At 42.4% G+C, this 72089-nt stretch overlaps 1 protein-coding gene across 7 annotated transcripts; it reads right to left on the reverse strand.

Annotated features, from left to right (window-relative positions):
- Positions 1 to 343: 343 nt before the first annotated feature.
- GATB (glutamyl-tRNA amidotransferase subunit B) lies at positions 344 to 49894 on the reverse strand. Of its 7 annotated transcripts, none has more exons than XR_014792104.1 (14): positions 49719 to 49894; positions 47789 to 47939; positions 37446 to 37559; positions 33715 to 33913; positions 32512 to 32634; positions 26730 to 26843; positions 24248 to 24332; positions 23190 to 23234; positions 21300 to 21489; positions 13534 to 13667; positions 12144 to 12222; positions 6457 to 6591; positions 2720 to 2910; positions 344 to 604 (listed from the first exon to the last, which is right to left on the reverse strand). XR_014792104.1 is itself a non-coding variant. In XM_084856261.1 (13 exons), the coding sequence occupies exons 1-13, from the start codon at positions 49868 to 49870 to the stop codon at positions 2785 to 2787; spliced, it is 1647 nt and encodes a 548-aa protein (XP_084712387.1). In that variant the 5' UTR covers positions 49871 to 49894; the 3' UTR covers positions 2224 to 2784. The 7 variants fall into 7 exon arrangements, 4 of the variants coding, with proteins under 4 accessions (XP_084712387.1, XP_084712388.1, XP_084712390.1 ...); XR_014792103.1 differs by lacking the exon at positions 344 to 604 and adding an exon at positions 2242 to 2613; XM_084856261.1 differs by lacking the exon at positions 344 to 604 and having other exon boundaries at positions 2224 to 2910.
- Positions 49895 to 72089: the final 22195 nt, after the last annotated feature.

Below are 72089 nucleotides of genomic sequence, written 5' to 3' on the forward strand. Positions count from 1 at the left end.
ATGCCAAGTATGATGCAGATGCTGTAAAACAATAGCTACATAGTACAAACTTCATACTAAGTGCTATTTAACTCTAACTTAATTGAAATGTAATCTAGACCAAGAGACATTAAAGCATAAAACTCTGTGTAGAACTGTCTTCTAGTACTTCCTTTCTCATTACTTTTGGCTTCTACTAAGGCTGCAATTGATGGATTATGAATTCATGTTTGTTGTCAGGTTGTCGCTATCACAACAAATGCTTTAGCTTCAAGATGGGCTGGCTTCTGCTGGAGCAGGAGTTGGGGACAAGGTGGTGCAGTGGTAAATGATAATGCCCAACAGCTGAGAGCTTCACTTTTTTGAGTGATTTATTAGAAATGTAATAAATAAATAAAACAAAATAAATGGTTGCACATTGCCCCTCTGCGTATAATAACAAATTGCTTGCATTTGGTGTTCATACTTCTTGGAAAAACAGACTGAGGGTTCTCTTCTATGTTTTCCATATCCAGGATTTTTCTTTATGGAAGCTCTGTGCTCCTATGGGACTTCCGGATTTAACCTTTCATGTGTGTTATTCAAGCGGATGTCTCTACTGAGCCAATGCAAAACAGCAACCACACTGTAATAGAGAAAAGGGCACCTGGTATGACAAAAATGTATGATCCTAAGCCATGAACAGCATCTGCCGGCTTCAACTTGATGGCCGGGAGACATTTATCTGTGTTTTAGGAATGCAAGCTTTCATAGGGTGTTGACGTTAATACACAATTCACTTTTTTTAAAAAAAAGGTCAAAAATATCCACAGTAGTTTACTTCTCTCAAGGAAAATAAGTCGATTTAAACATTACAGCTTTATTGCTTATAAAAAGTTACGTTATATTTATGTACAAATTTCATTCACTAAACATTTTAAAACTTTGTTACTCTATTGGGTCTTGAAGTGCAAGGCCATTGCTTTAGATGTTGGGGAAATCTTGAAACCTGTTTGAAAGGTCTGTTTTAACCTCTCTTGGCTTGATGACAAAAACAAATTATTCTCCATAGTAACTGAAGCCTGGAGTAAGGAGTAGTTTTAGTAGGAGTTGCCTTAAAATGGCAGAGTACAGGCAGCTAAGCTGCTAAAGGCTTCTTGATAATATCTTTTTGCCTACCTTAAACAGAATTGCAATCTTGTGGACACAAGTGATTTTTCAGATCACAGTTAAGATTTCCAGAAACGTTAATTTTAAAGGGGTTCTTTCCTTAGTTTTTTTTTTTTTTATTAAAAATAACTTACCATCCCATGCATGGTTATTAGTGGCGGTGAAGAGTATCACTACAATGAGGGAAAAGTCTGTTAAGGAAATGAATAGGTTTCTTCCTTCTCTCTAAACAGTCCTTAAAGTCAAAAGGAACTTTTCTTCCCTTGAGAAACAGAAAATAAAGAATGGCTGGACTGCTAGCATAATGGTGTTTACCAGAACAGCAATCTTGAAATAATACATACACAGAACAATGCTGTGGGGGGTGGGAGAGGGAAAATCTGTAGTGGAGGAACCACCATTTCAAAGCCCTGCTGGGATCATGCTGGCTGGGGTGGAGGGGTCCCCTTTTCTCAGTGCTGGTCTTTCCTTTAAAAGTTTCCTTCCTGTTTGTTTCAATGGGAGTGAAAAATAACTATGCCAGCTCTAGGGTGGCTTTCCCCCATTCCAGGGGTGTATCTGGGGGAATGAAGGGGCTTTGGATCCAGAAGATCCAAAGCCTCCCACGATCTACCCATTATGTGCCCATTTTCAGGCCCTACTGCTTTTGGAGCAATGGAAGAGGACAGCAGTGGCGGTGGCAGAACTTTCTGCTGCTGCAACAAGAAGGCTTTTGAGGCTGGAACTCCTCAGCTTGCAGGCTGCCTGTGGAAAGGCAAGCCTACAACATCCAATGGCCCCTCAGCAGTTGTCCCCAAGAGGTTAGGATTGCTCCCTTAGGCTGCTCGCCTCTTTCATCTTGGGAATTACAGAGTATTCGGGGAAAATACCAGGACTCACTGGCTGCTCAATACTGCTGCAAAATCTTGAAGTAGTACTGTGGTGTTATCTTAAAGATTTGGTTAATGATACCGACCTGTATACCTGCTCACAACAGCTAAAATGTATATAGCAGCAAATTGGAGGAAAGCTGCTGCTCCTGCAATATCTGAACAGCATGGTAGAATATGGACTATTGCAATCGATACAAAATTAACTTATTACTGAAGACAAAGGAATGGACAACAGTCAAATACATTTATTGAAAATGGACTTTTATTTGCAATGTTCCAAATACCAAGTATCAGGACAATATTTGACAATATATTTTCTTCTCTTTATTGAGAGAGAGAGAGAGAGAGCAGAACTCATTCTTAAGTATGCAGATCAGGTGAAATTCATAGTATAAGGAACTTTAGTGACCTGATACAACATCACTTTTTGCTTAAGAATACACTTAAGGATTCCCTTGCTCATGTAACAGAATATATGATTTTAAGTAATTAACCATATAATCAGTCGTGGATATTCTTTATTGTAGAAGACTCCTGAGTGCTTTAGTTCTTTGCTTTTATGGCTTATTTTCTGAGTCAACAGACACTTAAGAGGATAGTGGCCTGGGAAAAGCTAAAAAATGGAAAAGCAGTTACAATAACGTGATATGAGTAAGTATTGAGTGATGTCTGCACAGTGGCTTGATTGCTAACGGTATAGAGGCTGTCAGGTAAATTACCTCTCTGATGCTGTTGAAAATGTCAAGAATGGGCAAGCCAGATACAAAATTTTCACTCCAGGCTCCTATGATAGCAGCTCCTGTAGTATTTGTTTCACCAATACAGGGTCCGATCGTCCTCTTGTTGTTCTTTGAACCTGTCCAATGAGCTTATTCAGCACTTTTTGGTTTCCCTTCTTTATCTCTGCAACCTAGAAGGAGAAATTGTGGGTATGGGGGGGGGGGGGAAGGATGTCATTTTTATTAACATTACCATAGTAACTGACTTGTTACTAAATTCCCATTTTCATGGTGAGAAAAGCCAGGGCAAACCTTGAGATCTGGTAGGCTAATATAGATCCAGTTTGCACAGCACACTACCCAGAGTTTGCTTCAACCCTGAGCAGTCATGAACAAGCAGGAGTGGTGCCTGTATGCCAACTCCTGCTGGGCTAAACAACCCAGGGATGATCTGTCTGGCTGCAGCGGGAGCAATGAAGTGGTGACAGACAGCCTTCTTGTTCACTTGCTCTTGTTACTTGAACAGCCCTGGGTTCTTTGCGACATGCAAACCGGATCACTGATTATTCTATTCCTGATGTACCACCCTAAAGTAAAGCCTGCCTCTTACTTTCAACATAAAACATGACCATTTAAATTTTATGTATGTATGTATGACATTTCTATACCGCCCAGTAGCTGATGCTCTCTTTAGTTACGCTTCACAAACTTAAGTTAGATTCAATCCAGTAGTTTAGAATGATTTTATGTGTGCTATAGATCCTTTTCAGTCACGGTCTTATAGAATAAACAAGATTACACAGATTTAAGAATTCCACATTTGCAAACCAGTGCAGTGCCGTTCCGGAGTACAAAATGGTAAGCCAACCTAGACTTCTCTGCCCTTTTTGCTTGATGAGGGGTGTTTGCATTATAAAATTAGATTTTTTGCAATAATCGGTCTTAACCATTAATAAGGTTATTATATATATATATATATATATATTATTATAAGGTCTCTCTTATTGTGAAAGTCCGCTACAAGCAGAGACAAGCAGCTTTTTGTTAGCATTTGGCCAAGTTATTTCATTAGTGGAGCAAACACTTCAACACTAGTCATTTTTGACATCTATAGTATTTTTCAAGAATGGTAAGTAATTTTTGTGAACCACCCAAAGAGCTTCGGCTGTTGAGCTGTATAGAAATATAATAAATAAGTAAAATAACAGATTTTTAAAAACATACACTAAACCATGCATATTTGTTTTCTATTCATCATTATCACTCCTTCCTAATACTGGAACACAGTGCCCCCATGCCAACAGGAACACCATGGTGAGGGGAGTGGGAGGGAAGAGAAGAGGGTGAATTGACTGCTAGAGCAGCTTAGAATATCCCAAAGCCGGCTAGAGCCTTGAACAGGGGCACTCGTGTTAGAGGGCGAGAATATAAGGGGGAGAATACCCGGGCACTTATTAAGAGGAAACCTATAATGCCCCACAGATAAGATGAAAGGAAGAATGCTCAGAATACAAAAGCAGCAACAATAAAAGTCTAGGAAAAGATGTAAAGCAGGCTTCAAGAACTTGCAACCCATCAGGACATAGTTCACAAGCCATATACTGTGACCTGTCAAAGCGTGCGTGCACCCCCCCCCCCCCACACACACACACCACACACGCCACTCACTGGCAGTCAGCAGAAACACTAGGTTATCAAGCCATTGGTGGGCTGCATTTGGCTTGATGGGCTCTCCTTCAGATTCAGACCAATGGTCCATCTATTCAGCAAGTGCCTCTGGGAAGCCCAGAAGCAGGACATGAGGGCAATTGCCCTGTCCCACTGCTGTTCCCCAGCTAGTGGTATTCAATGGCATGTGCCTTTTGAACCCAGAGGCTGCACAGAAACATCGGGATTAGTCATCCCTGGGAAGTTAGCTTAAAAGGAAGCAATACATTCACAACTTCCAGTCTTCAATTTCTGGCTAAATAATAAGTCATTTAGATTAGATAATCGTCGTATAAACCACAGTCAAGGGTTGGCAATACCCAGGTAATGTCAGTATGACTTGTGGGATCCTGTTATTACCCTGTGAATCTTAACTTTCATTTAAAAACACACAACCACCACATACTCCTTCAGATCTATTGACTATTTTCAAGTATTATTTAGTCTCCCAGTTAAAAAGCCCTTCTTAGCAAAGCAAGGTACACTGGTCAATAGCCCAGGCAATTCTAAGGAGCTTTTACTTAAACAATTTCTATAGACAATTATATGCAGTTATCTTGTTGCTGGGGAACCAAGAAAGTTCCCACCAGGTAGTGCTGCTGTTGAGGGGAAATCTCATTTTCCCAACAACCAACGATAGTCTGTTGTTGCTGGAGTGTGGGAATAATATCTTTCCCCATGGCTAGCACTGTACTTTCGAATGCGATTGCCAAAGCCACATAGAAGGTGGCTGCAGATTTATCACAGGTGCCTACTAGATAGTGACTGTGGCATAAACAACAATAAAACTTTTGCTTGATATGCAGTCTTGCGCAGCTGGTTAATATAAGTGATCATCAGGAAGGATCCTTCACATCCTCAGACACACAGTCCTGCCATTTTATGACACATTGCTCCTGATTTTTCTGATCTTAAAAGCTGTGAATAGCTCTCCCCTTGTAGAAAGCCTGTGGCCCCTGCAATGATCATTCCATCCATAGTGTGGGGATGGACACAGTGCTACTGGTCCTGGAATGGGCCTTGCAGGATTATGCTGCCAATGGTAAAGTGCACTGTGGTACGAAGTTCCTAAGTAAGACTTCATAGTGCCAGCACAGACAGCCCACTGCTTGAGTAGTGCCTTTCATTCAAAAAAGCAGCATCAAACCAGGCGTTGATTTTTTTTTATGCCTGGTTTATCTAAAATATTAGTTGGAGAATTACATTCTCCCAATCCATGTCATTATAGAAACAAGGTCCTAGTGATGGACCTCTTGTCCTTGCGGTCCTGATCAGTTCTAATGCTGAGTTTATCTGTGCTTGCGCTTCAATACCAGTTGGAAACTACAGAGGCGCTTTCAGCAGCCGCTACAAATTAGCTGGTATGATGAAGGTCAGGCAGACCTAGCACATCTTCATTTTTTTTATCAAAAGCTCTCTGCAAAGTTGTTAGCCTGCACTGAAGAGCTATGGGTGCGGGCAGCATTGTTCTTGATGGATGTTAGCATTTTTCCAGCTGCATAAGTACCTAGACAACATTTTACTTAATGTAAGCTATTCATTACTGCTTTCCCATTCTGTGCTCTAGAGAGAACACAAAAGCACTTACTCCTAAGACTAATGTCGGATACTTTGAAGGATTTCTCCTCTTTAACCAAGAAATCCCCCCAAACAAACAAAAACCCCTTGCAGATTGGACAGCAACATTTAACTGTAAGATTAGAAGCTTCAAATTGGGATGTTTTAGACTCTGCTTTTATTATGCAGACAGATGCTTCTTTGCTATATTGTACTCTATAAGAAATATTCAAGTTAGCTGGTGTAGTGTTTCTCAAGACAGGAAGGCTTAGGTTTAAGGCTCAGTTCAATTACTGTCTCTTGTGAGCACTTCACATGTCACAATGTAATTTCTTCCATTTTCTCTAAAGAGTTACCAAACTAAAACGGCAATCTGAAAGGAAGAAGGCAATTCAAATCTTTTATCTCCATCGCCCACCCTGAAGGGTCAAAGCCTCTTGTTCCCAATTTCCTGGGATCGTTATCAATATCACCTCTTTCTGATGGCCGTCCATCACAGCTTGACATATGTGCTTAAGCTCGTTCCGGTCCCGGATCAGTTCAAGTTTTTTTTCTTGCACAATCAGAGCTGGAGTCTTCCCTTTTCCCTTCCACATCTCTTCCAACACCTGCAACATCAAGATAAAGGAAAATTGGTGTTTGAAAAACACCTCTTGTCTTTCAGAAGGCAACAGTGAATTTAGTGATAATAAAAAAGCAAAGAGTTAGTGGCATAAGGACTACCATTCTGGCTCCAAATCAGGTGTCGGTCTAGTGGTGACTTCCTATATCAAGATGTGCAGAGGAAATTGGCAGAATGTTTATCATGCAAAATTTTCCACTTATGAGTTTCCCTTGAACACTTCGTTTCTGGACTGCCATTTCTAATTCTCCAAGTAAGCTAGGTATAGGCTTGTGTGCTAAGCAGAGATTATACATTTGTGTTACAGGCATGCAAGACTATGAAAGGCTTCAACTGATGCCTTTCAACCATATGATTGGGCTAGCATCAACAAGATTCAGACTGCTAGAAGCGACCAACAGGGAAAATATTTGCGATCACCCTCAACTGTTTATATCAATTCCTCTAAATTTTAGGATCTATAGCATCCAACAATGGCTGCTGTCCAAGACAAAAACTTTGGGCTAGATGGATTATTGTTCTGGCTCACTAAGCTTTTCTGAGGCTCAACATAATAAGGTGTCCCATATTTTGGCTTACAGCAGCTTGATAACATGCCACAATTATATATTTTTAAAATGTCTATTCATCAGTCTTCATGGAAAGCTTACATGATTCCTAATGGAAGAGAATGAGAGATAAGCTCATCCCTTAGTTTTGCAAATGCAGAAGTGTCCCGTTAGTAAAAAAAAAAAAAAAAAAAGGAAGGGGGGGGGCTGCTAGTGAAGGACTAGTCTAAACTGCAAATGGTACATATTCAAAATTACTAATGCAGACGGGTGTACAAGTACACACGTAATGTGTACAAGTATACACATAATACTATGGCTTGTACATGAACCAGGTAGTTAGTGGATCTCTCCACACCACTGCCTTTCAGTGCATGTTCTGATGTGTAGAAGATAGATTTGGCAATATTCCGGGCATATATGCATCCTAAATAACGTCCTCCTGTTCCATGAAGTATGGATAAAAGAAATTGCAAAATGCATTTCCAATAGAATTGCTGGTTAAGCAGTCAAAAGCCTATCAGTGGGGAAAAATAGGACTTCAGCTGCATAACAAAGGTAGGTCATAGAACATAAAGGTGTGGAATGTTATAATGCAAACCTGGTGGCAGCTCCAGCCCACTTATCCATCACAGTAAAACACAGCTGGATGAACCTATGTGTCTGCCTGGAATAATTATTCGTTAATGTTATAGTGTTTTCCAGCTCTGTAGCTGGGCTCCGATACCTTGTAAAACCCCTAGAGAAAGGGCTATTTATAAAAAAGCAATTTCTTTGGGCAGGCATTTTCTGTATTCCCTCTGCTCTTATTTCAGAGATGTAGGTTGCAGGGGGGGGGCAGGGGGGAGAAGGCTTTTAAAACAGCTGCTTCCGCTTAATCCTGCACTGAAGAAATAATTGCACATTTGGGCAATTGCAGTCTGCCAAGGCAGAAATGACTGTCGTGCCGGAAACTCCATGCTACTAATTCACTGAAACTAAGAAAATGCTCTTTAATGTAGCATTCCCCAAGCACGATCACCAATGCTTTCCACAAAACAAGTTTAAAATGAGATGGTTAGAGTAACCATGTTATAAATCTTCCACCACAACAGATGGGAGTTCTCTCAGGGCAGTAAGGTCGCCTGGCCCCAAATAATCTTACAATGCTTCCTTCCAGGTATGCAGCAAGCTACATGTTCACACTATATTTAACTGCAGTGATCTGCTATTCAAGTTAGTCTAAGTTGTGCCAAGTCACATTTCTTTTTCTGAGGGCCACGAGGGTGTAAGAACAAAGCAATCTGGTGTAGCCACTGTGCAACCTTCATGTCCTGTGAGACTGTAAAGGGCTAAAAGGCATGTCATAGTGTAAACATTTACCAGTAAATATATCAGAATTATTTGTGTGTGTTTTTTAACAACATCTTTCTGTGTGTTTAAGCCACAGCATCTGGTCTCCTAATGTAAACATGACTAAAGCATGGCCAGACAGCATCCCATGCATGGTTTCTATGCGATCTGGACAGGAGGGTAAGTGTGAATCTGCCTTCAAGCAGATATTTCCAAATGCTCCCTTCTCCGGCGGATAATTTTTGCAGCCTTTTGAGAACGTTGGCCCCAATTTAATTAAATGATCCAATGATGACTTCCTGATTGGGTGGCAGGAAGCTAATACACCCAAATTCCATTGGTCAGTCACTTTAACAAACAGAAGGGCAACAGAGGTCCTTAAAGGGGCTGTCCCCATGGCTGGTGCAGTTTTTATTAAACATGAACTGTTGCAGTACCAAGCTAGCCCTGAGAGCATGAACCCCTCCATATCCCCCAAAAGCACTGCTCGGTATCTAGAGACCACCTCAGTACAGGGAAGAAATAGGATAAAGGCCCTGTGCTCATCAGGGATAACAATACGTAATGCTTTCCTAATTGGCCCACTGGCCTCGTTCAGTGCAAAGTATCACCCACCCTACTTTTCCTAAAATGTTGTGGTCTGTGCAGTTTCCCAGATAGGGTTCATAATCACCGTTAGTTTTTGTACGTGGAAAACATGCCAACGTGCTGTCTGAAATGTCCCGTTGCATGAAGATGAGTTAATAAACTATAAGCAGAGCAAACAAGCACACACCTGAAATGACTCTCTGATTATATGTGCCTAGTCTTGGAAAAGGCTTGTTTGGGGGATGTTGTAATTACAGAATAAAGCCGAGTACAGCCACATCTCCACCTAGCCACACTCTCACAGCTATGCCGTGTACCACATCTAATACGGCTCACAGCCCTTATCAATTTGAGCTTCACTGATTTGTACAGAGCACAAAGAGAAATGTTAAGGTGCTGGCAGCTTCCAACGATGTGCGTGTGTGTATTTGTGCACGTGTCTCTGTTTGCCTAGCCCATCAGATCCTTCCATCATTTCTTGCTGGATCTGCCTTCACTGCTGCAGTTCAATCACCCCACTCTAAAATGCAGCAATTCATCTGCTGTTGTATGCACGTATATAGTCATTTCTGCCCTCAGGCCATCCAATCTCTCTGCCTACTGCTGAGAATCGTTAGAAACATTTGTTATTCTTCAGACATCTAGCCCACCAAAGTCCTCTTCTAAATGTGGCAAGGGCACTGTATTTTATAGGATTACGCAGTGATAGCCAAACAATGACATTGTAAGTTGGCATCTTATTTAGATATGTTGTTAGATTGCATTTGTGAAATGACTCGGGGGGGGGGGGTTGAGATGGATATAAATCTTAAGAAGTTATTAATTTAAAGACGCACGGAACACGAGTGCCATTATGAATAGGTAACACAACATGAAAACTCTTTAGTGTGTGTGTTTTTTAATATCCTGCCATTAACACAATATAAATATTCTGACAAACACCAAGAAATTTTTTTTAGTGGGACACTGAGATGCTTAATAGGCAAACTATTATTGATTTATTAAATTTGGATCCTGCCTTTCCACTAAAAACAGCACTCAAGGTGGCTAACAATAATAAAATAGAGATAAAATACACCATTATAACACTTAAAAACAAATCAATTAAAACCATACCAATTAAAAAAGAAATAAATAGCACCCACTAATTAAAGCCTTTGCCTGCTGGCAGGACAACAGAAGTGGCGCTAGCTTGGCCTGGAGGCAGCCACTGAATGGGACTTTTCTCATATTCTCATCCAGTGCAGCTCCAGTGGTGGCAGGACAGAGAGAAGATTTTCTCCCAAGGATCTTAAAACCCAGGCAGCCTCAGAAGGGAGAATGTGATTTTACAAGTCACCTGAATGCTTGCAATTGAGAAAAGGCAATTCTGTACAGGAGTTTGTGGCAAATTGTAACATTTCACACGTATCATTTGCACTGCACAAATGTGCTGGAAAAGGTGTGCCTGGCTGTAAATGGCCAGGTGGGTGTATTTCCCGGAAGTGAAAGAAACTCAAGGAAAATTGCCACATGTTACAACCTCCATCCCCTGTAGGAATTCTGTATCGTAAGTAGGAGCCCTAACATTCCTTGTATACCAGGGTACTACTAACTGTATAAAGATGAGCTAATGTTAAAAAAAAGTCTCCCGATGCAAACATCCCAAGCTAAGCACCAACCTTCATGTTCACACCATCTCATAATGAAAGCAAACAATTCCTCTGGGCTGCCAAGCAATCAGAACTCCTAAGGAGTAAGTCCCATTGAACTCAGTGGGATTTACTTTTCGGTAGACACGAACTGAATTGTGCTGAAAGTGGCTTTAATGGTAAAGCAGATGACCACCATTCAAGATATCGAAGCAGGAATGTAAATGGCTGCTACTCCAGAAGGAGAGAACATATGCCATGTCACTCTGAAAAAAATGGTGATTAGACACCAATAATGTATATATTTAAGAAGGTACTTTGTTCATAGGAACAAGGAGGCTTGCTTCTATCAGATCATTCAAATTAAAGAGCTACTTTCAAGGGACTGTCATTTAGTCTAAGTGACAGTTCCTAGATTACCTGCCACATTAAATATATTCACAAGTTAAAAATAAGTCAGACCAACAAAGGGGGAAAAAAGATTCTTAGCATCACTTCTTAAAGCACATACAACTATCCCTTATGTGAGGCTGAGGTGCAAACTACATGTGACAATAATTGCATATAGCTCCCCCAGTCACACTAAAAAAACCACCTGAAACAGAGGCTGCAGCCTCCACTGGGAGACCGACGTGCATGTGTGTGCGCGCATACACACATTCTTCTCCGCCACATTTCCACCACCAAGATGCCCTGCCCAGGTGTGTTTGGCCCCATGGGCAAATATACCATTTTCTCTTCCTCCACAGGGCCAAAAGCAGCCTGGGCGGGTGGGGGTCACCCCCTCCATCACCGTCTCCAGAGGAACTGTAGGAAGGGAGGGAACTACACACTATTAACACCACTTGTAATTTGCATCTATGGTTGCAATCCTATGCAGATTGCTCAACAGAGCTCAGGTCCAGGTCAGCAGAGCTTATTTCCGCAGTGTGTGTGTGTGTGTGTGTGCGCGCACAGACACACCCACACGTAGGGTGTGTGGATGTGTGCGTGTGTATGTATATAATATTAATTATTTATATCCCACCTTTTTTCCTCAAAGGAACCCAAGGCAGCTTAGATGGTGCTCCTCCTCTCCGTTTTATCCTCACAACAACTCTGTGAGGTAAGTTAGACTGAGAGCCAGTGACTGGCCCAAAGACACCCACTGAGCTTCATGGCTGAGTAAGGCCTAGAACCTGGGTCTCCCGAGTCCTAGTCCAGCACCCTAACCACTATACCACACTGGCAGAGGATCATATTGCACGAGTATGCCTTTCTCAGCATCCTTTTATTGTTTGCAGGTTTCCTGTTCTTGAATACAAAGATGAGGGTTATGGAGATAAGAGACTTTTTTTTTTTTAACTAAGGCTGAGATACCCCAAATTTTACAAATTCTTAACTGAAATGCACTGTGACATAAACACGCCTGAGAGGAAGATTATGCTCAAAGTACTCACTTGTTTGGCTGCTGAAGAGGAAATTATTCCACGTTCCAGAAGGTTCAGAAGTTCAGCCAAAAGAAGAGGGCTAACTGGACTAGACACACAAAATGAATGAAATAAGTAGAGGTAATACAGTACAAGATATTCATCACCTGTTTAACATGGTTGTATCAAAGCTGGGAAGTGTCTCTTTCTTTACACAGTGTTTTCCACTTTACCTCCCCATGCCCCAAATATCTATGGGAAGTTTTGTGGTCCATGTCAGATATTCTTGCTTTTCTGAACAACTTTGCGCATTCAAGATTCTTGGGAGTTCTTCCTACCTGCAAAAGTAGTTGTGCAAACTGATGTACATTATTGCAGCAAGCTGGCACATAGTGCAGACATTTTACAGGCACAAAGGCATGGCAATGGGGTCATCCCATGAAGCTGATTGGTGGGAGATTCAGGACAGATAAAAGGAAGTACTTCACACAGCGCAAAGTTACACTATGGAATTTGCTACCACAAGATGTGGTGATGGCCACCAATTTGGATGGCTTTCAAAAGGAGTTAGACAAATTCCTGGAGGAGAAGGCTATCAATGGCTACTAGTCCTGATGGCTATACGCTACCTCCAGTATCAGAGGCAGTGAGCCTATGTACATCAGTTGCTGGGGAACATGGGTGGGAGGCTGCAGTTGCACTCATGTCCTGGTTGTGGGTGTCCCAAAAACAGCTGTTGGCCAGCGTGTGAACAGAATGCTGGACTAAATGACCCTTGGTCTGATCCAGCCTGGCTCTTCTTATGTTCTCAAGCTCAATGTTGCTGGTTACACCACAACTTCCATTCCATTTTGCTATCTTAAAACAAACACTGATGCCTTCCCCTGACATGTGAGCACATGTACAATCGGAGGAGTAAAATTAGACCTGCAGGGCCATACACACAGATGGTCCTGGAAAGTGCTTATGTTGTACATTAGGCTTTACCCTTACATGGCCAAATCCAGCGCTAGTCACGCATAGTTACTTGTGCTTGTTGTGGATGGGAATGTGCATCCCACTGAGAGTAATGCAATGCTGATTGACATCTGTACTCTAATGCATATTCTTATGGGCATTCACCCTCTTTCTTCCCCTTGCCACCTGGCTTGCAAAACAGTTTGCCTCTTCAGCTGCTGATTCCGTCCCTCTCCCCTGGATAAAGTACACTGGAAACATAAGGAAGGTTTGGGATAATTCTCTGCACCAGGTGAACAATATCCATGGAACCTTGCAGCTTACTGTGGCACCCCATATCATAAGATATGTCATTCAGATATCCATGTACTATCAGGGGGCAAAATTATTTACTATTATGAAAGCCTAGTTGCTGGCGGACAAGACTTGCTTCATCAATAATATGGCGGTCTAAAAGCCTCACCTTTCCTTTACTGCAAGGCTGTGTTGTCTTACAAAACCAAGTATATCCTTTAGAATCCAGCCAATCACTTTTTGAGGATTCATTTCTGTTGCTTCCACCACCGTTTCAAAGAATTCCATTAATCCATCTTCATTCTGTTCAGAAAGAGAATGTTGAATTCAGAAGGTAGCAGCCAAGCCAATTTTCTCTCCATGCAAAACTCTACCCAGAATCTTTTTGCGCTCATCACACATGCAATATTCACAACCTCTTGGCTTCTCAGTAATTCTTAGCATTGAACTGATCAATGGGCTTCAAATAACTTCACAGTATTTCTAAAAGAGCCAGCACGAATATTCGATGGAATGGCGTGATAGACAAGACTTTAGCCTCTCTGCCAGTCTGCTGAAGTTCTATACTCTTTCCATTCAGTAGTTTATTAATGGAATTGATTCATACGGAGCAGTTGCAGCTAATCCTCTTGCTGGTCCTAACCCACCAAAGGCACGCACACTCCTGAAGGCATGGTATGGTCTTCACAACATGCAGCTCATGATGGCGCACATTGGTTTTCTGCAGACAGCTGGCTAAATTGCACAGGTTAGGGTAGGTCTACACAGAGCGTTTACTAACCCGATCGCCCCCCCATCCCTGAGTAAATTGAGACATACAGATTTCCTTTCCCTGCAAAATCTGATGGCATCACAGAGGTATGTGGGCACCACATGGTTAGGGAAAGGGTTATAGGGTGCATTTGTATCCATCAAACTGAACAGGGAAAGAATGGTGTGAAGGGGGCGGGGCAGGGAGGAGCGGGGATTGGAAGGTTTTAGTTCGCGCAATATGGCGGAGCAGCTTGGATTTGCCCTGCGTATTGTCAAATGTCGTAACTATTATTTATAGTCATGCTTTCTAAAACGGCTGAAATAGGTTTGGCCATCCATCACAACCCACCCAACAGCTCGGCTAGAACCAGCAAACCGAAGAGAGCAGGATCGGTTTCAAACATATACAACCTGCTTGGCTCCCTTTCTTTGGGGGAGTAAAAAAAAACACACTATTGTCTTTACAGAGGTGATAAATTTAGTAGTTAAAGGTGGATGAGCAAGCACTAAGAGTCAGGCTGTGTGCGCACAAAAAAAATTGTGAGTGACAAGCCTTCTAGTCCTTGCAGTTTTTGTATTGCAAGCAAGACTGAAGCAGTCTTTTGCTTCCAGACAGTTTTTATTGTTGGGAAGTTGATCAAAATGCACAGCAGACTCCAACCAGCACTCGCTCAGTACAGAAGACTGGAGTAATCCTATGACTCACAGATGGAATATTCCTCTCTCTGACAGTTTGTCAGCTTAGGGAATAAGCTTGCACAAGGCAGCCCTTGAATGGTACTTGCTTATATCCAATGCCAAATGCAGTTCTCTCCAAAATTCTAGTCCTTGTCCAGCCTCATTCGATTCAAAGTGAAGTTTCTTCAGCACTTCCAGTTTCTGCCATGCATATATTATACACATAGTCCTAACAGCTTAATGAGATTTTGAATCTGGTATAAAGCTTACATATTTAAAAGTACGTAGATGTGGATCTGCCTGCTACCTCTGCCATTTTGAATTTCATACATGCAAACCTATGTTCATGAGCGTCAAAAGTGTCAGGGGAGGCTTTATTTCTTACAAGCTGGGGGAGAGCACTTGCTCAGGAAGTACTGGATAGAGCACGCTGCCTCCAGAGCATCACTAAACTGTCAACTAGGGATATACGAAAGTCGCTTACCTTTTCACAGAGGTGATTCGCGGTGGGGGGGAGGTGCTCCGCACCTCTCCCCAAAATCCTAACCTGGCCGGCTCTGCGGCAACTCCGCAGAGCCGCCAGCCGGGTGCATTCTCAGGCGTGTGGAGCCTGCAGAAGCAAATGGCGGTGGCTACGGCGGCCACCATTTGCGTTCATGTTTTTGGCCATGATAGGCTACGTAAATATTTATGTAGCCTTTCACAGTGAAAGACGGGCGCAAATGGCGGCTGCTACACCATTTGTGCCCCCGTTTTTTTTACCGCGTAGCCTATCATGGCAAAAAAACAGGAACGGAAATGGTGGCGGCTACGGCAGCTGCCATTCGCTTCCCCATTTAGGCCATGATAGGATACGTAAATACTTATGTAGCCTATCACGGCCTCTACAGGGACGTAAATGGCACCAGGTAAGTGCTCCGTTTTGCGCGCCTTTCGTGGGGTGGTGGGGCAGGGGGCTTCGTTCCGCCACAGATTTTGGGGGGCCAAATGCACTGGCATTTGGCCTCCCCGAGATCCATGGCGGAATTCTCTGACATCCCTACTGTCAACCACAACATGCAGAGCCCTCGCTCAGTCAGATAAGAGGCTTGACTGGAGGAATTCAGCAACAATGAACATCTATGTGTAGGTATAGAATGCTGCAGTCAACCTGGTGATTTCCAGATGTTTTCAACTACAACTCCCATCAGCCCAAGCCAGCATGGCCAGTAGTCAAGGATGATAGGAACTGTAGTCCAAAACAGCTGCAGGGCACCACGTTGCCTACCCCATACTTACTTTTATCTATCCTTCCCATAAATTTTTATCTTTGACCATAAGGCCCACTCAAAAGCTGTAGTAGTGGGCAGTATCCAATGCACTACCAATGCACAACACTACCATGAACATAAATTATATTATTGTGCTAGTGTAACCGAGCTTTATTGCAACACGAGCTCTATCTATGCTCTTGCTAGCACAATGGGTTTTACAGGGAAATCAATCATGTCAGGAGTTGCGGTCGATCTCACTGCATTGCCTGCCTCATTTGACCTTGAACATGCTCTAAATCTTCCACAAGGACAAGTGATTTTAGAATATTTGTATCAAAGAATATAGAGGGACATAGTGCACAATTCATTATATGCTTATAAATGCACCTCTACTTGCTCATTAGCTGCTTCTGGGCCTAAACCTGCTACACACACAAAAATGTCAAACCAGATGCAAATTTCTCTATTAACAAAAGTGAATAATAGTCGCAAGCAGGTTAAAAAAAGGCTGCTCTCCGTTACTGATTTTTTTCAAAAACAAAGTAGTAATGTTTTGGAAATACTATAATACTTTATAACAAATGGGAACAAGTATTTATATTTATTTGGTCCATGAAGTGTACTACAGAAGTGAAGCCTGTAGATGCTTCCCAAATGTGGGGGTGGGGTACATGTGGAAATTTGCTCAAAATAAACAATCCCCACCTTAGTTTCTGTTTACACCAATAGTTTTCATAACCGTCAGATCTCACATATAAAAAGCCAACACTGTTGAAACAAATCGGGCAGAAGCAGTTGAAGTTCAGTGAAATTAGGAAAGTCTGGTAAAACTTCAGCATTATAATTTTCCTCCAGACATTTTAGCTTTGAAAATAAGTAGGGGCATCACTTTTCTTTAGAAAAATGTTATAATTGTCTGTGGTTTGGCGAAGTGTGGGATTTTTGCATTGCTGAGAAGATTATGCACATTTATTTATATATTTTATTTTTTATTTACTGTAGCTTTAAACTGACCATAACCAAATTTTTCTGGGTGGTGTACAATACATTAAAAACATAAAATGCAAGCTTTAAGATAAAAACAAAAACAGCCCAGAATAAAACCAAGATAAAACCAACAGCAAAGAATAAAACCATTTCAGCACATAAAACCAAATTAAAAACAGCAGCAAAATAAAATATTAAAAACAGTTCTTAAAACACCTAGGAGAATGCAAAGGTCTTCACCTGGCACTGGAGATAACAATAGGTGCCTAACAAGCCTCTCTGGGGAGGGTGTTCCACAGATGAGGTGCCACCTCTAGAAAGGCCCTCTTCTCTTGTAGCTACCCAACTCGCTGCATTTCGTGGGGGCACTTGGAGGGCCTCAGGTAACTGTCTTAATATCGAGGTAGGGAGGAAATGATCCTTCAAGTAACCTTTAGCAATTAAAACCAGTATAGTCAGAGATAAACCAGAGGCATTTTTACTTCTGTTCACTGAGTATTCTGGAGAACTTGATAGATCAGCAGCACAGTCCAAACACATACATGTGTATATACTTTCCGAAGTGTTCACTAGGACACACCTTATTCATCCTTGGTTCATAATTTGCTTTATGTACATGTACAGATCTTAATGTCCCTGGTAGCCATGATAGTGCGGTCACTGAACTTGAGCCGGACATCCTAGAGACTGAAGTCAAGTGGGCCTTAGGAAGCATTCCTAACAACAAAGCTAGTAGAGATGACAGTATTCCAGCTGAGCTATTTAAAATCCTAAAAGATGATGCTGTTAAAGTGCTGCACTCAATATGCCAACCAATTTGGAACACTCAACAGTGGCCACAAGACTGGAAAAGGTCAGTTTACATTCCAATTCCAAAGAAGGGCAATGCCAAAGAGTGTTCAAACTACCGCACAATTGCGCTCATTTCACATGCCAGCAAGGTGATGCTCAAAATCCTACAAGCTAGGCTTCAGCAGCTTGTGAACCGAGAACTACCGGAAGTACAAGCTGGGTTTTGAAAAGGTAGAGGAACTAGAGATCAAATCGCCAACATTTGCTGGTTCATGGAGAAAGCAAGAGAATTCCAGAAAAACGTCTATTTCTGCTTCATTGACTACGCTAAAGCCTTTGATTGTGTGGATCACAACAAACTGTGGCAAATTCTTAAAGAGGTGGGAGTACCAGACCACCTTACCTGTCTCCTGAGAAACCTGTACGAGGGTCAAGAAGCAACAGTAAGAACCGGACATGGAACAACCGATTGGTTCAAAATTGGGAAAGGAGTACGACAAGGCTGCATATTGTCGCCCTGCTTATTTAACTTATATGCAGAGTACATCATGAGAAACGCCAGGTTGGATGAATCACAGGTCGGAATTAAGATTGCCGGGAGAATTATCAACAACCTCAGATATGCAGACAATACCACCCTAATGGCAGAAAGCGAAGAGGATCTAAAGAGCCTCTTGTTGAGGGTGAAAGTGGAGAGTGCAAAAGCTGGCTTGAAACTCAACATTAAAAAAACTAAAATCATGGCATCTGGCCCCATCGCTTCCTGGCATATAGAAGGGGAAGAAATGGAAACAGTGACAGATTTTATTTTCTTGGGCTCCAAGATCACCGCAGACGGTGACTGTAGACATGAAATTAAAAGACGCTTGCTCCTTGGGAGGAAAGCTATGGCACACCTAGACAGCATAGTAAGAAGCAGAGACATCACCTTGCCGACAAAGATTCGTATAATCAAAGCTATGGTTTTCCCAGTAGCAACGTACGGCTGTGAGAGCTGGACTATAAGGAAGGCTGAGCGCTGAAGAATTGATGCTTTCGAACTGTGGTGCTGGAGAAGACTCTTACGAGTCCCCTGGACTGCAAGGAGGTCAAATCAGTTAATCCTAAAGGAGATCAACCCTGAGTGCTCATTGGAAGGACAGATACTGAAGCTGAAGCTCAAATATTTTGGCCACCTAATGCGAAGATTGAAGGCAAAAGGAGAAGGGGATGGCAGAGGATGAAATGGCTAGATAGCATCACCGATGCAATGAATATGAACTTGAGCACACTCCAGGAGAGAGCGGAGGACAGGAAGGCCTGGCGTGCTATGGTCTATGGGGTCACGAAGAGTCGGACACAACTTAATGACTGAACAACAACAACAACATGTACAACACTGATTTTATTGTCACTGCTGTTGATTTAGTTTCTTGCTTATTTTATTTACTTTACATCATTAACTTCCATAGTTATGTTTTTTTTTTTTTAAGTATAAGTAAAAAGTAAGAGAAAGAGAGAGTTGCTGTTATAAGACTTCATTGTAATTAAGGAGTCTGGTGGAAAATTAGCCATACCTACTTCCCCCAGAGAATTAATGCAACACCAACTGGAATAAGCAAAGGGAAAATAATCTTTCAGTATTGAAGTATGACATATTTTAATGCAATTTCCTCTGCATAATGCTCTCACTAATAAGTTGGCAGGGAGCATGGATCTTGCATTGTGAAAGCATCTCAGTACCTATACCATTTATTTAATGAGCACACTTGGGCACTCTAACTTGAAAAGACTCTCTATTAGATTTATGCATCCTCCCCATTAGCAATCTGCTTGTGTTCCTGATACAGGCTTAGAAAACCACCATGCCTCAAGTGAATTTAGATTAGCTGGTAACTCAGTGAATCAACACAAAAAGAAAAGAAGCCTTTGTATTTAAAGAACTTATGGTAGGGAATCGTTCTTGGACCACAAATATTAACTGCATTACTGTTGACTTCAAGTGGCTGGTATCATCCTCGTGGTAAACATCTGATTTACTTTCGGTACAACTATGCAAGCATCCAGAATAAATCTGAAAACACACCAAGTACCAGAGAGACAGCAAGAGATGAAGAGAAAGCCTTCTAATAAAAGGGCCAAATGTTAATCTACGCTAAGGACTTAGTAGTATGAAAGGAATCTAGGGTAAGTTAGGCCGGCTGATTTATTTTCACAGCTTAAATGCATCTCCAAAGCTAATAACCGCACTACGTTCCATGGAAGGGCTTGTTCATATAGTACGTTTATGACAGATACGTGCACGATGACATTCCAGAGAAGCCTCATGGTTTCTGCCTAGTGTTGGTATGTTAACAGTAGGTTATGCTGAAAGGAATGGATCAAATATCATAAAGCCATAAAGTGCTGTTCTGGAAGCCATTCAATGAAAATAGCCCACTTATTTTTGCTAAGACACAGGGTGGTTCAAAAGCTATGCAAAAGGCAAGATCCCTATGGTGTATGACATTTGAATGCTGCAGACAGCAGTACTGCATGGAATATAGCCAGGAGCTGAAGAATAATGTGTAAACAATCCCTGATGGCCCAACTGAGCTAGGACATGAGAATGAGATCTAACCACTGGGCCTGTGAGCTCAGAGAACATACTGTTGCTCCAGTGTTGCAGGAATACCAGCACCGGAGGCAAATTTACAGCAGCAAATAGGAGAAGGGTATGTGTAAGTGAAGAATATATGGAAGAATGATTGACAGCAGGGTAGTGTGATGGAATGTTCAGGGAGGTGAAGTGAGTGACGGGTGGGGAAAGTCAGAAGAAGGGGCTGAAGACAGGAATGAGAGAAAAGTTAGGAGAAAGGAAGGGTCAGGTAAAAGTTTATTGGTGGAATAGCTGTTAAAGAACAGAGCCAGTTTTGTGAGGTTAGGATATTAGAACTATTATTTGTATCAAATGGCTATGTTCTGGCTGTCATTTTTCATCATTAAATATATTTATGAAATTTAATTTACAAACGTGTTCTGATCTGTGGGATTCTAAGTTGAGCATAGCTCACCCACGTGCAGTCAAATATATAAAAGCGAGAGTCCTGTCATTCTCTGCAAATCAGTAGGCAGAGAGTTATTTTAGGGAATAATAAAGGAAGTCTGTACTCAGCTGAGTGACTTACCCAGTGACCTCTAGAAGCCAGGGCCTTACAGGTGACTCCTGGAACATCAATGTATGCCTTTAAGGCAAAAGTTATACGACTATAACTTACTGCCTATATGTATCGATTTACTATTATTCAGATTACAGACAGCAAGTATAGTTTCCAAGTCCCTTGATGGGTGTGTATCCAAGTAGAAATAACAATGTATGTTGGACACATTTCCTACATAGCAAAAATCTATCAATGCTGACAGCTGGCTAATGTGACATTTTAAAGAGCGTTTTCTTGAGCATTGAATCTTTGAAGTTTCTTGGTGTACTTGAATGTTCAATCAATAGACCTACCAATAAGGTGAAACTGTGTTGAGGCTGAATCCCATAACGTTCAACAAGCTTTGCTCTCTTTGCACTGGGGAGGTCCGGAATTCTCTCCCGAAGCCAATCAATGTTCACCACTTGCTGATAGCTTGTGTCAGCAGGCAAAGATTTTGCATCATGAAGAATCAATGGAGGAAGGTTTGGGTCTGGCATGAATCTGGGGGAGACCAAAGAGATGTTCCCCTGGTGCGGTTTTTTTTTTTTGTTTTTTTTACTTAAACCCATTTGCTGCATCCCAACAACACGTGACAAAGTCCCTGGTCCGCCTGATAATGATGTGACTTAATGTAACCAGACCAAATATGTGGAGACCACAGCTTAGTAGCTGTCTGAGCAGCAACAGATAAGGCTAGGCCTGTGCCAAGGCATAGTCTCAAGCTCTTTTTGATGATCCACCACTGGTTGTCAAAACAGCCAGCAATGAAGAGCGGGAATACATTTAAAACATTTTACACCCAAAAAAACAAACAAAATGCAGATGCTGCTCATCCTTCTCAGTGCCAAACAGGACCTGTGATTTGGACCAACTGGGAGTATAATCTGGCAAAGGGGAAAAGGAAGACTGACAGCCAGCTGCTAAGAGCGTTTCATGCAGGTTGCAGCCTTCCCTGTATTAATCTGAGGAGTTTCAATGAAAAAAGCAAGCTGCGTTAAAAGCCAAGTTGCCATCTTCAGCAGGGTGCCATAGTAAATAAAGCTGAGTGACAACATCAAAGGCCAAGGGTTCTACTGAAGAAGGGGCTAATTCAAGTCATCACAGAAACATGATGATTAAAGCGCCAACTCCTGCCTTATATGAACAAATGATGGATTTGCACACTTAAACAATTAAAGCATTGCCATCTCTCGTTGCAAAAAGCTGGGATGCATTCCTCATAGAAGCTACATTTATGCTACACACCCAGTGGTTTTAAATCCAGCTCTAAAAAAAAAGAGCACAGTTTAAAAAGCAAATTTCACTGTAGTTTTTGCCTTGAGTTATTCCTGCTCACTTTCTCCTGATTTCTTTTTTCTTTTATAATCCAAATTAACCAGTTTAAGCAGCAATATGGGCTGACAGTAGTAAATACGTGAAGGACTAATAAAATAGCGACAACCCTTTCTTCAGTGTCCTGCAATTTAGAAAAATGAAGCCTTAAGAGGTTATTACTGCATTAGCTACAGCATACATAAGCTGTGAAAAATAGAAAGTCTATTGTGAGTCATCAAAGGGTTGATAAGAAAGTACAGCACCTTTTATCCATATAGCAAGGGAACACATACAATGTTCAGATAATCCAAATGATGGACAATTGGGAATGCTATTTATGTAGCTTTGAACATACCCAGGATAGTTTCCCCCATTTTTTTTAAAAAAAAAATACAGTTGGTAATCTAAATCCTATCATCATAGCTATCAACAATACTTAGTGAAATCTGTGGAAGTCGAAAGGGAAGCATGACATTCAAACGCTCAATGAAAAGCTTATTTTAAAGCCATTGGGTTGAATCCAGAGAAATGCATGTAGAAAGGGGCTGGCAGAACTTGAATTTCCCACCCACCCCTGCTCCAGCAGTCCCCTGAGAAGCATCTTGAAAGGGGTGGACTGTTGTGTGGGGGGCTGACAGGGAAGGGGTTTTCCTGAATATTGGGTCGAAGCACTGCCCACGAGCAGGTGGTGCCTCCACCCAAATTTTCAGACTCCTCCGCTCACCCCTCAGCTTCTTGCTCCACAGCCTGCCCCATTCAGGAGGGCCCCCAGCCCTTGGAAGTCACTTCTCAGGGGGCTGCCAAAGCCTGGAAGGAGCGGGAAAGTCACATCCCACCAGCCTCTTTCTGCGCATTTTTATCTGCACACCCCAAATAAACATAATTACCGATAATCTTGTTTTCCTTCTTTATCCCTCATTGCTATGGTGCGCCTAAAAACCAAAACAAAACTTCGGTATTATAGATGCTTTCACACAATGCTAATACCTTTAAACCAGTCTAGTCCAGGAAGTTTTATTAGGTCATTTGAACTGAAAAAGCTCTATCAATATGAGGTTCTATTTCACCTTTATATTGCCCGTATTAGCATGTTATCATTTTGCCATAATTAAAACATAATAGCTTTCCCACTGTTGAAAAATATCTCATGAAAACAGCTGCTATAAGTTTCAAAAATGGAAAGAAAGAAAAGAGTTCCAGATGTAATTTGAAATCTCCATATTTTATGAGCTTTAATTTTGAAGGGCAGGGATAAACATATCAACCAGTAGCTTCAATTGGTGGGACATACTGGCTAGAATTTATATTACATGCATCCAGACACCTGCTCTTACTGAGGACTAGATTCAAAGGGTTAACAGTCTTACCATGGAGAAGATAAACTGTCTGGAAAGTGATATTATGAAGCTATGTGAATGATACAGCTACCTGAAGTAATGTCAAGCAAGAACATATCACCCTCATCCTACCCAACCCAACAAGAACACCTGAAGCCACTTTAATTTAAACAGTGAACTCTGCTGTCTTTGGTTCATTTACATGGAAATCTTTCTACTGAAATCAATGAGACCTGGGTGATTATTCACATGACCACCTGGCTACAGATGGGGGGACGGATGGACCCATGCGCTTTGGTGGTGGCATATAGCTACCACCATGCATAGAATCTGAGTTTCAATACGTGCCAAAAGCCAAATCCTGTGGATGGCAGTGAATGCACAAAGCCAGGTTGCCACAGGCTGAGAACCACCACGTTCAGCCTTTTTCAGTGCTTTCCCCATAGCTACCGCAAAAATATGGTGGTTTTTGTTTAGGATCAGAATGCCAGATATACACAGGATGGCTCTGTGACTAATAATGCAGCTCTACCCTTAGTGAGCTATTTGGGGCATGTTTTACAATATGAAACAAACCCTCCACACAAGTAGTAAAATGAAAAACTTACCCAAGCTTATAATCAAAGGCTCTAGTTTCATTCAGAATATTCCCTCCATTCTCCAGCTCTTCAATTTGCCTCTGTATCTCATAGTCTTAAAGAAACAAGCAAATCCATTTCATTTACACTGTGCCCTTACCTATTGTTCTCTGCCAGACAATAACGGAAAGAACAGTTCTAAGCTGTAACAAAAGCAGGCAAAGCCTGTTAGCAAGAAAGAGCTGCATAGAAGCTAAACTGCTCTCTGAGAGTTAAGAGATGCAGGGCGCAGCTACCCTTTTCACAGGGTTTAGTTTTGAACACAAGCCCATTCTGAAACATCTACAAGCAATGCAACTGAAACAGTTATTCTGTCACCATATTGACTAGGGTTGATTTCTTGTACATCACCTTTATGTGACAGGTTGTTTACTTAACTAATTTCTGTTAGAGATCATGCGCAAGTTTTATGCTTCACATATCTTTTATTCAGTCCAAGGTGGAAAAAATACCTCGCACATACAGGAAGCTGTCTTATCCTGAATTAGACCATCGGTCTGCCTAGATCAGACTGTCTATACTGACTGGTAGTGGTTTTCCAGGATTTTGGACAGGAACCTTTCTCAGGCCTACTTAGAGTAAAACTGGGCCTTTATGCATGCAAAGCATGCACTCTGCCACAAAGCTACAGCCCTTTCCCTAACATCTATATGCACTCATAAATGGCAATGGTACCCTTTCCATTTTCTGAGCCCAACATGCCATTTGCTTGGGTACATAGCAGCCTTTCTCTCATGCAGTCCCCACACTGCACATCCATGTTCTCTGTGGCTCAAACATCTTTTTCCTGTCTCAGCATCTCCTGCATCACCTCCACCTAAGGAAATATCACCTTGCTAGTATAGAGCTAAACTGGTATCTACTAAGCAACAAATCACTAGATTTTGTTTTTGTTGTTGTTAGCAAAAGCCACGCATCAACTGCCAGTCAATAAGTTACGCGGTATATAACAAGCCTATGCGCACACCTTACATGCAATATAAGGCAGTAACTTAAAAGCATGTAAAATAGAATTAAGGAGAACAAATCTAACCAGCATGCTTGTATTTCAGCCAGTTCAATACAGCTTTCAGTGGTGTGCAGGCAGCTGTAGAGTACCGGTGGCCTGATCCTATTGATTATGGCAGTAGCGGTGGAACGAGCACTCATTCCAATCTTGACAAGGCGGTGCAGTTATGCTCCCTGCCAAGATCAGCTCCCTCCAAAGCTTGTGCCAACATCTACAGTTTCAAGCTGAGCCTTCAAGGCTGCACAAACAGGTTGTTGGCCACTGACACAGTAGGATTAGGTTACTTCCTGATCCTATGCCACATCTGGTATTGCACCAGAGCCAGAACCATGAACCCAATCCTATATTCTCTATCAGTATAAAGCTGAATTTTGGGATTGCGCTGTTCATATTGGTAAACAGTTTGGGCTGCAGAAACCTGTATCATTGTCAACTGAGATCCTGATGAGGAGTGAAAAATCCAGTTTCTAAGATTTAGTAGATGCCGTTTTCTTGACAGAAAGGTGGGGTACAAATCAATCAAATAAAAAAAATGTTCTAAAATGCTAAGAGAATTTGAGCGTTTATTTTAAAAAATAGGGGTTGGGGTTGTAGATTAAAACCCCCCAAATATGGAATATTTCTGCTAAAATAGTTATATAACTAGTGAAGCTTTGAGTTGCCAGTCATAGGTATTCTTTCCACTCATCAAAAATCCCTGTTTCCACACATGGTTGGTGCACAAATTGTGGGACTTTACTTGTAGGGTAGCCTTCCCCAACCTGGTGCCCTCCAGATGTGTTGACATGCTGGCTGGAGATGCTGGGACTTGTAATGCAACACATCTGGAGGGAACCAGGTTGGCAAAGGCTGCTATAAAGATCTATTTGAACTCCATCCTGTCCACCTTCATAAGGACAACACAATTAAAAAAAAACAATGAGTTTTGATGGAATATGTTAATCCTAGACTGGATGACAGAAGTAACTTTTAGACTGTTTTGGTATATTTCTTGATGACTGAATGATAATTAACTTGCATTAGGATTTTAGGAAACATTTGTGATTTTGTTTATAAGCTTCTTCAACACCTCAAAGTGAGGCAAAAACCCCCTGTCACCAACACATAATTAGGGAACCAAAATAATGGGTTCCCACGCGGCCATGGCAGCTCACTAGGTGACTTTGGGCCAGTCACAGACTCTCAGCCCAACCTACCTCACAGGGTTGTTGTGAGGATAAAATGGAGAGAAAGATTATGTATACTGCCTTGGGTTCCTTGAGGGAAAAAAGGCGAGATATAAATGTTATAAATAAACAAACAAACACATGCACCTTAGAGACTTAGAAAAGTCTGCACTGGCATAACTTGCCCAACCATAAAAACCGAGGAGTTTTTTTGGCATGGAATTCCAAATTCTATGTCTAACCTTTCCGTTGAGATGGGAAGAAGTGTTTCATTTACCTATTGCCTTCACAAGAAATCGAGCACTGTTGATATTCTTCACTTCGGTCCTCACTCCGTAAAGCTGCCCAGGGCGATGTACAGATATGTTGGCATCTACTCTCAGCTGGCCCTCTGAGGAGACATCAGAAGTTGAGTAGGTTTCACCATGTGGGGTTAATCACATACTATCTGTAAGAGGTTGGTACGGGACATCCAATAAAAAGTTTGAACAAGGATGAGCTGCTATTACTTCAAGGGCTGCTTCTCCCCTTATAACTACATCTTAGAAGTGTACGAAGATATAAGTAGAAGGTATTGACACACTTCTGTCACAAACAAAACACACATTGGAATCTCTTTTGGAGGTTTGTTCCAAGTTGGCGTATCTTTATCTGAGATACAAGCATATGTACATGACTCTCAATGGAGCATCTACACACATCTTAAGACACAGACATGACTGAGAACATTCCCAGGTATTTCAAAGATCATATGGAAAGCAGCCTTTATATCCTTTTCAAGCCTCCACATTCACTTGGAATATACTTCAAATCTTTTAGAGCAGAATCCAGCATGTGTTGCTTCAGAGCTCTATGAGATTTGTGCAGTCATATTCTAAGACAGAAGTTCAAAAACTTTTAAGGACACGCTGCACAAGAAGTTTTTACGGCACAAGATGCAAATTCCTGGCAAATCGTCATAGCAGAGAGAACTGGAGCACAACCCATGTGGAAAACTGTTGTGTAAACACTGTGCAAAGTAGCACCTACTTTTCTCAGATTTTGTTTCCTGAGATTTTAACTAAAGCAGTATGGGATGGTCCTATGAGAATATGCCCCAAGAAGAGGCAAGCAGACAAACCACTAAGCATCAAGACAGAATATGGCATTTGTTTGGGCTTTTGACTGGCATGAAACTATCATTCAAGGGCTTCACATAGCTCTGTCACAAAGCCAATAACCGTTCAGGGCAGATGTACTCAAGTGTCCTTGAAAATGTACAGCTTAAGGACAGATGCCAGAAACCTGTTTTTGCTTCCCCTCAAGGAACTGTAATCTTTGCCACAAATACAATTTTGAATCCTTCCCAACTGCCCAAAGCGTAATAGATACAGACCAGTATAAAGTGATGCAGAGGGCAATCTGGCACTCAAGCAAAGGGTGGGTTTGAAGATCCACAGAGTCCTTTCTGAGCTATAGTTCTATCTTCCTCCATGCCCTTTCTAAAGAGGAATCTAAAAGTCTGGCAGTCAGACTGGTAAAGCAATATAAAATCCCCCAATAAATACCATACCACTAAACTTCACAGAAAAACACACACATTTTCACACCTTCCATCTTATCTGCACTTATGTTAATGCTCTGTAAAGTGAAGCAAATATTGGGTATTTACACAACATAGGCATTACATTTGTAAAGGATAAAACCTGAGCATCCTGTCAGAATTAAGTCTCCTCAAGGGCACTTTCCAAAGATATGAGCACTCCCTTTTCATACTAATAGTGTTAATAGTGTAATAATAGTGTAATAGTGTTGAGTAGCACTAGACAAGGAAAAGTATATACAGATGTCGCCTTCCTTTTCAGACACCATCACAAAGCGCAGGTACACAGATGAAAGGAAGCCCCCAGTTCTTCTATCCAACAGCCCCAATTCTCTGGCATCAATGGGCTGCTTCACCCATTATGTTTTTTAAATGTACCCCTAAGTCAGCAATGAAGGAATGCGGCAAGTGCTGGCAAGCACATCCCTCAAACTAGTATGTTTACCAGAGAGCTAGGCTTAGATAAAATGCCAGTGGCAAACCTAGGTTTGCTGCTATGTAACAAGAGAAAAAGCGCCAATGACTGGAAAACATATGAAGCCAGTGATGCAAATTAATGAACACACAACATAGGAAGCTGCCTTACACAAAGTCAAGACTACTGGTCCAACTAGATCAGTATTGTATGACTGGGAGGAGCTCTCCAGATTTTCAGCAGAGGTCTGATAGAACACAAAAGCCACCCATCTCATGTTGAGCTCCCTCATGAAGTAACTAGATGAATAAAAAGGTAAAGGTGTCCCCAACCAGTCGTGTCCGACTCTAGGGTGCGGTGCTCATCCCCGTTTCTAAGCCGAAGAGCCAGCGCTGTCCGAAGACGCTTCCGTGGCCATGTGGCCGGCATGACTGAACACCGAGGTGCACGGAACGCTGTCACCTTTCCCGCCGAGGCGGTACCTATTTGTCTACTTGCAATTTCTTGCTTTCGAACTGCTAGGTTGGCAGGAGCTGGGACTGAAGACGGGAGCTCACTCCGTCACGCGGCACTCGGGTCTCGAACTGCTGACCTGCCGACCTTCCAGTCTGCAGTTCAGCGTCGTAACCACTAAGCCACTGAGCGCCATGTTCCCAGTAAACCATACCACAGCATACGAAGGTTACAACATGCAGAGACCCTTCATCTAAGCAGGCTGATTTTCAAACTCAGTTCAGGGAAAGCTGCAGTTCTTCAGAAGCTCAATGACTTCCTCAATGGGAAGATCAATGGGGGGGGCAGTGGGGGCAGGGCGGTGGGGGACAAGCCTCCCCGAAATACCAATTCTGCTGGAAAACAAGGCACGCACTCTCCATGCATCCTACTCCCCAGTAGAAATGACAATTCTGCACAAAAACAGGGTGTGTGATCTTCGTTTACCCTGTTTCTCCACAGAATCATGCCCCCCCCCCAGCCTATCAAACAGCTGGGGAGGGGGGGGAGAGCATAATTCTGCTGGAAAACAAGATGCGCGATTCCCATGTGCCTTGTTTCCCAGCAGAATTGCAGGGAATCCGGCAGCCTGGTGGCAGTGGAGGCCACGCTGCCAGGCGGGGGATGGGGGGGGGTTGTAAAACTTCCCCTAGGGGCCCACCCTGGTGCAGACAGTGGTGAGCTAGAAGGGTTGATGGTCTGACTCAGTATAAAGCAGCAGCTTCCTGTGTCAGTACATGGGCAGCTACCTTATACTGCATCAGACTACAGCTCTTTCTCCGCAGTGTGGAACTGCACAGGAGCATCAGCTGTGTTCCAGGATTCCTTCTCTGGCCATGCAGTGAGAGAGAGATGCTCGATGAAACCAGCCCGTGCCCCAGGAGAATGGAGTGGGTGGCCTAGAATATGCCAACACACAAAGCCAAGGGCAGGGGTTTCTTGGCAGCTTGTGAGCATGGAAAAAGAGCCAGTGTGGTGTAGTGGCGAGAGTGACGGACTGGGAGCCGGGAGATCCGGGTTCTAGTCCCCACTCGGCCATGGAAGCTCACTGGGTGACTTTGGGCCAGTCACAGACTCTCAGCCCAACCTACCTCACAGGGTTGTTGTTGTGAGGATACAACGGTGAGGAGGAGGATAATGTACGCCGCCTTGAGTTCCTTGCGAGAGGGAGAAAGGCGGGGTATAAATGCAATAAATAAATAAATAAATAAATAAATAAAAAGTTCCCTCAAGGTAGAAAGCATGAAGACTACTGATTAAAGCCATTGATCCACCTACTTGTATTGAGACCCGTGTACACTCAGATTACGTTCTGCACAACCAAAATAATCCAAAGTCAGCACTAAGCAAAACCAACTTTCTACAACCTGTCCTTGAGACACATCTTTCAATTTATTCCATTCCCATTAGCCACAAGAAGCCTTGTCTTCTAACCGCTTCGAACCAAGTTCAAGCTACAGCTCAGGCTCCTGCGATTTTCACCAGGCACTGTCAACACATTTGCAAGGCCATCTTTCCAGATATTTAGGTCTAGGAACACTTTTTTAAAATATGAATGTTACGCTTGTCGGGAGAATGTCATATTCTGGACCAAATTCCACAGGACAATCATGGAACTGCAGAGTGCAGAAGCCCTGCCTGCACACCTGGAGACTTGACACTGTATTTGTTCTGGTCTTATTAACTGTGTGGGGCCAAATCTCTAGCACCTGAACCCTTGGCCCAAGATTCACTCACAGCTCTGAATTGTCCTGTATCACCATGCTGTTTCTGGATCAGGCATGCATCAAGCAACTGCAGGCTCTTAGACTCCCCATTACTGCAGATGAACTACTGCTTGCCCTTTGGCAATTGATGCCTTCACCTTTATTTTTAGTTGCCTTTAGGCCCTGCTGTCATGGGTAGCAACCACCTTCTCACTCTCCTATTAGAGATTCTCACAAAGCCAAGGGTAGGGCATGACAATGAGACATCTACTACTCCCCTCGTAGTGCCTTCACCTCTTCTGATTATCTCACCGAGAAGTCATTGCCCTGATCTTGGCTCACTGCAGGTGGTTGCTGTTGAAAGGATGGATGTCATCCACACCCAAATGGGAGATTTGGTAAGACAGGAAGGGGGCAAGTTCACTCTCAGTGGGAAATAGCTCAGATAACAGAGAAAGCGAAATCAAATAGTATGCTGCGGGAGGAACACTCTCTAACAGACAGAGCATCAAATGGTGCAAGCCCTACGACAGTTTCACAGCCAAACCTCTGCCATGAGAAAAAGCGGTGTAAGTTACTACTGTGCTTCACCGAAGAATGCATCACCAAGAATAGATTCACGGGAAGGCAATGGGTGCTTGTACAACAGAAGGTGCGCAAAATCAAAAAAGTAACGGTCGCAAAGAAGGATAAAAAAGGATAAAGCCTAAAAGGATAACGCTGCTGAAGCTTCTCTGGGTAAGAATGCTTTCCTGAAAAGGTTTTCAAAAGCAACCTGCACAAGCAGCAGCTAGGTACGTGGAGAAATGTTTGTGATCACAAGCATAACAAATGGAGTTGGCAAGGTCAGGAGGTATCATTCGAAGCCTCATGTAAACTGACAAGAGGCGGCAGATGCTACCACCTATACCACAGTCCACTAAGAGTTTATTTGGAAAGCTGATGTCCTATTCAAGTCATAATATTTTTCTCCACTGATAGTTCCTGATAGGGAGGGGGAGAAACAGCTTGCTACAGTCCACTGTTCAGAGCCAGACAGCCCCTAGTAGAGAGTGCTTGCTTCTAAACAGTTGTTGCTGCTTTTGCAAATTGTGTAGCTGCACACCAGAGGCAAGGGTGTGACGGAAAGGGACTTGAGCCAAGGTACACACAAGATATGTACCTGGGGATACATATGGGGACACTAATGAGGAAACAAGGACAAGAGAGACATTGGTGTTCATTACTATATTATATTACAGCAGCTTGCAAATTGAGGGGACCTCAATCTAGGTTACTCTGAGGTGCTATATAAATTCTAGGCAGATTAATATGCAAATAATATATACACATGTCCATATACACTACTAAAATATTAAAGAGTTGGATATCAAACGTGCACTTTAAACGGAAGCCCAAACCATTCTACCTTGCCAATACTACCAGGCTCCGTTGCAGCTAGCTGAAGGGAACCTGGAGATTATTAGTCAGGTTACAATTACTGTGTTCCAAAGAATCTGCATCACAGTAGCATGGGAGTAGGATAAGCAGACAGGCAAGGGAAGGCGGGAAAAACAGCACAGGAGCCATCAGTCATTCCCTTACTGCTAAGATTTATCATGCAAAATTTTAAAAGGCCTAGCAGTACAAAAGAGTCTGAGCGGAAGATGAGGCAGCTGGGCCTCTCTAAGACACCTGAGGCGCAAGTGACCTCATTCAGACTGAAGATTTTACAAAGAAAAAGAAACCCAAAACAGAACACCACCACAATAATATGGAGTGATAAGCAGCTGTGAGGCAAAAGTAAGTCAGATGCTGTGAAAGTGCCTTTGTGAGGAGAAAATTACAGCTGAGGAAGGGTAAACATGCCCTCCCAGTTCTCTACCTGCCATGTTTGCTTGGCTGCTCCCAAGAGCCTGCAGGATAAGCTGAAGCTCTCTCACTGCTGCCGCAGCCTCTTCCCCACAGCACATATCGGGCTCCATGACAACCTCCATGAGGCCAACTCCTACCAGAGATAGACAACAGATTTCTAACAGCAGCTTTTGATCTCAAGACAGAAAATCAGACATCAAAACTGAGCGTACATGAAAGTGCTCAAGCTTTGTGCAAGGAAACTGGGAACCATTTATTATTTAATCTCTGTCAAAATGGTTGTATTTGCAAAACTAGCACGCAAAAGCTCAGCTCTCTCCATTACAGAGAGAAAAACAATGTCCAGCATTCTTCCAAGTGTTAGGCAGATTGCTCACAAGCACTTATTTGGGGCCGATTTATCTGTCTGGTAGCAGACACAGGACTGGGAACTCTGGCCATTGAAAAGCAGTGGCAGCAGGGAACCCAACAGGTGCAAGGTGCTTAACTTGTCATCCATGAACACCCTGCTCCCTCAATGAGCAGCTTTTGCCCACCTGACCTGGCAACACATGCATGGGGAGATAGAGTACACATTTTACGGTTCAGCATCTAGGCCATATTGTGCCTTCCAGATGTTTTGGACTTTAACTCCTTGTAGGCCCCTTCCAACCCTACTATTCTATGATTCTATGATTCTTGATTCCTCTCGGCCTCAGCTAGCACGGCCAATTGTCAGGAATATTGGGAGTTCTGGTCCAAAACACCGGGTTGGGGAAGCCTGCACTAGATATTGTTTCAAGCAGCCATCTGCAAGTTTCTACACAGTTTATGCCTAAAACTTGATTCTGACCCCAATCAGGTCCCATTCACTCTCCCGTCTGAGAACCTCGACTATAAGAAAAACAGCTGGTGTGTTGTATGTACGAAGGATTTAAGACCCACCCTCTTCCCTGTGTAAACAGCCAACAGAACTAGCAGCCAAGCTTCCCAACCCTGTGTTTGCTGCCAGACATGTAGATCAGCAGGGGGAAAGTCATAAATGTTCTCTTGAACCCCTGATCAACCCAATCTTCAGCTAACATGTCTTAACAAAACCAACCAACAACATGGATACAGCACTGAACACTCCCTGCCATGTGCTTTAGCAGAAGAGTAAAAGCTTCTGCCTTTATCCATTTAGTCTTTAAAAAATCTTACACAGTTACGTGGACGAAACGTATCCCAAACCTACCTGCTCTGTTCAAATCAACGAGGGTCTGGCTCCTTAAATCATCATGGAGGCTCTTCCCACTGTCTTGCTCCAGCTGTATCTGCTTGACCCTCACAGTCCTGGTTACCATTTCATTCTGGTTTTTCCCTGTACACAGGCTGTATGACAAGCTCCCATTCACAGCAATGGGAAGCCTTTGCTGAGTGATCTGATAGCCAGCCTGTATTTAGAATTTCAACAGTCAGCAGTAATCAGCTACTTCAAAATGAACCATCATCACCATTGTATTTCAACGGATGGGCTTTTCCTTTTAGCCATTATTAACCACAAATCTATACAATACACATTGTAGGCTCAGTGTAATCTTTCCACTTAGATTTCTCCTCCTCCATCATTCCCCTTTAAAATGGTGACTTTTAAAACTCCCAGATGATGAGCAACAACAAGCAAAAGGAATTCAATTTTGTCTCTGAAACCCCATTTTTCATATCCAACTGGCCAAAGACCCCCAAAGCGGCATTTATCTTATCAAAATGTATTGAGCCTGTGAGAGGCTGTGTGTGGGTGGAAGTTTGGCCAGCCTTGCTACTCCACCCGAAAGTAATTGCAGCTTTCCCAAAAGAGGTGGGTGCTGGCTGTCATGTGCAGCTAATGAGCCAAAGTCACAAAGGGGAAAATATAAAAACGGACCAAAAAAGAAAGGGGTGGTAGAAGAAGGAGAAAACAAGGAGTCCTGTGTATGAAGTCGTACAACAGACAGGCAAATTTTGTTTTGAAAGTCTAATTGAACCTAGGACTATCTGTGAAAAAAAAATCAGCCTCTACTATGAGCCAGCTATCTCTTGTTTAAGGCCAAGCTGGAAAAATATTTAGCTTTCTCAAAGAACTGAGAGAGACTTAACTATCTCTGAGAGGCAGTGTCTTTAACAGCTTATCACAGAGCCTAAACAGGTTCTTGTGACAGTGCCAGCTTACAGCAGTTCTGTGTGTTACTGGAAAATTACTTGGGGTGTGGCCTGCGACTCTCAGTTTCAAATAGCCCCCTGCTGTATTAATGTTACAGGAGTTGGGAATGCCGAATTTCCCTCGTAACAAACAGGGCATTTTGTACTCATTTCCTCTCTTGGACCAATATGCTGAAGGAGGGGGTGGTTGGTGCAGTTTGCATCTCTTTAGGATCACAGAGTTGGAAGAGACTACAGTCATCTAGTCCAAGCCCCTGCCAATGCAGGGAATCCACTCCTTCAGATAGGGATGTACTGATTTGGTTAGATCCGTCCTGTCTGTCTTCATACATTCTGTTGTTCATTCACTGATGGAATGTATTTTTTAGCGATGTTTGAGAATTCTGTTCCAGTTGCACAAGTGTACATTGCTGTTAATGTGCATTTGCACAAATCTCCCTCCTCCAAAGTAAACAACAACAAAAAAGAGTTTTCAAGTTGCAGACTTCGTGTGACTTGGAAAAAGCCAGTCCACTGTGGAATCCGCAAGACTGAATCACAGAAATCTGAACTCATTTGAATCCATTGCAGATTTCTCAGACATCCATGTCTACCGCATCCCAGATAGGTGATGCTTTGTTAGAAAGCTTCTAACAAAGGGGAATTAGCCACCTTCTGAGGCAGTCTGTTCTACTGTCAAACTGCTCATACTGTCAGGTTGTTCTTCCTAATGTTTAGTCAAAATCCCCTTTCTTGTAATCTGAGGCTGCCCTACCCTCTCGAACAGCAGAAAACAAATTTGCTCCATCATCTGTGTGACAGCCCTCTTCAAATAACTGAAGAGCCATCATATCACCTCTTAACTGGCTTTTCTTTAGAGCTAAGAAAATGTAGTAGGTATCAAGTTGTTATGGCCTCTCCTTTAGAATCTGCAGAGCGCCAAACTTTCTGAAAGAGCCAGAAAAACAGTCCAATTTTGTATGTTTCCCAATGGTCTTTGCATACAGCATCATGCACCCAGTTTCAAATCCCAACTCAGGTACAAACCCCAACTAGATTCAAGAGCCACTGCAGTACCTCCTTAAAAAGAAAAAGAAAAAAGGTTAAACACATCTGAGGTCTGCTCATGTATGCATATTGCACCCCTCTCCCCAGTAGAGCCGACAGCAGTCTCAGGGGTGGGTAGTGCTTTTGTTGGTGAAAGAGTACAGGAAGGAAGGGTTAAACACCCACTTCCCAGCACCCCATGGCTATTTAAGCTTTTCTTTTCTTTTTCAAGACGTCAGTAGATCTGACAACAGATCTGATCTCACACATCATCAAAGGCTGCCCATAAAGATGAACCAAAAGGTTCAACTAGTGAAGAATGCAGCTGCTAGAATGTTAACAGGTGCAGCCAGATGGGGTCCCATTAACCCAATCTCAGGGTAGCTGCGCTGGTTGCCTCTTTGTTTCCAGGTCCAATTCAAGGTGCTGGAGATTAACTTTAAAGCCCTTAAAGGTTCAGGAACCAAATACCTGAAGGAACATATCTCCCTATGCTAGCATCCCCTGTCTTAGGATCTGCAGCGCAGAGTGGAAGGGGCTTTCTTAAGGTGCCTTGTACTCACTGTATGACAACTAGGGGGAGAGACTTATCTGTTATAGTGCCCTGTTCGTGGAACACCCTCTCTGTGGAAGTGTGACTGGCGCCCACCTTGCAATCATTTCGGCTCCAGTCAAAACTTTTTTGTTTGTCTGGGCATTTTACACTGGTCAGTCTGTCTTATGGGGCCTTTTATTGTTTGTATTACATTTTGTTGTTGTGTGACAATTTAGGCGGGGGAGGGTTATATTTATTATTTACCAGCCTATTTTTTAATGAAGGTCAATTTATAAATACCCAAATAATTAAGTAAAATAATCATGTTTAGCTTGGCCCTAGGTGGACTTCGGCAATCCACTATCTCAGTCTAATTCACCTTGCTAAAACACCCTTCTGATCTCCTAGGAGAAAATGTGGGATATAAAAGCCATCGTAATAGAACTGAACAACAATAACAACTTGTTAAGGGCGATTGTAGCACTGGCTTTTTAACTAGAAGACATTCCATTCCATTCCTGGAATACAGAGATTCTTCAAGAAGCATAAAAAGACCCTCTCAGGTATCCCTAGCATTACAATTGTGGCTTCAAGCAGAAATACAGAGCCATGGCAAATCTTGTCTTTTTGATGGATTTGGACAGAACAGCTTTGCTTTCTCAAACGTAATAAAGCAAACCTCGACTCCAAACCAGGGCTGATCCTAATATAAGCATAATTTGTAACATCCACAGATATTACTCCCTGAGTTTAGGTTTCCTTTATTCACTTTAGAGATCAGTGGGATTTAAAAACGCAACGTTGTGTTTTCGATCCTTGAAAGTAATAGGAGCAAATGCCTGTGATGTCTATTGGGCCATAGTATGCGTCTGTAATATGCACATTTTAAAAGATCAATATTGGACTGTTTGTCTTAGCCCAAAGAAACAATTAGTGGGAGCTGAGGAAGTCTGGCCCTCGCAGAGCCTTCTCCCAATTCAATTACCCAGAGCCACTGGAAACATGCAGCACAGCACCAGAGTAAGCAATCAGGACAATCACTTTCAATCAGCAAGAGTCTGGCTACAGCTGCCTATTCATCAGGGCATAGTGCTGCATCCAGCTTGGATGGGCAAAACAGTGGCAGAGAACAAAAAAAGTCTCTTCTCCCAGGCTGTTTCCCCATCCGTTCTCCAGGCTTGTCCCTCTTCCGATTTGCCGAGGAACAAAGCTCAATACATACTCACAGGCAGATCTGCATAGAAATAGTGTTTCCTGTCAAACAAGGACTTCTTGTTTATGGTGCAGTTCAGCGCAAGACCCGTTGTCACCGCTGCTTCTACACATCTCCTGTTGAGGACCTAAAGAAACATGACACACAACTTCACTCGGATACCCAGAATGAAACAAACGCCTCTCCCACTCACTGCCTTTTAAACAGTGTGCATTCCATTTTGCTTGCCTTCAAGAAGCATTAAGTCTCTACTCGTGTGTGGGAAGCTCAGGTTCAGCAGCTAAAATCTAAAGTCTTATCCATATCAGGTTGGGGTGGGGGAGTGGGGGAGGCATTGTATGGGTTATTTGCTCAGGGAGAGAACACATGCTTTGAACAGATGACACATTCCACGTTTAAGGGTTGGTGCCTTTGGTTTAGGGCTCTTTAGTATTGAAGACCCCAGTGAGTTGATTTTTACCCGCTGACAGTAGCCGCATAGACAGACCCCTGGTCCATCTTAACATGAACGCTTTTGAACTCGATGATGAGTAAAGACTTCAGTATGTCACATCCCAATTAGTTAAGGTGACCAGGAGATGAGAGCTCATTTATGGCGACTATATATGAAGGCTGATTCAAAACAAGAGAGAGAGTGAGAGTGAGAATGAGAATGAACCTGTCTTCATAACACCTTCCTAGGCCATTGCATTACTACTAGTAGTAGTATTAGTAATAAGCATTTGGGTAGCACTTGTAGAGAGTGTTCAAAATCTTTCACAGTTATCCTAGTATCCACCCTACAAAGGAGTTCAATGTTATTAAGCCTGTTTTGCCCCTTATAGGGTCTTTGGCCACAATTAAAACCCCTCATTCAAGAAAAATATTTATTGAATCTTCCCAAATGCACACAGATAGTTTCTGTTCCAGTTCTGTTGTCAATTTTAATAAGAATATTTTTTAAACTTTAAAAAAAAGGGATTACCCACAATCCCTTTCCCCACCCGAGCCCTTCCAACAGATGAGCTCATCTGTGGCCACTCCAGATGTTGCTAGACTACTACAACTCCCACCATCCCTGATCAGTGGCCATGCTGGCTTGGGCTGATGAGACCTGGAGTTCTACAACTTCTAGAGGGTTGCAGGTTCCCTGCAGGTTCCTTGCAATAGAGGAAAAGGAGGGGAGCTGCAGCCTACTAAAACAAGCAGATTTCATCTTTCTAAGAAAATGGCTTTACCTGTAAAATAAGGAATGGGAGGAAATGTAACAGGTATAGCACATAATTGTCAAGTACTGCCTGTTTTCATGGAAAGACTAGTAAGGTATCATTCCTTGTTGAAGCAGCAGGAACATCCTGAGCACAGAGGGAGGTTCCCCCACTGGTGTCAACCCCCACACCAGGACTTTGTTGCTGTTGGAGCTTTTAATAACTGCACCAGAATAAGAGAAGATGGGGCATGTGCTATGTTGGCTGGGGGATTCTGGGAATTGTAGCCCAACACATCTGGAAGGTACCAGACTGGGGAAGAATGCTCTAACAAATCTCTGGTTGCTATTTCCTGCACTTGGCATTTTTGATGAACTGGTTGCTGGTTATACTGGGTAGTATCTAGTGATGTCCCAGGGCTAGCACAAATGACGTTGTGCTAGGGCAAACCAACACTTGCGCAACATAACTAGTGTGCTAGGGATAAACAGCAACTTGCTACTGAATTCTGGCAGCAAATCACACTTTTTCCCATTGTGCTAGTTACATTGCCAGGGTCAAACAAAACTGGAGAACATCCAAAATAATCCAAGAGAATGAAGAGATGAAGTCTCAGGATGGTGAAAAAAAATATAGTGTTAATCTTTGAAGTAGGCCAGCATGTTTCAGCCCTGCACCATATATTTGGGCCTTCCTCAAGGGTTAATATTTATGAAAAATGCCTGCAGAGATCTCTGAAAATTTTGCCCCCAAGATGAATCTTGCGACTTTGTCTTTTCATTCTCTTGGGCTAGTTATGGTGTGGAAGTGTTGGTTCATACTAGTGCAACATTAATATCGCTAGCACATCGTTGGATCCTTCCCTATATTTATGTATTTTAACAATATCAATTGATAGTGTTTTACTGATTCCTACTGCCTATTTTGTAATGAATTTAAAAAGGCACAGTGTTGGTATTACTGAAATGAATTGTTTATTTGGATGGCTGTACTATGTTTTAAAATGAATTGGTATTAAAATGAACTGGTGTTCATTGCACTGTTGAGGTCTTGTGTTCTCAGTTGCTTCGGGCACATTTATGTGGAAAAATGGCACAGAAATTAAAGTAATATAATAAATAATAATTCAATAGCTCACAATATGCGGCCAATGATGCTGCAGTTGCTCGTGGACCTTGAAATGCTGATTCTACCATCTCCCTAGTTACCCTTTGTATCTGCTGTCTCAACTCTGATAGCCCAACCCCACTGTGATATCAGAGTAGCTAAGCCAATGTCTGCCAGAGCAGCCATGATGCTTATAACCTGTCCAGGCTTGTGGTAACATCAAAGCTGCTTGCTGCTGGACACTACTAACAGGCCCTTGACCATAAAGATGTTTGTATTTTATTCACCTGTACAAGAATCTCTCCATACATTCCCCCTTGTATAAAGAACTTGGCACAACTTGCTTAGAAAACACTTTTGTTTCTCCATGACAATATTCAATCCTGTGAAAAAGATAAGCTCTCCAAACTTGCAATAAATAAGTGAAATCCAGTGTCAAAACCCAGCCTCTGTTCTCACACTTTCATGCTAGGTGATGTCAATTTATTGATGCAGCAGGCTTACCTTCCAGGACCCTCAGGGTTTGGAGTGGAAAAAACTCAGGCTGAATGTTTGAAAATGCTGGAAATCGGAATTACAAAGCTGCTCTAAAAAGATAAGGGATTGGGTCTTCATTTCTTTTCTTGTGCTTGTTCAGGCTAATTTGACCATCAGTTTAACTAGGATTTTAAGTCACAGGTGGGCAACCTGCGGCCCTATGGCGACATGAGGCCCTCAGCCTTATTTCAAAGCTCTCTGAGAGCAATAACTTCAGACATCTAGCAAGGGTGATCAGTTCCTATGCTGGCAGACACCTAGGTGGGAGGGAAGGAAAGAATAGGGAGTGAGAGAGAAAAGGAGGTAGCGGAAAGAGAAAAGGTGTGACCTGGCCACTTTGGGCTTTGGTTCCAGTCTCCGATAGATTATGCATGAGGGAATACAGACCTTGATAAAAAAAAAGGTTGCCCACCCCTGATTTAAACTAGGGCTGAAATTATTCCTTTCAAAGAGAAAGGAATAACTGAGCCTATCTTAATATAACTCCAAAGTGCTCCTATTCTCACTTATTTTAAACAGGGACAGAATTGTTCCCAACCTATGCTCAAGAGCTCTGGGACAGCAGAGATTTGGAGAGAATAACAAAGCAAATATTATAGTTCTGCAAAGAATATTCTCTTCCATTTCGTGCATCTCCTTTTGTCGCCCCCTCCCCCAAACCTTCCGCATCATGTTCTCTAGGACAGGTATATTAACACATAGCCAGCCCTAGATCCTCTCTAGCTGCCTAGTCTTATGCAGCCAGTGCACAGTAAGTGAAACAAGAAGTAGCCGTACAGCAGGGAGTTCACCTTTGTCTGGGGGTGAGCAAAGTTGCTTCTTAAAAACAAGAGCTGGTCAATAAATGGAACTCACTGCTCTAGATCTTATCATTGCTAGGCGATTTAGCCATGAAACCCCTTACCCCATCCTCCATTCCACCTCACCCCAAAAGGACTTCATGGATTTGGCCTTAGAATTCTTTAACCCCCGAAAAAATATATATCAAAGATCTGAATCTAGTAAGGTAATAGGATGAAAGCATATTTTGGATGCTTAACTAGAATGCCATTAAACCTTTAGTGTAACTACTATGGCTTCTTGGGTGTTTTATTATGTTTGAGAAAATGGTTAGAGCTAAAATAAAGAGTGTATAACATTCAGCAGAAATGCTTACCAGAGGCAGAATGGAGCCAATTAGTCTGACTCGAAGACCAAAATTAGAGATTTGGTCTGACTCGAAGACCAAAATTAGAGATTGCAGATAACGTTGAAGAACTAAATTGTTTTAGTGTCAAAATAATAGTTTCTTATGCAGCAAGTGTTTCTACTTTCAGCAGTTTTATTTGCTAAACACAAAAAACAATCATTATTACTGCCTAAGGAGGCTAGTTGTTCCTTATATTTTACCTTTGTTTTTAACTATTTAGCTGCCCAGGTATCTACATGGAATCAGGTTGTAATGAGCTGAAACTCAAATGGCCAGTAAAGGCTGATTTAGGTAGATATACAGCATAACCCTATCCAGACATACCCCCACTGAGTTCACTGGGACCAGGTAAATTGGGTGCAAGATTTCAGTCCTAATAAGCCAAAAACAGTGAAAGTCAATATTCAAGCCTAGTGCTTGCTTTGAAGCTCTAAAGTTTATTTTGTTTATTTCTTGATCTCGATCTCTCTCTCTCTCACATTCTCTCTCTCTCTCTCTGTATTGTCTGTCTGTCTACACACACACACACACTCTTCCTTTAACTGCCAGTCATAGTCCCACATCATCATTGCCTGCAGAATGGGAAGGGAGGGGGAGAGATTCAGATACATGGCAAGATGGGTCTTCAAAACATTTTAGGGACAGTGCTGCTCACTCATTACTGGATACTTATCAGAATTGGTCATCCTTAAGTCACAGGTGTCTGTTTTAATAATACCAAATTAAACTCAAAAATACCGATCAAGTATGGATCTTTTTATCAATACATTTTTATTGCTGATTTGTATTTTAACATACAACATGCAAGGGGAAAAAAAGAAAAGCACTGTATAATATAACAGATGTCAAAAGGGAGAAAAAGAGAAAAAAAAAGGGGGAAATAAGTGAAATAAATCAGATATAACTGCAGATAGTGTAAGAATCAAATTAAGCCTGTACGACTATGCTCTCTTTCCTGGAAATAAGATTCACTGAACACATGGGACTTACTTCTGAGTAGACATGCACAAGATTGCACTGCACAATCCAATGCAGGTCTACTCAGGAGTAAATCCAACTGACCACAATGGGACATAGTCCCAGAATAAGTTGCCAGAAGAAAGATGTAATAAATATTACAGCCGAAGTACCAACAACACTTCCGTACAGTGGTGCTTCCCATGGCAGCATAAGGTGGAAAAGCCTCTTGCCACGTGTGTTGGTCCTGGTGAAAGCCGTGCGCCACACCAATGCCGCTCAACCTTGGCAACCATCATGGAGCTATTTAAGAATTTGGGCTGATGTAATAGGTAAAAGACTTGTAAATGATACGCACGCTACATGGTGCAAGCATGCACATTTTGGCAGCTATCGCATCTATCATCAACACTGATCCTTGACTGCCTACAAGAAAATACAGGAATATGCATGGAGGTAGGTGTGTACACGTACATACGCATGCTTAGGCAGGCCAATGAAAAATTTAGATCTGACAAAGTGACTTACCCCCAAACAATTGTGTGTTGTAGGGCAGGGAAAGGAAAGATCCCTTAAACCTAGGTGAGATAGTTTTTGGACTCAGATTTCAAAATACGAGGAGTTACAGAAATTAACTAAAAAACATGAAATCTACATGTAATGTAGATGTCTAGCAGCTATTACAAGTTCATCGATTCACTAATCCACCACAACTGTGTTGTTATAAAGCAGCTCTTGCATAATAAAGCCCTCAAATATTGGCGTTTGTGGAAAAGAGAAATTCAATAAAGGCAGTCCTGCATTACCAACACAAATTAGAAAAAGAGACATTCCCAGCGCTAATCATCAATGTGTTTGTGTTGGTTAAGTTCAGTGAAAGGGTTGGATCCTTCTTACAGATAAATAAACCCATCACATTTAATCCCCTGGTACTTCAAATAAGGTGCCATTAATAATTGCATAAGGGATTTAACAAACTTAATAATGTAGTCTGATGTGTATTTTTTATTCTGCCTATGAAAACTAATTTAAGATAGATCAAAGAAATGTTTAGATCCTGAAGTACAGGATAATGAAGACTCCCCCTCCCCCTCCACCCTTTACAGACACAGAGACATTCCCCTATAAACAGAATTATTCTCCCTCATCTTCCTGGCTCATCGTGCTTCAGTTTTCACTCCCCAAGTGAAAGATTAATCTTCTAAATTAATTAACTATTGAAATGGAACTTCAGGTTCAAAATAATTAAGCTGTACACTCTCCCAGTTTAACTTTTTCCCCAGCCATAAAAAATACTGGCACACAACTGGGACTTGCAAAAGTCTCTGTGTTGACCTCATTTGGTACCCACTGAAATCAAGATGAATTTTATATTTATTTTAAACTGTGAAAGTAGAATTAAGCTGGCTAAATGTTACACAGGCATTTTGCAAAGGATCCTGTTGGCTACTTAAAGCAGGGACATCAAATGCAAATCTGTGGATGGCCAAACTCTCCACCCAGTAGATGTCAAGTGGGTGGCCACTTCCAAATGTCCTGTCTCCCCCTTAAAAAAAGGCAGTTTGGGATGAGAGAACAGTAGATGTGCGAGTGAGTAATTTCTAAAAATAACCCCTGTTATCCAATTCCAATGTACCATTCTTCCGGATCACACTTTCTGAAATCCTGTCATCAGCACCACCACTGCCCCCCACTCTGCAAGCCTAAAACCCCCTCAAGCTCTGAACTAAGCCCCTTGCCACATTTAACTGACTGCTCTCCAATCTCCTCTCATGCACTAAAATGGCTCCACTCCTAATCCTCTTCAACCTTAAACATCCCAGTCATCAACTCCACATCTCTTTCTGGCTCACCTACTGGCTATAAATATCAAAGTCCATACTCTGTAATGCTCTCAACTCTCCTCTACACGTCCACAACCATAGACACCTACACAGGTAGTTTTAAGTGAATGGTGGGACAGCCTGAAGTGGAGGCATGCAGAATTAACCACTGATAAGTGTGCATGTAACTGTGGTAAACTTGGCAGGATTAATTAACCCAGGATTTGCCACAGTGTATGCCCCCACCATTTTGAATATGCAACTTCTGATCGGGTGTTACTCCATGACATGCGAACCCAGATGCTATGGGTTAACTGTGGGTTAAACAACCCAAAGTTAACTTAACAACTAATTGTTTCAGTCTATCTGCACTTGGGTCGGCAAGTACAGTGGGGGCCAAAGTAGAAAAGAATTATAGCAGGGATGGGCAGAAGGCAAATTGAGATCTACTGGCAGATCTTGGGGGAATTTGAAGTAGATCAGCGAGGGGTTTTGGCTCCCAGTTGTTTAATAACAGGAACAACAAAATGAAGAAAAGCTTGGAGTAACCAGGAGTGGACTTTTGCATGAAAAGACTGTGAGCTCAATTCAATCCTGGGATTGAACACAAATTGGAAAAGAATGTGCTTAGAGGCACCCTGTTCTTTAATTCCAAGCATATGTCTTTTATACCAGGCTCTGGTTGGTGGATCTTGAGGCTGCAGAAAACAACACAGTAGAGCCAACAAGCCACCCCGATGAATGGTATCTGTATGTTCGTCCATGAGGCAAACCATTTTGAATACGAGATTTAGCAGGGGGCGGATTAACATCCCCTCCCCAGGACCACAGCCCATATCACCCTCTCTCATGGCTGCTTTTAGCAGCAACAACAAGAACAGATCAGATTGCTCATCTCCAGATGGGTCAGTTTCACCACTCTCCAAAGTATTTGAAAAAATTTTACTTGAACCTCCCCAGCTTTAGGTTTTTGCTATGAGAAAGTCTGGAAATCCCTGCATCAATATTAATATGGCTGTCATTTGAAAACAATGAGATTTACACACACACCTACTGTTTAATTTTAATGGACTTCTTCTTTCATCTGCTAACTTTAAAGAAGTCAGAATTTTAGGCCTAAGCCAACAGAGGTCAAATCCCATTTTGAGTAATATTCTGTTAACTACCTTGTGCAGCTAGTAAAAATTCAGGCACACTGAAGTATGCTGTTAAAATCAGAAAGCCCACATCTGCATAGCTAAAGGTAACACCACCAGCCTTGCCTAGTACAGTAAATACCATGAAGCTGTAATTTATTTAAATGTACTTATATAAAATTAATTTTAGGCTACCTTTAAGGGTAAAAATCCATTAATACTAATATGGAACAACAGAAGTCCATATCACATTCTGACGCTTGAGTACTAACATTTTACAATATCCTCGTTCAACTTATCTACCAAATACTGCAAAGGGAAATTCTTTTTTTTCGTCTCACACAGATAAGAAGCCTCTGTTGGAGTGAACAAGAGCAGAACACATTTTTTCATTAGGTTAGCCATCAAGCTGTCTACTAATCAGGAGCTCTTATCTCAAAAGAAGCCAGCTTCCACTTAGGCTCAAGATTTCCCACTAGGGAACAATTATAAAAGAAATAACAATTTTCTCTTAAAATATACAGAAATCCACAAGAATACAGAAGCATACATGAAGACACACACACACACACTGCATATACCCCGTTTGTTCAGGTACGAATCATCCCTTCACACTTTACTGTGAACAAAGTATTTCAGCAATTTCAACATAGATTTCAGACATCAAAACCCAGCACTCTGCCTACTGTAGCACACACAGTCTCCCATTGTTGTCATCTTGTGTGGGCTATTCTTATGGGCAACAGGTGTCCAATGCCTCAGGCATGCTCCTGAGACTTTGCTACAAGTGCTATCAACAATTGCATTACAGTGTTCTTGCTTCTGCAGCATGGGCTCTACCAGTGGTTTACAAATATCAAAAAGACTGCCTTCTCCCAAATGTCCCTACCCAAACCTTAAGATGTTCTCCAGAGGTCCTGCTCTGAGTGCCCCCCCCCCCAAATGAGGTGAAGCAAGTGATCACTACGGAAAGGACCTCTTCTGTGGTGGTACCTTGGTTATGGAACTGTCCCCATGAGAGGCTTCCCTAGTGTCATCTTTATAGTCATTCTAGTACAAGGTGAAGACATTCATATTCACCCAGGCCTTTTAAATACCTTGTGTTTTTTAGCCTGGGCCTCTAAGTTTGAATGTCTGTGTTTTTAGTTCTAATAGTTTTTATTATTTTATAGTGTATTGTATTTTTTTGTGAGCTGCGGAGAGAACTTACATTATGGGGCAGCTATATAAATACAGGGAGGGAGCAATCCTATGGCTGCTAGTCAGCGGCCAGACGGCCATAGGATATGTGGGTTTCCAGGAACTGACCTCAGAGCCCGCTTGATCTTCCTCCCCTTCCACGCTGCCTCGCAGGCAGCGTGGAATGACCCTGTGCTCCGTGCTTGGAAGAGGAGCATGGAGTGGCCAAACCGGGGCGTTCGGGGCAGGGAAGGTGGAAATGCTGGTATAACACATCCTATGTGACGTCCGTCAGCCTCCTCCCCCGCTCCGCCTTCCCATGGCTAGACAGCTGAAATCGGCTGTCTAGCCGCAAATGCAGAGCAGGAGAAGCACGGAGGGAACGATCCTCTCCGTGCTGTCCTGCCCTGCATTGGATAGGCAGTTGCCTCCGAGTTCGGAGGCAGCCGCCTATCCCCGTAGGATTGTGCCTTGATAAATAAATAATAGCCGAAAGGCTACCTTCCTTTCCCACAAGAGGTCCAACTACACTGATTGTCAAACATGAACAAAAAACCCACCAATACTTCTAAGGCTCTTTATTCATGCATACTCAGTCTATCTCCAAAACAGGAGTCCTAATAATAACAACATACTATGGGCTTGAAAGGAGTTTCTGAACTTCATCATTACTCACTGTAATGATTACAGTGCCTTGCCTAGTGGTACCCTTACAGACACACACCATCTTGCATCTAATAACTTAGTACTTAAGGAAGAAGAAAAATCAGAACCTGATGCAGCGCCAATTGCCACAAAGTTCAGGGAACCAATTCCATGATACTTTTTCCTGTTGTAGCAGAGCCAACTACAAGGATCAACAACTATTCCCTCATGGGAGTGCCCAAGTATAAGTGATCCAGTGGTGAGGACATGTCTTCTTTCTCTTATGAAACTTTGTATGGGTGCTCTATTTAAACAATATTCATTCATTCATTCATTCATTCATTTATTCATTCATTTAGAGTTGTTATAGTTTTATCCTGCTTTTCAGACAAGTATTGCTTCCCTGGTGGCCTTGAGCTGTCACTGTTATTGTCATTATCATCATCATACCAAAGAACTAAAACACTAATGGTGACTGCCTGTTCTAGATCTCTCTTTATCATCATATTTAAAAGTCAGAACACAGAGACGGGAGCAAGGACCATCCTGTTTTGTTTTTAATTCAAGACAGCAATAAGGACTGAATTCTAACTTACCGGCAGCGTCCCTGGTAGAGAAGCATCAAAGAAAGATACTAAAGAGTTAGGTGGTGCTGCAAATTGGACTTGTGAACCGGAGAAAAGCTTTGAGTTGGACCAGATCTGTGCATGTATTTCCAGGCCCACAACTGCTGCCCAAGAAACATCACTAAAAGAAAGTCAAAGAGCATATTCACTAGCTGGGCAGATACAATTTAAATTTCTAGAGCAGCTGGATAGAAAAAATACAGACACAAAACACATCTGAGTTCAACAGCATGTTGTTGCACATTGAAAGCCCACCACTGGTATATAACGAATGCTGAGGGATACTGTGAACTGTTTTCATTAAACACAGCTGAAAATTGTACAAAAAGCAGCATGTTAAAAGAAGGCAACCCCTGCCCCCCTGCTCACACCCTGAATGTCTTACATCAATTTTAAAATGTGCCTTTCAAAAGTAAGGTTTGCCCAGACAGGAAGAGTTTGTTGGACAGGTGCCAATTTTGCAGCCAATAGAGATTATGAAATAGAAATAAATATTAATTAATTTCCTTCTAAATTTGAGAAATCTCCAACAGACAGGTGGCATATTCAATTATGCATATGCTGTCAGATGGTCACTTTCAAGCTGGGAAGGTGGGTCTACACAGCACTATTAGCACTAAATTAGCATAAGCATCAGTAGTCTGGCAATAGAGAAATAATCTTTTTAACTCAAGAGATGGTTCTCTGAACAGCCTGAACAAGAACAAGCACCTCCCTATCTGCTGAAAAGTAATTGCTGCCCTCACATCCATAATCTTCATATGAGCAAGAGAACGGAGTCACCTTTACTGGATGAACCGCTTGAGAGGTTCTGCAAGTAATTATCTGGACGTTCAAAGACAGACACAAATATAATATTTCACTGGTGAAGTCAAGCATATGCCATAGCAATGACAGAAGATCAAGATGGGAGATATGTGGAATACAGAAAAACACTAAGCAAATATATCAAATACAATATTCCTTTCAAATATTAAAAGAACCCTTTCTTTAACCAGACAAAGTTCAGGCTTTTATATTTCTCTGCAGTGGAATCATTAAGAAAAGTAGACATCCTTCAGATTAATTAGAATTACTGGTTATCCTGAAGCAACATGCATTTAGAGAACAGTGTGTAAAATTAAGGTTGGAGGATCCAAAAATGTGTCATGTACATAAGAACATTATGATGTCTCTCTTATTAGAGATGAATCTACTAAAACCAAGCTACATTTATTTTAATGGAAGAGTTTCATCTCATGTGCTTGGGATTGCAACTAAAAGGCTGCTCCAAATGTGCAATTTTCCTGTAGTTATAGGAAAAGACAACAGTGTAGACATGTGGACATCATCTAATTTGCATGTGTATTTATGTTGCCACATACAGATGCACTTAGAAGGTGCTGCACATTGCAGCTTCCACACGCTCAGGAAAACACGCGCTTGCATAATTCCCCCCCACAGCAATGAATGCTTTCCCCACTACACTGCAGAGAAAGTGTCATTTCTAAAGGGGTCCTCAGGCTACACAGCAGATCAACCCAAAATTTCTGATACATGTTGGCGTCTTCAGTTGGTAAAGGAAATATCAGCTTGAATGCTTTACCACCCGCACTGTACCTTCAGCGATGAGAATAGGCAAGGCTTTTGACCGCCACTTACTACGCTCTACTTGTAACCCTCATCCAGATCTCTGCGATATACTGACACGCAAATGAATAGACACCCCGTTTATGGAAAGGACTTGAGATCCTGGAAGAAGGATAACAGGGAGCCTGTCCGCCTAGGGAGCCCAGATGGGCTGCCTTTCGAGCAATCCTACTGCAAGGGAGTGGAGGCGGGCAAGCGCAAGAGGGGTCGAGAATCACGAGTTCATCAACTACCCACCCCGAGCACCGGGCCCGGCCATTCCCTGTCATACCAGTTCTGTTTCGTTGTAATCTCCCCTGCACTCCGGCAGAGCGCGCTAGCGGCCACCGGACCCTCCCGTCCACGGAGTCCGGCGACATTCCCAACGCAGAAACTCTCACGCCGAAGCCAACGCCGAAGGCGTCGCATCATGGGGGCCGCCATTTTGCTCGGAATCGGTGAGACATCAGGTGATCCATCCGCGCTCCGGGGCCTCCTGGGAAACGTAGTCCCGAGCTCGAGCAGATTCGAGGAAAGGGAGGTGGGACAAAGAACTTCATTGCCCGTGATGCACGGCGACTGATCCCTCTAAATCCAATGGGGAGAGCAAGGGAGAGAGGGCAAATTGATATGCTGAATTTTTGTGGGGTGGAAATAGGTCAATGGTTCACGCTCCCTCTGGTGGCAGATGAGTAAGATACAGAGTTATGTGCCTGTGCTCAGAATCAAAAGGAGCTTAAAGTGATGCCTCCCACTATCCATAGATTTACCTACATAAGACTTTGTCATATATCTGGTGCATCTTAGCTGATTGTATACTTGTTTTCATGTGAACTGCCTCATCCAATCAGGCAATAATCTCGTGTCTTGAAAGGTATTCAGTAAATGTGAAAGCATGGAAATTAAAATTTTAAGATGCATGCAACAGATGAATCTGCCTTCCACAGGAAATTATGAAGTGGAGAATTCAGTAATGTCTCTGGAATTCCATTGTCTAACACTGGAGTTTTTCTCCAGAATGTGATCAAGATGATCATGCTTGATTATGTAGGTTTGAAGGTGTAATATTCGCAAGATTATTTATAGTTATTGTAGGCTGATTTAATTTTTGTTACAATCTTGCCAGGTCCTGTATGCTTCCATGGTCATGAAACGTGTTTATTCACCACAAAGATATGTGCATAATAATTATGGTATGTTGTCAGTCAATAGTGGGTGTTTTATTATAGAGCAGCTGGGATACTTTAATAGGCAGGGACCCATAAATGAAATACATTACTCTTCGCTCTGTCATTTACCCTGAGGGGGTGAATAGTTGTTACTTGTCCATACTGTTTGATATGTGAATATCTTGAAGCTTAATCTTTGATGTGCCCTTCAAAAGATGGACATTTAACACAGTAGGCTACAAGATATGCCAGTCTGTCCTCTCACTCCATTACACAGCTATTATGGTATTACTATTCTGCTGTTAACTGGACAGGCAACATCTTGTGGAGCTCCCTTTACTCACGAGGTCTAGTCTGCGCTACACAGGTAGCCTGAATGAACTGGTAGAGGTTTGGATGGACTGTACAATTTCAAACAGCAGGTGCAGAATCACATTTTTAATTATCCCCATCATCATGCAGTGCCTACATAAACCTCACCGCAAGTAGAAAACTAGCGCAGCAGAAAACAAGCTGGGTTAGAACCTTTTCCCCTGATGTTCTAGCTTTTTACTTGCAGGGATATTATTTAAAATGTTGGTGAACATTAAGATACGTCATCCTCCACTTGCAGCCTGAAGTGGTACAGCCCACTCTACATAGCTCTTTGTCTCTACCAAATAATTTTGTGGCATGCATAGACCAGATCTGTTTGTAAACTTTTTAGAGTAGCATTTGGGTCAATGCCTAAATATATCAGGCAAAATGGGGCTGTGGTTTCAGTTGGGACTGGAGGCAGACACTAACTTCATACTATACAAACAAATGTGTAAGCAAATACCACAGTTGCCATCTGAACAGGTAAATGGCATAAGGAACAGAACAAACAGACCTCTGCCCTATATTTACAGGGTTCCTGTGGCTTCACTTGAATGTGCATTAAATGTTGTTTATGTCGTCTTTGTAGGACACCTGCTTGAAAAGATGATGAGTCATGGGCACTTTGAGTCACTAGCTGTGATTTTATCTGGTAGAGGACAGTGGAGTGCACAAGGCCGTTGCCAATATTTTACATCCCAGAGCTGCAAAGGAAGCTGTGGGAATAGGGTTGAACAATGTCTTTTTCTTTAAGAAAGAAGATGGTATCTTACAGAATAATTGCCCTAGTTCTGCCTTTGGGCTGCACATAATTATAAAGTGGATGAAATTAATGAGGCATGCAGTGAAATTTGGATTTATGGAAAGCTAGGGAGGTAAGGTATGGGTGGTAAAGCATTCTTCATATTAAAAATGCTATATAAATGACAAATGCATGATTATAAATTCCTCGTAATGACTAATGTTCCTTACTTGGCTGGCACTTATGTGCATCAGATACTTGTTTACATTTAAAGGTTCCATCCAGACTTCAGTTGATGGCTGTTTGTTTTCTGAAATTCTCCTCTCGCTCTGCTCAGGATGAGCCGAACCGTTCTTGCAGCAATAAAAGGATTGGAGGCAATCCCTCAGTGACACTTCTGGAAGGGATAAGGGCCACTTTGGATCTTTTATCATATACTGTTGCAGAGCCTTGAAAGGTTTATTAGAGTTTCTGGTGTGTGTGTGTTTTATTGTGGGAAAAGCTCAGTGTCCCAGCACAGAAGGGACATATATACAGGCATGAGCTCTCATCACACCCAGTTTATCAGTGGATTGAGTGTTAGCATATAAATATGTTCTTCTGGTTAAATTTTTCCTTTTCCAATGGTATCCATGAATTTAGTACAGGATAGGAGCTGCAAATAAAATCAGCACATTCATAAATATACAGTACAATCCAATATGTATCTGCTCAAAAGTAAGCCCCATTTAGTTCAATAGGACTTACTTCCAGGTAGGGTTTTTAGTTTAATTTAGATAGGATAATGGCCTAAAATGAAAGATTTTAACTTTCTTTTCAGTTTAATATTAATAGTGCATCCACAGTGACTGAAATAGAAATGTATTCGGGAATGAAGGCAAAATAGATCATGAAACTATATTTTCTAAGTTCTACCTAGTATTTGCTTTGTTCTTTTCTCTGTATGGGTTGATTTTGCATTGGATGATGGTATCCACTGATCCATGCATTTCGTGTCACACTGATAAATTAGGCATGCATCAGATGTGCACAAGCACACGGCTGCAGTGCAGACTGAGGGGCAAACACTGGGTTGGGATCTGTGTTTTTGGGTTGTCTTATGGCACACCATTCATAACTAAAGAGACCCAATGTGTACTACAGTGAAAAGAATTTAGCGATCTGTAACTCCTTTTCCAAGGCCTCATCCTGCTAGAAAAAGACTACCAGCTGGACCAGAGGCATTTCTTTGCAGAGATGTGAGGAGTTAAGCCCACGGTGGGTTGTCAGCTTAGATGGGGGGGGGGGGATGTGTTAGGCAGGTGCTATGTACCATCATTGACTGAGGCCAGAGGGATTTCAGGGAAATGCGTTATTGAAGCACCTAACAGGGCAAAGTAGGTCAACTAATGCAACTACTTCTAGAGAGGAACTAGTGTGGCATTCATTGTATTCTGTGTATGTGTACACCAGGGGTCCCCCATGTGGTGCCCATGGGGACCTCCAACTCCCTGACCCTTAAAAAAAAAAGTAATACAAAATTGAAAAATGTGTGTGTGCCAAGTTCTCCTTTGTGTTCCTAAACCTGCCACTGATCAGCTGTTCAGCAGGCAGGAAGAGAAAGTAAGGCAAAGGGGTAAAGGGGAGAGAAATAGTGAAGCTAGAGGCTGAGAGTGGAGAAAGACAGTAAGATAAAGTGGGATGAGTGGGAGAGAAAGAGCAGTGGGCTAGGAAGAGAGAGAAGAAATGGCTAGGGATGGGGAAGGGAGAGAAATAGTGAGGAAAGGTTTGGGTAGAGCCAAATGGCCAGGCTAGAGGCTGGGAGTGGAGACATAGAGAGAAGGTCTGTGTGGGCAGAAGACGATTGGGAGGGCCAGGAAGCAGCTCTTTCCATTTTCCCCTCCCTCTTGCTATTTCTCCCTCCCTCTTGTTATTTCTTTCCTCCTGCACTTCTTGATTATGTGATTAGCCACATTTTCCATGGGAGCCATTTTGTGGTGGTGCCCACAGCAGTTTATCAAATTCCCAAATGTCCCCATGTTACAAGAAGGTTGTGGACCCAAGATGTACACTGAATTGTGTCTTGTGGCAACACTTCGTTTTCTACATTGAGAAGGATTTTCAAATAATTATTGCAACAAATGTGAAAAAAAATGTTACGTCATAACTGAACATTCACAGGGATTTTTAAGGTAAGAAATGTGAGTAGAAGTCAGAAGAAATCCCATAAACTGCTTATGGATCTTTCATGACAAATCATTTTCAGTAACATTTTCTGGTCACATTTTCCTTATGGGAACATTCCCCACTCCCACCCCGCCCCCGCGGGAATTATTCTTAAAGCACAGTGGTGGAGGGTAATGCAGTAGTAGGTCTGAGTTTACTAATCAGTAATCAATGAAAGATTTTTGTGGGGGTTGAGTCTGAGAACCCAGGGTGAACACTGGCTCCTCAGAAAACTGTGGGAACTTTTCCACAGACAATCTTTGTGGAAATCTCTATAGCTGCAATTCTAAGTCCCATTGAACTCAGTGGGGTTTAGGATTACAGCCATAATGACCTAAACTCTAAATCTGAGTAGGTGTGCATAGGACCGTGCTGTAAGTGTTCCTGGCCCTCTTTTTGAAATTTCCATCTTGTATCTTCAACCAATTCTTCTTGGAGCTTCATATCTATTGAACAAATGTTGCATAACAGCAAAGTGTGTGAGGAATGGGCTTGCAAATATATTGAGTATTGTGAAATGATTTCATGAATTATTGTTTCCACATACTTTTAAAAGTTTGGGGCTAAGAAAGGACTCACTCAGTAAGACTGTTTTCAGTGTTTTGAAAAAGAAAAAAAAAACTTTTGTGATAGTACATGTTGTTAGCATACCTAATGTCCTAGAAATGTAATTTCAGTTCCTATAAAATTTGATTGATATTTCTTCTTCTCTGCTTTCCCAACAGCACTAAATACCAAAAACTATCTCATAAAAATCTTAGAAAAGGACTAGAACGCAGAGGACAACAAAGATAAATTGAACAATCATGAATTTCGGCTCCAGCTAATAGTATCATCAAGTTAGACTTTCAATGCCAAAGTATTTGGGCAGCGTGCTGTATGAGAGAGAGAAGCGGGGGGACCGTTTGCCACCAACAGTGGTTAGAAAGCTTTTAGTACTATTTTAGAACTGGATGTGTAAACCTTTCAGTCCTAGGAGCATTTCCAAGGTGTGCTAAATACCTGACTAAAAACTCACTGAAACCTCTCCTATTAGAGCTATAGATAAAATGTGTTCATTTGCATTACATGCTAGCCAAAACATTTGGTTAACCAGATGCCTGGGTGAATTTGAATGCTGTTAACGTTAAGTTGGGGTCACATGAGGATCTATAGCACAGAGTTTCAGGTAACAAAGATGCACATAACTGGAGTTCTTCCTTGGAGCAGCAGGTGGTTTCCAATATTATAAGAGGACTATTATGAAAAAAAAAAAGTCATGGACACTGTAGACATACCTCATTGGGCAGGGCCCAAAGTGCAAGTTCTGGTGAATCTGAGCTTCTCAGCTTAGGATTTCATAAAATGCCTAAGAGGCAAACTGGAATTTGATGTAGGACCAAAGGACTACTTAATGTATCAGTCAAACCATACGGTCTCACATATATGAAAGAAGACCTTCTTGGATTTCACTTTCTGGTGCTGCTGCAGACCTCTAATTTCTGCTTTCTTATAAGCTATGTTTAGCATGCATGCTTATCCTTTTTGTGGCATGGGAGATCTGTCAATGCAGCATCCAGAGTGTGGGGTATTCATCTTGGGTATTTCTTGGATAACATCCAGACTGCTTGGAGTGTTGTATTTCAGCATATGGGATAAGGGATAGTCTGGGATCTCTGTCAGATTTTTGAAGGGAAGGGTGTGGCTTTGGAACAGGCAATTCCAGGCCTATTTAAAACCCAATTATTATTTTATAAACAGAACATTAATGGATATTGAACTAGGAAACCAACATCAGAAAGGGATGCGTTCAAACTCTTAGGCTCCTAATAACTCTTGGTATATATTGTTGTTGTTGTTGTTCAGTTGTGTCCGACTCTTCGTGACCCCATGACCATAGCACGCCAGGCCTTCCTTCTTGCGCTCTCTCCCGGAATGTGCTCAAGTCCATATTCATTGCATTGGTGATGCTATCTAGCCATCTCATCCTCTGCTTTCCCCTTCTCCTTTTGCCTTCCAGGGAATTTTCTCTTCGCCTTAGGTGGCCAAAACATTTGAGCTTCAGCTTCAGTATCTGTCCTTCCAATGAGCACTCAGGGTTGATTTCCTTTAGGATGGACTGATCTGACCTCCTTGCAGTCCAGGGGATTCGTAAGAGTCTTCTCCAACACCACAGTTCGAAAGCATCAATTCTTCGGGGCTCAGCCTTCCTTATAGTCCAGCTCCCACAGCCATACGTTGCCACTGGGAAAACCATTGCTTTGATTATACGAACCTTTGTTGGCAAGGTGATGTCTCTGCTTCTTACTATGCTGTCTAGGTGTGCCACAGCTTTCCTCCCAAGGAGCAAGCGTCTTTTAATTTCATGGCTACAGTCACCGTCTGCGGTGATCTCAGAGCCCAAGAAAATAAAATCTGTCACTGCTTCCATTTCTTCCCCTTCTATATGCCAGGAAGCGATGGGGCCAGATGCCATGATCTTCATTTTTTTAATGTTGAGTTTCAGACCAGCTTTTGCACTCTCCACTTTCACCCTCAACAAGAGGCTCTTTAGATCCTCTCGCTTTCTGCCATTAGGGTGGTATCGTCTGTGTATCTGAGGTTGTTGATAATTCTCCCGGCAATCTTAATTCCGACCTGTGATTCATCCAACCCGGCGTTTCTCATGATGTACTCTGCATATAAGGTAAATAAGCAGGGCAACAATATACAGCCTTGTCGTACTCCTTTCCCAATTTTGAACCACTCGGTTGTTCCATGTCTGGTTCTTACTGTTGCTTCTTGACCCTCGTACAGGTTTCTCAGGAGACAGGTAAGGTGGTCTGGTACTCCCATCTCTTTAAGAATTTGCCACAGTTTGTTGTGATCCACACAATCAAAGGCTTTAGCATAGTCAATGAAGCAGAAATAGACTTTAAAAAAAAAATTATCTTGCTTTCTCCATGATCCAGCGAATGTCTGCGATTTGATCTCTAGTTCCTCTGCCTCTTCGAAACCCAGCTTGTACCTCTGGTAGTTCTCAGTTCACATACTGCTGAAGCCTAGCTTGTAGGATTTTGAATATCACCTTGCTGGCATGTGAAATGAGCGCAATTGTACCGTAGTTTGAACACTCTTTGGCATTGCCCTTCTTCGGAATTGGAATGTAAACTGACCTTTTCCAGTCTTGTGGCCACTGTTGAGTGTTCCAAATTTGTTGGCATATTGAGTGCAGCACTTTAACAGCATCATCTTTTAGGATTTTAAATAGCTCAGCTGGAATACTGTCATCTCCGCTAGCTTTGTTGTTACTAATGCTTCCTAAGGCCCACTTGACTTCACTCTCGAGGATGTCCGGCTCAAGTTCAGTGACCGCACTATCATGGCTATCAGGGACATTCAGATCTTTCCTGTATAGTTCTTCTGTGTATTCTTTCCACCTCTTCTTAACCTCATCTGCTTCTGTTAGGTCCCTGCCTTCTTTGTCTTTTATCATGCCCATCTTTGCACAAAACTTTCCCTTGATATCTCCGATTTTCTTGAAGAGATCTCTAGGCTTTCCCATTCTGTTGTTTTCTTCGATTTCTTTGCATTGTTCATTTAAGAAGGCCTTCTTGTCTCTCCCTGCTAGTCTCTGGAACTCTGCATTCAGTTGGTTATATCTTCCCCTTTCTCCCTTGCTTTTCGCTTCCCTTCTTTCCTCAGCTACTTGTAAAGCTTCATCAGACAGCCACTTTGCTTTCTTGCATTTCTTTTTCTTTGGGATGGATTGAGTTTCTGCCTCCTGAACAATGTTACGGACCTCCGTCCATAGTTCCTCAGGCACTCTGTCTATCAGGTCTAATCCCTGAAATCTATTCTTCACCTCCATTGTATATTCATAAGGGGTATGATTTAGGTCATACCTGAATAGTTTAGTGGTTTTCCCTACGTTCTTCAATTTAAGCCGAAATTTTGCGATAAGAAGCTCATAATCTGAGCCACAGTCAGCTCTAGGTCTTGTTTTTACTGACTGTATAGAGCTTTTCTATCTTTGGCTGCAAAGGACATAATCAATCTGATTTCGATATTGACCATCTGGTGATGTCCATGTGTAGAGTCGCTTCTTGTGCTGTTGGAAAAGAGTGTTTGCTATGATCAGCGTGTTCTCTTGGCAAAACTCTATTAGCCTTTGTCCTGCTTCATTTTGTACACCAAGGCCATGCTTGCCTGTTATCCCGGTGATTTCTTGACTTCCTACTTTAGCATTCCAATCCCCTATGATGAAAAGGACATCTTTTTTTGGTGTTAGTTCTAGAAGGTGTTGTAGGTCTTCATAGAACCGATCAACCTCAGCTTCTTCGGCCTCAGTAGTTGGGGCATAGACTTGAATTACTGTGATCTTGAATGGTTTGCCTTGGATTCGTACTGAGATCATTCTATCATTTTTGAGATTGTACCCCTGTACTGCTTTTCCCACCCTTTTGTTGACTATGAGTGCTACTCCATTTCTTCTAATGGATTCTTGCCCACAGTAGTAGATATGATGGTCACCTGAATTAAATTCACCCATGTCTGTCCATTTTAGTTCGCTGATTCCCAAGATGTCGATGTTCAATCTTGCCTTCTCATGTTTGACCACCTCCAGCTTACCTTGAGTCATTGATCTGACATTCCAGGTTTCTAAACAGTATTGTTCTTTACAGCATCGGAGTTTCTTTTCACCACCAGACACATCCACAGCTGAGTGTCTTTTCGGCTTTGGCCCAGCCGCTTCACTCTTTCTGGCGCTACTTGGAAATTCCCTCTGCTCTTCCCCAGTAGTATATTGGATACCTTCTGACCTGAGGGGCTGATCTTCCGGTGTCATCTCTTTTAGCCTTGTGATACGTTCCATGGGGTTTTCTTGGCAAGAATCCTGGAGTGGTTGCCATTTCCTTCTCCAGTGGACCACATTTTGTCAGAACTCTCCACCATGACCTGTCCGTCTTGGGTGGCCCTGCACGGCATAGCTTATGGCTTCCCTGAGTTACGCAAGCCCCTTCGCCACAACAAGGCAGTGATCCATGAAGGGGTGGTATACATTAGAAGTATTATTTTCATTGCAGTGAAGTTTTAATTGACAGTAGTCAATCTTTAATCAGTAATGAATAGAGTGTACCAGATTAGTCCACTATTATCAAAATGACATATCACAGATCACAGACTCGGATGTGATCAAAAGGCCATCTGGCCAATCTCTCTGACGCCAAAGCAAGGCCATTTACCTACCAGCCTCTGTTCTTCTTCTTCCCTTCCCCATCATCAGCCTATTATTCCAGGACAAACACACAGAGCAGGTGCAGTACAAAAAGGGTGTTTGCAGAGCAGATAGCTCCTGATGACTCTGTTTGTGAGCCAAGTCAAACGTTACAGCATTACGAAAACATAAAAGTCCTATTAGGCCTTTGTCCTGGCTTCTGTACTATCAGCCTGTTGCCCATAGTAAATACTGGCTCTCCCAAAGATGGCAATAATTGTACCTCTCTAAATAGGCAGAAATTTGCCTGCATGGAAAGGGAGAGAAAGCACTATCTCATGATATCACGGAGGTTGCCGTTTTGTTCTTTAAACTGACTGCCTTCCTTAAGCACATAATGAAATGTGTACATGCCAAAAAAGATGGCAGCCTGACTTGTAGGTTCTCACCAAGGAAGTACACGAAGGAACGCACATTGAGCATTTGTGTAGCGTTTGTGTATCATAATGTGCCTTCCATGCAGGGCCGGCCAGAGACTTTCTGCTGCCTGAGGCAAAGCAGCTAGTGGCACTTCCCTCCGAAGTCTAGTTTTTGTGAACTGCCCAGAGAGCTTCGGCTATTGGGCGGTATAGAAATGAAATGAATGAATGAATAAATAAATAAATAGTCAAGATGCATAACAACCAAGCTGGCCAAGTTATTTTGGCACCTGAGGCAGAAACTCCCACAAGCACCTCTCCTGCTCCCTGGATGTAATAATACAATAATAAATAGCTAACAATTTGCTGTCCTTTCATGTCACCCAGAGTCATTCTGCCTAATAGTAGGGCTGGCTCTGGAATGAAAACAAAATAAAATAATGCAAGAGGTGTAGTGTAATAGCAGAGAGCATGAGCTATATACCTGAAAGTCCCCACTTAAAATATTGGCGTAGCCATGAATTCAGTGACTTGCGTAAGGCTATCCAATCCCTCAGCCTTAGTCTCTCATCTGTAATATAGAATAATAATACTTTACAGTATTATTTTATTAAGATCATGTATGTGCCATGCATTGAGCCCTTTGGGACAATTCTATATAAAATCATATCAATGGAAAGGTGATAGAGCACAATACTTTTATTTTTTATTATTAAAACATTTCTATTGCACCTTTCTGTGAAAAACAACCAAGGCAGCTCACAATCTCAAAGTTTTAAAATCCACAGTTGGGCAATGCCTTTATCAAGTCCAACCAGATTTCCACAAAACTGTGCAAGCTTTCAAGTTCTTCAGAATGCTTCATCAAGCTAGGTGGTACAAAACTCAGGGAGTGGGGGAAGATACAGAATAGTCCAACAATCCAGCCAGATGTTGTAGTCATGAGGTATGCAGCTTTGTTCTGGCCTAATTTGTGTAGTTTTCTGTTTCTTCTCCCACCTCCTGCTTTTTGAAATACCTAGCCCAGGCCCTGCAGCCAAATCCAGCCCTCTGCTAGTTTCCCAGCTTTTGTGCAATTTTCCACCCTAGTTGAAATGCCTCTCCTAAGGCTTAGTTGCTAGCAGTAAGAGCTTTAGGATGTAAATCTATGCATGTTTAGACAGAAAAAAAAGTCCTTTAACTCCCAGCGTTCCCCAGCCAGGATGGGGGATGCTGGGAATTGTAGGACTTTTTTCTGTTCAAATGTAACACTTTTCTTCAGGGTCTCTAAAGGGACTCACAGCAAAGGCCTTGTACAAGGACAATTAACATATATCATTTTAATTTCTTAATTAAAAACAATGCATATGTAAGAATTTAACATGCATAACAGTTCACATCACTAAAGCAGTAAAACAGAGCATAGCCCTCCCGAAGTTCTGTCATTCGCTTGAGTCCACAACAAAAATATAAATAAAACTTCTCTCTGAAGCTTGATTTTTCTGCTGGTTGAAGAAAGAAAACAGTTGCTACTCAGTTCACTCCAATTCCACAGCAATCTTCTCAAAATGAACCAGGATCCAGCAACACAGGAACAAGTTGTTAAACAGCCCTTTATATAATATAAAAGAACATAAACAAGAAGGAAGGCATAGTGTTTGTAAAAAAAACAACATGACTTTTTAAAAAAAATTCAAAAGGAAACCTCCCTACTAACCTGTCTTAAGGGTTCAGGGTCTCACAGGGAGGAGAAAGCAAGTTTCTTCCACAGTGCATTTTGGTAACAGCCTAAAATGGTTGCTGCATTCTGAACCAACTGAAGCTTCTGAACACTTTTCAACATCAGTCCCATGGAGAGTGTGTTACAAGAATATAGCCATTTCTCTAGGTAGGGACACAACTGGTAAACCAGCCAAAGCTGCTAAAAGGAATTCCTGGCTGTTGCCCCTTAATGGAAAAACTAGAGTGGCCAGGTGTCCCACTCTACAGAGGAGAGTCCTGTATTCTTGAGAGTTGACAGAAGACAGTTCTCTATTTGAAGGAGTCCTCTGTTTGATGGGCTGTCCAGTCTAAGTCTGGTTGAAAGTCAAAGAATATTAAGGAGGGAGAGCAGCCAGAGCCTTGAAGTTGCCCATCAAACAGTTAGCATCTGGACAGCACACAGGTCACCTGGCCAGTCTTCTCCACCATGGTGAGATGTAATGTATTTCTATTGAAATTATAGTTATTTCTAAACTTGCACCTATACACAAACAGTGCAGATGCAAAGCTTATGCAAACTGGTGTCCTCTTTTATCCTCTTTTTTTGGTCATGCATAAGTGGCCACCCTACCACTCTCTCCTGACCACAAGAAAACCCAATGATAAGTAGAGAGTGGCTCCATTGGGCCACCTCATTGGGTCTATCAAGCCAAAAGGGAAGCTGAGGCAGAGTCAGGGAGGAATATGTGCCTTTTTAGGGAGATGCCCTCTCGCCCTTTAAGACCCAGCATATGTTATTTTAAAACCGTACAAAATTAATGAATAGTGAGAAGCAAAAGGCTATTATTTATGGAGCTCTTGCTTACCACTGTTTTTGTTTCTATTTAATCCAAGTAATATCACTGATCATAAAAATGTTCAAGCTCAATTGCTCTTCAAAAATCTAATAAAAGTATATTACCCGTCAAATTATGTTACATGATGTACACAAAAAATGCACCAAAACCAACAGCAACAAGGAAGACACAGAGGCAAGTAGCCATTATGGGCTCACTGAGAGCCATCAATCTAAGCACATACCTTTTACCTGACAGTGCTGTGTTATGTAAGAGTACCCAGTCACAGAGGCACATGGGGACAATAACCACTGTATAGAAGTTGAGCAAATGAAGCTTTCCCCATCACTTTATCTCCATGACAAGGCAAATTCCACCTGCTAGATTCTTGCATGTCAGGGTCCTATTCAAGCAGAGGTGGACAACTTGTGGCTCTCCAGATGTTTTGGCCTACAACTCCTATCGGCTCTAGGCAGCCAAGGATGAGAGATCATGGGAGTTGTAGGCCAAAACACCTCGAGGGCCACAAATTGCCCACCCCTGTGTCAAATAAGAGACAAGAAGGAAGGGCTTGCAGTGGGAAAAGGAAGACAAGGGCTTGATAAGTACTCCTGGAAGTGCTTCTTGACTGAGCTGCTAACGGCAGTATTCTTCCTGTTCTTATCCCCCGAGCCTCCATGCCCGTTAAATCAAATCTAATCCACAGTCGCCTTGGGCACTGGCCAATGCCCAAACTTCCAAACTGCACTTGAGAAAAGCATTAAGTCATCAACAATTTAATTATTTTAAATCCTAACTGAGATACTACTGAATAATTTAGTATTTTAAACCCCAGCTACTTCTAGTACATAGTGAAATTAACAATGCAATCCTTTACATGTTCTTCTCAGAAGTAAGCCAACTGAGTTCAATGGGACGTACTCCCAAGTAAGTGTGTACAGGATTGCAGCAGGGAAAGACACTCTTCCTTGGCAGCTACTTATTTTTTCTAAGCCTTTTGCTTCCATTCCGCTGGCCCAAAATAGGGTAGTGAGATAGATTGGCCTGTATGATCATATTAATTACACCAGTGCTTCATGATTTGCACTGCCTTCCAGTCCATTTCCAGGCCCAATTCAAAGTGCTGGTATTAACCTTCAAATCCCTAGACAGCTTGGAGCCAGTCTACCTGTAGGATTGTCTCCTCTCATACATACCTGCCCTCAATGGCACCAGTGGAGGTTTTCTTTCTTTAGCCTCTGCATGAACTGTGTGTGTGTGTGTGTGTGTGTGCGCATGCACGCATGCAGATTTAGGGGCAAGCAGCTGGGTGAGAAGGTTTAACCTCCCCTACCCACACATGGTGGTCCTAATCTGGATCAGGGGCCCACATGCCTACATAAAAGTAAAAAAAGAAGAAGTTAGGATCAGCTACATGCTACACATTTGATATAGCATGTAGTTTATCCCAAAATAACACCATTAGACTATACATAGTGTTGTCATATACTGAATCTCAACCACAGCTGTGACTTCTGTCATCGACTAACAACAATGGAAGGCAAGCTGGGGTCATTTCTCACAAAATGTTTGCACATTTTGCCTTGTACCTCAGGTTCTACAAGGGCTAGTGTAGAGGAAATTCCCTGGAAGACCTTTGTAGATCGAGGAGATAGTGTGACATGCTACAACTGCTTCTTTTATGGCTGAAACACCTGTGAGACCTTAAAAACCAGGCCTCTTAGGCCTCTTTAAGAGCCTTCTAGCTTCTTGGCCTGACTCCTTGTTCTTCAAACAAGTTAGGATGGCATGGCCTTGGAAGGCAAGGAGGATCTCTTTGGCTGTGGTCCACCTGTTTATTTAGCGTATCTTTTGGGTAAGATGAAAAAATGCCTAGACATCACGAGACCATCACAACAGGTGTGATTAGGGAGCTGTGAAAGACAGCACGTAGACATGGGAGATTTGGGGCATATAAGTCTCTCCAGAGTGTCACTCAGTTTGAGCTTCAGTGTAGACCAGGATTGCAGAGGTGCTGCATGTCAGCCAACTACAGTCTGTCCACTGTTGTTATCTGGGGCTCCCAACAGCAGAACAGAGTAAGATATTTTGCTTAGGTTTGCTTTATAACATCATATGCTTAACTATAATACTTGGCCTGCTATAGTTAATAAAGCTTTTTGACTCTTACTCCCATGTGTAATCATTGCTCTGAATCCAAGAAAGAACCTCTCTGCCTTTGGCAAAACAGCTAGAGACTTCTCTCTCTCTGTCTCTCTCTCTCTCTCTTTCTTAAAAGCATGTTGGGGATCCATGCCAGCTAATCATGCAGAGGGAGACTGAATGGCATGGCTACAATCTGGGTGAATATACCAATTGTATAATATGGCAGCCAAATTCCTGCCATAAATTCCTTTTATGTATCCATATTTACATAATTCCTTTATGTAAAAGGAATTTAATTTACATAATAAGGAATTATATAATAAGGAATTCCTTATTATAATAAGGAATTTACATAAATTCCTTTTATGTATCCAAGGAATTATTCCAGAAGCCAACCTATGGATACAAAACATTATTTCTGAATGGGTTCTGAAGCAGAGATCTAATATATCCAGACTTAAGAGCATAACCTCTTGTTACAACTCTTGTTTCATACTATCTATGACTGAATATATAAGGTCAGAACTATCAAGTTTCCCCCGTATGGTTTCACATAACATGTGCCTGGATCAAGACCTTAATTCCCATGACTCCAAAAACAGGGGACATGCTAAGAGCCATCATTCAAGCATGAACCGAGCCATTCGACTTTCATTGTTTCTGGAGCCAATATTTTGTATTGTTGTAGTTTACCATGACTATTCGCTTTCAAGGTATAAGCTACATCTGAAGCAGACATTACTCATAGAAGTATCTCTTTCATTGTAGGAAGCTTCAATGCCATGGATTCATTGGCAGATTTAAGACTCCAGCTGACAAATCCACCCAAGAGTGGAAAAATAGATCCAAAAAGATTGTTTAAAGGAGAGGGGGATCATCTCATCTCTGAAACACACATCAAAGAGTTGGTCTGAATGACATTAATGATCAGCCACATTTTTCAATTAAAATTGATGCTCAATCATATGGGAAACTGCAGTGAGAGGAACTAATCGAGAATGGCGTTGAGCAATATAAAGCTCATATTAAGGCTATTATAATGTTAGTCTAAAATTAATTTTTTAATCAAACACATTTTTAAAATAGTCTCAAGTGTTACATTCCAGCAGGGCACTGTTTTTCATAGCAGGATTTCTGTAAAATGCAGGATTATTTATAGGTTACAAGCAATTTAATGAGGTTATATTATAAAAGAAAATGATACTCCAGAGCTTTAGTGCGGTGCAGCTCAGGGCTGCCTTCACTGTGCTCCCCACACAGCCAATTGCTTTTAATCTTCTGAAGCAACAAGAGATGTGAATTAAAAGATCTGGTCAGATAGAGCTGTTCAATTGTTTTTGTTGAGTCTGAGCGCAACAAAGATGCATGAAGGGAAGGGGAGATAAGATGCTGGCTACGAGGCATTTGCCAGTCCAGACAGCTTTTAGGGAATATGTTTGATCTGTAACTGTAGGCTTGGGGGTGCTGTTGTGGCTTGTTTTAAAATTTATTTGTTTATTTATTTGATTTGTACCCCAGCTTTCTACCAAAAATGGCACTCAGGGCAGCTTACAATCACTAATAAAACTTGATCAAAACAATAATAAGCAAATATATTAAAACACAATAAAACACAATAAAACATTCACAAACACACACACACGCACACAAATAAGAAAGAATTAAAAACATACCAATAACAGTGTAAAAACAGCATCCAGACCTCTTACACACAAAAGGCCCACTTGAATAAAGTGGTCTTTGACTGCAGGCGTTAGGGCATCCTTTCTCGGCAGGGAGTTCCAGAGCCAGGGAGCAGCAACTGAGAAGGCCCTCTTTTGAGTTGCCACCAAACATGCCTCTGAAGATAGTGTTCTTGAAAGAAGGGCCTCTCCTGAAGATCTTAAGAACTGGGCAGGCTCATACAGGAGAAGGCGGTCTTTCAGGAAGCCCGATGCAAAGCTGCATCGGTCATAAGCAGCACTTTGAATTCCGCCTGGGAACAGACCAGTAGCCAATGAAGCTGTTGTAACAAGGAAGTTGCATGCTTCCTGTAATCAGCCCCGGGTCAACAGTCTGGCTGCAGCATTCTGGACCAGGTGAAGTTTCTGAACAGTTCTCAAAGGCAGCCCCACGTAGAGTAGTCCAAATGGAATGTAACTAAGGGCATCTCTATACCAGCCTAAAATCCTGCATTTAAAACGGGGCTTTCTGCTTCTGTTTTAAATGCAGGATCACGACGACTCACTTTTTTACCTGCTTCCTTTCCTCCCTCCCCTTTCCCCCTTCCCCTTCCTCTCCCCTCCCCAAGTCTTTCATTATCTTTCATTGATATCACTCCTCTTCTTGCAGCTTTTCCTCTTTTCATGGAGGGAACTCAAGCAGAGCACAATGGGGTAATTTGATAGCTCATTATATGAGATCTATTTAAAAACAGAACAAAGGGCATTTAGTGCAGTAGATGCCCTGAAGGTTCACGGCATCATGTAAGGCGCCCGCAAACTTCCGTGAAGGAGCAATCTCAATTGCATGGCCTTGGAAGCTCCGTGTGAAGAAAGGCTAAGGCTTGCGTGACCATGGCCAGATCAGACATCTCTCAGAACAGGTGCAGTTGGCACACCAGCTTCAGCTGTGTGAACATATGTAGAAGAGGGGGTGTGTGAGGCAGTCAAAAAATATGTCTATACTACACCAGCTGCACTAGTTATCAGTAGGGATGGCGGAGAATTTCTCCCCGAAACTTCGGGGGCTGAGCGCCAACGTGTTCGGCCCCCCGAACAAGTTTCAGGGAGAAATTCTCCGCACCCCCCCGCCCCCCGCACCCCCCCTGGGACGGGACTTACCTTTGCCGAATGTCCCTCCTGGCGGCGGGTCCAGCTGGCGGTTCGGCGGGTGTTCGTCCTGGGTGGGAGCGGCAGCCGGTCTTTTGACCGGCTGCCACCGCCGCCATTGCAATCAAAGAAAAAAAAAACAAAAACGCCCCCATGATAGGCTACGTGACGATTAACGTAGCCTATCACGGCTAGATTTGCAAAGTCAGCCGTAATAGGCTACGTAAATCGTCACATAGCCTATCATGGGTGACTTAAAAAAAAAGCATACGGATAATGGCGGCCCCCATAGGGAGCCGCCATTCCCATTCCTTATTTGGTCACTGTGGTCTACGTAAATCTTTACGTAGACTACAGCGACCAAATAAGGAACGTGAATGGCGGCTCCCTATGGGGGCTGCCATTTGCGTACGCACTTTTTTTTTTTTTTTAAGTCACCCGTGATAGGCTACGTGACGATTAACGTAGCCTATCACGGCTGACTTTGCAGATTTAGCCGTGATAGGCTACATTAATCGTCACGTAGCCTATCACGGGGGCGTTTAAAAAAAAAAAAAGAAAACTTTTGAGTTCGCGGCCGGGCGAGGCGAGGCGCCTCCTCCCCAGCCTGAATTTTGGCCGGGCGAGGCGGGAAGCCTCTCCCCCCCGGGCCTGAACTTCGCAGGGGGAGCAGCAAAGCACCTCCCCCCCACCGCGAACAAGCTTCCAGGACAGGTAAGTGACTTTCGTCCACCCCTAGTTATCAGTGTGTTTCCAAGCCCAATTTAAAGTGCTGGGTTTGACCTTTAGAGTGCGATCGTAGGACTTTTTCTGTCTAAAAATGCATACAACTCCTAGCATCCCCCATCCTGGCTGGGGAATTATGGGAGTTGTAGGGCTTTTTTCTATCTAGATGTGCATAGGATTGCTCCCTAAAGCTCTTATTGCTAGCAACCATGCAGCCATAGTGTAAACTCCTGATTTCCAGAAAGATTTTCTGAAGGAATGTTCCCACTGGTTTTCTGAGGAGCCAGTCTTCACCCTGGCCCTCAGACACCCCCCCCATCCCCAAACAATTTTTCATTGATTACTGATTAGAAAACTCAGGCCTAATACCACATTTTCTTCCTCCACTGTGCATTCAGAATTATTCCCATTGGGGAGTGAGGATAGGGAATGTTCCCACAAGGAAAATATGACTGTGAAAATTTTACTGAAAATCCACATTGATGGGTCATGAAAGATCCATAAGCAGGATATTAGATTTTGTCTGACCCCTACTCACATTTTTTACCTGGAAAAGCCCTGGCTGGGGAGGTGTAGGATTTTTTTTCTGTCTAAGCATGCATAGAGTTGCACCTTTAATGCCTTAAATGGTTTGGGGCCAATTTACTTGAGGGACTGCCTTCACCCATGTCAGCCTGCCCGCACTTTAAGATCAGCAACAGAGGCCCTTCTCACTTGCCCACCTATGAGGGCAGTTAGGTGGACAAGTTCACGAGAGAGGGCCTTTTCTGCAATGGCCCCACACTTCTTCTCTAGAACACTTCTCACATCTGTAGTTGAGTAGTGGTGGCTTATGTGGTAGTATGTCAGTCCATCATCTATGGTGGAGCAGAAGGGGGTTTAGTGTCCTTACCAGAGGGCATCAGGAGACGATGGCAGAAGCACCAGGGCTGCAACTTCAGTACTGTGCACAACTGTCGAGTGAGTAACAGTGCTGCAGCACAAGCTAATGAGATCATCAACTGTGTCTGTTCTCAGTAGCCATGTGCTGCACTGTGCTGAGTAGCAACCCCAGTGGTCCTGCCACCACCTCCTGATGCTCTCTTGAAAGCCTGCTGAGTCCCCTTATTTTGTTCAGTAGTGCTTGACTGGTAGTCCCAGTGAACCCTTAAAGGTGCCTGGCCTAGCAAATGCCTAATAGCCTGAATTGTGTGCCTTGAGCTACTGCTCATGAGTTTTTGCTGTGGGAACTATAGCACCCAACCAACAGCTGAGAGAGCCAGTTTTATGGGACAGTTCTAACACACTGGCCTTTAATGTTCGCAGGGCCTAACCCACTTTTAAGCCACATGCAACTTTTACCTTCCCTCTCTCTCTCTAGCTTTCCCCTTCTCTCTCCCCTTCTGTCTCTCTAGAGACACAGTAAAACAATACTTTTATTAGGACCAAACTCAAATCTCAGAGTAGCGTGCCACAGACCAATCTGACCCTTATTCCTTTCTTCTCTCTCTTCCCTTTCCAAAAGATAGTAACAATTCTGCTATTGTAACACAGCTTTGCCATGAACCAGTTGTAACTTCCCACGCTCCCTGCAGCAGTAGGAAGAGTTATGAGTTGAAGCAGGAGCAATCAACTGCCAATTGGAAATCTGACCTTTTCCCTGCCAGTGAGAAAGCTGCTGAGTGATTCAGTCCTGTTTACTTGTGAGGAGACATGCAGAGGCTTGGGGTTGTATCCAATGTTAATCTGATTTAAGGTGCTGGCATAGACTGATAACTTAATCAATTTGTGCTAGAATCTGAGCACTCTAAGGAAAGCTAGCATGGAGAGGGCTGAAGAACCTAATGAAACTTGCCACCCAATGGACTGCAGAACCCAATGGACCTTGATTAAGAAGGGAGGGATATATTCCCCCCCCCCATTCTAGGACCAGTGCTACTAGGGCAGAAATGCTAAATTCACTACCAAATTCCAGTTTAGGTAGAATTTGGCAGCCGCCTTGTTTTTGCTCATTTTCCTTGACTGTGTTCACATGTAACTTAGGCTGTTTCCAGGTGAGTGCTGGACTGCTCGGAGTGCAACCAATCAAAAGTCATTGTTCAGCAATTCCTCTTTTCCTCCTTAATGGATTTTCTGTGCTAAGAAAAAAAGACAGAAGCAGCTGTGGGAAAACACAGGATGATTACAAATTATTGAAGATGATGATGTCTGGACCACACACATTTCCATAAAATTCCAGAATGAGGCAGGGTAATTGTGCAATAAAGACAATGTCTGGAAGCATCCTTTGACTGCTGCACAAATAGAGTCTTCTTTGTTCATACCATGTTATATTGCATTTATCTATTAAAAGAAAGAAGGAAGACTCTGAAGAATAATATCAATATGCTGAGTATCCTGAGACATTTAGTACCTAATAATTCCAGCAGTAGTAATTTTTCTTGTTTTAAAAGGGTACTCTGTGGAGTTGGGACTGGAGGATGCCCTTCCCCGGATCTCTGCCCACAAGCTAATGTTTAGATTCATTGTTTTTCAAAAGCTTGAGGGGAAAATAACCTGGTAAAAAAAAAAAACTTCAGCAGTAAGCCTTTCTTTTAAAGAACCCACAAGAGGTAGCAAATTTATATCTCTCAGTCATCCTGGAAGTTGTAATAAATAGCACCCTAAGCTAAACAAGTCCAAGGCTGCACTAAATTAAATTACAAAAAAGGTCAAACCCAGGGCATAATGTTCTCCATGCACAGAGAGAATGACAAATTCAAGGTAATGTCAAAGCACACACCAAGGAGAACTGAATGTCTAATTGCATAGTTGCTCTAGCATTTGAATGCCTCAAATGGAATAAACCAAATTACTACAGACCCAGGTGTTTAAAACCCTTTGCAAGTGATGCTGCTGATGTGGTTAAGCATTAGATACTTACTATACAGCGTTTTTTTGATGTGGAAGATTGTGAAGCTATTTTAATAGATTGCATAATCTACTCCATTTCATAAGAACAGCATAAGAACATAAGAAGAGCCATGCGGGATCAGACCAACGGTCAATCTGGTGACCGGGAACCCATAAGCAGGACACGAGTGCAACAGTACCCGCCACCCATGTTCCCCAGCAACTAGTGTACATAGAAATAGTGCCTTTGGTGCTGGAGGTAGGACATAGCCATCACACCTAATAGCCATTGATAGACAAATTCTTGGAGGAGAAGGCTAACTCCCATTTAAAGCCATCGAAACTGGTGGCCATCACTATATCTTGTGGTAGCGAATTCCATAGTTTAACTATGTGCTGTGTGAAGAAGTACTTCCTTTTATCTGTTGTGAATCTCCCACCAATCAGCTTCATGGGATGAACCCAGGTTCTCATATTTTAAGAGAGGGAGAAAAATGTCTTCCTATCTACATTTCCTCACCTGTCCACAACTCTGGTTACATGTGTGGATTCAGAGAGGCTCAGTACACATGGAGGGCACTTCTGTGGAGGCACAAGGATGTAGTGGCTAATTTTTCCTTCCCTGTGTCAGCATTTGGTGGTGCTCTGGAAGGCCGTCAACCTTTTTTTTGTGGGGAGGGGGGTCTTCTCAGGAGCTGATTGCCAACATGTCCAGTGCCAACTAGTGACTAAACTATATAATGACACTATAGACACACTAGCTGCCATGTTCAGGGTACAAGAGACACCTTTCTGATGACAGCATAGCGTGTTCTCTCTTGTCTATTGACAAGAAGTGAGAATAGAAAGGATGTCCTGGTCTGCACTGTATATTGTTCACAGCTCGGTAGGTCCCAGCAGGTAGATACAATTATCACTTCCAGTAAACACATTTTACAAGTTTCTGTAGTTTTTCTGCAAAACTGGTTTGACCGGTGACAACAACGGGGCATAAGAGGGGGAAAAAAGGTGCATGTACAGAAGGACAATATGCTTCTATCATGCCACTTTCAGCTGTCCTAAAAACTAGCTGTCTGTAGACCATTAGTCTATTCCCCCACACCTCCACAGTACCCAGGTTATGCAAGCATATTGTAGGGCATTCGTTGGAATTAATACTTGCTGTGGTCTGCAAAAAGATACTTAGATCAATGTGACTGATAAGACAGTGTGATTATAACTGGACCATTAGTTTCTGAGGCCACCGATCTCTGCCCTCCTATCAGGAAGGCAATTAAGATGGTCCACCACCATCAGGCCCTGGAAAACGGCAGAACAGCAGATCTATTCTAACCGCTGTTATCATAGCTTAGGGAACCACCTGGGATAATACTAGGGAATAGTCACTGGGATCTCTGTCATTGGGAAGTAACCCCAGTTTTACAATCCTAATGGGTGCGTGGTATTTTTATATATATGTGCCTGAGTTGCTTGGTCTCAAATCTTTGTCCTGCTGGATGTGAAGCAAGAACCTTACTGTTTAACCAA

This window comes from Heloderma suspectum, chromosome 5 (genome assembly GCF_057233095.1).
Source record: "Heloderma suspectum isolate Gila_16-S chromosome 5, 16-S_ref, whole genome shotgun sequence".
Lineage (NCBI taxonomy): Eukaryota > Metazoa > Chordata > Lepidosauria > Squamata > Helodermatidae > Heloderma > Heloderma suspectum.

Coding starts and splice junctions, on each gene's coding strand:
- GATB (XM_084856261.1), bottom strand. CDS start 49,870: ATGGCGGCCCCCATGATGCGACGCCTTCGGCGTTGGCTTCGGCGTGAG. Junction 37,560..47,788: donor CTCTACCAGGGACGCTGCCG/GTAAGTTAGAAT, acceptor ATGTTTCTTTAG/GTCCTCAACAGGAGATGTGT. Junction 13,668..21,299: donor AACACAGTTTCACCTTATTG/GTAGGTCTATTG, acceptor CTTTCTGAACAG/AATGAAGATGGATTAATGGA.